Source organism: Stylophora pistillata, chromosome 10 (genome assembly GCF_964205215.1).
Source record: "Stylophora pistillata chromosome 10, jaStyPist1.2, whole genome shotgun sequence".
NCBI classification, from domain to species: domain Eukaryota; kingdom Metazoa; phylum Cnidaria; class Anthozoa; order Scleractinia; family Pocilloporidae; genus Stylophora; species Stylophora pistillata.
In genome coordinates, this window is record NC_142528.1 from 9,948,763 (window position 1) to 10,018,350 (window position 69,588).

General features: G+C 38.6%; 8 protein-coding genes and 1 pseudogene across 10 annotated transcripts in view; 5 read left to right on the forward strand and 4 right to left on the reverse strand.

Annotated features, from left to right (window-relative positions):
* The first annotated feature begins 5,832 nt into the window (after positions 1-5,832).
* On the forward strand, positions 5,833-8,383 carry LOC148721757 (fibrinogen-like protein A). Its single transcript, XM_088737253.1, has 2 exons — positions 5,833-6,210; positions 6,888-8,383. Exons 1-2 carry the CDS (start codon positions 6,030-6,032, stop codon positions 7,403-7,405), a joined length of 699 nt encoding a protein of 232 aa, XP_088593379.1. The 5' UTR covers positions 5,833-6,029; the 3' UTR covers positions 7,406-8,383.
* Positions 8,384-12,729: 4,346 nt separating this feature from the next.
* LOC148721758 (uncharacterized) lies at positions 12,730-18,986 on the forward strand. The gene is made up of 2 exons (XM_088737226.1): positions 12,730-12,851; positions 16,612-18,986. Exons 1-2 carry the CDS (start codon positions 12,824-12,826, stop codon positions 18,072-18,074), a joined length of 1,491 nt encoding a protein of 496 aa, XP_088593352.1. The 5' UTR covers positions 12,730-12,823; the 3' UTR covers positions 18,075-18,986.
* Positions 18,987-19,216: 230 nt separating this feature from the next.
* LOC111343183 (BTB/POZ domain-containing protein 6) lies at positions 19,217-22,735 on the reverse strand. Its single transcript, XM_022950339.2, has one exon. The coding sequence runs from the start codon at positions 22,022-22,024 to the stop codon at positions 20,678-20,680; it is 1,347 nt and encodes a 448-aa protein (XP_022806074.2). The 5' UTR covers positions 22,025-22,735; the 3' UTR covers positions 19,217-20,677.
* A 126-nt stretch (positions 22,736-22,861) lies between these two features.
* LOC111343193 (BTB/POZ domain-containing protein 6-like) lies at positions 22,862-26,544 on the reverse strand. Its single transcript, XM_022950348.2, has one exon. The coding sequence runs from the start codon at positions 25,046-25,048 to the stop codon at positions 24,068-24,070; it is 981 nt and encodes a 326-aa protein (XP_022806083.1). The 5' UTR covers positions 25,049-26,544; the 3' UTR covers positions 22,862-24,067.
* A 132-nt stretch (positions 26,545-26,676) lies between these two features.
* LOC111343184 (ADP-ribosylation factor-binding protein GGA1) lies at positions 26,677-39,706 on the reverse strand. Its single transcript, XM_088737222.1, has 17 exons — positions 39,628-39,706; positions 39,466-39,550; positions 39,281-39,356; positions 36,768-36,866; positions 35,194-35,317; positions 34,841-34,890; positions 34,151-34,204; positions 33,879-33,959; positions 33,455-33,589; positions 32,709-32,793; positions 32,007-32,258; positions 31,692-31,747; positions 30,437-31,079; positions 29,816-29,880; positions 29,467-29,574; positions 28,737-28,847; positions 26,677-27,966 (listed from the first exon to the last, which is right to left on the reverse strand). The coding sequence occupies exons 1-17, from the start codon at positions 39,653-39,655 to the stop codon at positions 27,871-27,873; spliced, it is 2,148 nt and encodes a 715-aa protein (XP_088593348.1). The 5' UTR covers positions 39,656-39,706; the 3' UTR covers positions 26,677-27,870.
* LOC111343191 (ribosomal RNA-processing protein 7 homolog A) lies at positions 39,684-45,748 on the forward strand. The gene is made up of 7 exons (XM_022950347.2): positions 39,684-39,888; positions 39,984-40,103; positions 41,316-41,439; positions 42,917-43,014; positions 43,163-43,300; positions 44,060-44,111; positions 44,932-45,748. Exons 1-7 carry the CDS (start codon positions 39,721-39,723, stop codon positions 45,015-45,017), a joined length of 786 nt encoding a protein of 261 aa, XP_022806082.1. The 5' UTR covers positions 39,684-39,720; the 3' UTR covers positions 45,018-45,748.
* A 1,406-nt stretch (positions 45,749-47,154) lies between these two features.
* Positions 47,155-57,512, forward strand: LOC111343185 (uncharacterized). Its single transcript, XM_088737229.1, has 7 exons — positions 47,155-47,817; positions 51,752-52,080; positions 52,542-52,683; positions 53,175-53,324; positions 53,867-54,146; positions 54,326-54,412; positions 54,901-57,512. Exons 1-7 carry the CDS (start codon positions 47,721-47,723, stop codon positions 54,971-54,973), a joined length of 1,158 nt encoding a protein of 385 aa, XP_088593355.1. The 5' UTR covers positions 47,155-47,720; the 3' UTR covers positions 54,974-57,512.
* A 3,573-nt stretch (positions 57,513-61,085) lies between these two features.
* LOC148721759 (uncharacterized) lies at positions 61,086-63,651 on the reverse strand (annotated as a pseudogene).
* A 1,880-nt stretch (positions 63,652-65,531) lies between these two features.
* LOC111343190 (uncharacterized) overlaps positions 65,532-69,588 on the forward strand; it is a 4,924-nt gene continuing 867 nt past the window's right edge. Inside the window, exons 1-5 of one of the 3 annotated variants that reach the window (XM_088737230.1) lie at positions 65,532-66,631; positions 66,868-67,085; positions 67,766-67,871; positions 68,388-68,537; positions 68,680-69,588. The exon at positions 68,680-69,588 is cut by the window's right edge and continues 867 nt beyond it. In XM_088737230.1, coding sequence (XP_088593356.1) covers positions 66,502-66,631; positions 66,868-67,085; positions 67,766-67,871; positions 68,388-68,537; positions 68,680-69,224 — 1,149 coding nt within the window. In that variant the 5' untranslated portion in view covers positions 65,532-66,501 and the 3' untranslated portion in view covers positions 69,225-69,588. Of the gene's footprint in view, positions 66,632-66,867; positions 67,086-67,765; positions 67,872-67,908; positions 68,263-68,387; positions 68,538-68,679 lie in introns of those variants that run through there. The other 2 variants (XM_088737231.1, XM_088737232.1) reach the window with 2 other exon arrangements.

The window sequence follows — 69,588 nt, forward strand, 5'->3', positions numbered from 1 at the left end:
CTGGAGCTTCCTAAGGAGATAGAAATCTCTCACAATTCAAGACTGAGGACTTGAGACTATGGTTGAAGGGCAGAGGTGACCCCAGCGAAAGGTTTAAAGACAAAAGCAAGCTTGTGACAAGGCTAGTTTCGAGCACAAGATGCGTACTTCGAGGTGTTTTGATTGCTTGAGAAAATTGTCAATTGTGATTACTTACACTTAAATTGACCTAATTTCTTATACTTTAATACATCAAGAGCGGAAAGGTTAAAAACATCATTGATCCTGATCCCAATAATCTTTATTCTAAACGAAAACAACTGCGCTCGGCAAACAACACAAGTTCACACTCCGCCGCTAAACGACATGTTCCCGTAAAATTCTCTGAATCTAGTATGTGGAACTACTCACTTCAGAAGATGCCTCTGTTTACCAGAGCGGAATAAAACAATCATATAACACGCTCTGGGGTCTAGATAATTGTAGATTTCCATTAAAATAGCGTTGTTAGGAAACGAAGTGTAGCAGGACACAGCAGAATTGTCGGCGCGAAATCTTTCAGTAGAAAAAGTCTACTTTTTAAACATTCATTCTTCTTTGAAATGCTTTCTATTTCTCTTTAGAGCTCTTCTATTCTCATTTCATACTGTTTCACAAGCGCGACAACACTCTGATCACTCTGAATGCACGCATCCTTCGACTCGACCAAATCGGTCTGAGTTTCGACATCTTTTGTCTTTGCCTAATTTTCGACATTCTTTTCATTAGGTTCTACAGTTGTAATCTGACTCTCTAGCTGTTCATTCGAGTTATCATCTACGCTGCTTTCCGAGTGTGCACACCATGAAGAAATCCCTGAATGATTGATGAGTAGTTGTTTTACTAGTGAATCTTTGAGGTGGAGGCTTTTTTTGCGCAGCGAAGTACGCCACTGAAATACCGAAGGTACAGCATTGGTTTGAAGGCATATTTTGCCCGCAATACTTTTCTTCAAGTCTTCCATTTTAAAATGGTGCGAGCAGACCATGGTTGAGTCCAAGACTTTGAAGCTTTTTCCTTCCTCTCGACGGATTGCATGAAGCCATTGCTTTCTCGCGAGTTTTTCTTTGGGAAGCTTGAAGTAGGATATTTATTAACCGTTTACGTCGCGATATCCCCTTGTAGTCCATGAAGGAACACAGCAGTGGCATGGCATTGTACATATTAACTTGAGCCTTAGCTATATTAGTTGTCGATTCTTTGAGAAATAAAGCTTTTTGGATCGATTAATAAATTGTGCCAGAAACTTTTTGACAAGCGCTCACAAGTGCACAAATCTATGCCCGGGTGGCCTCGTCCCCATGCACTAGTTTTAGTCTTCACTCGGCCGCCGCCATTATGACAAAGGTGTATTGTTCGGTATTGATGAAATTTCAAGCTTCACTTCATGTGGAGTAACAGGTTTCAAGAAGAATAAGGTGATTTTGAATTAAGGTATTCCATACAAGGATGCTCAGTTTGTGTCATTCGCAATCAATATCTGACCCTCAAATGAATTTTAAAAGACACGACAAACAGAGGCTTTTGTTGAAATACTATTTTAGGCAAGGGTACGAATACGAGGTAATTCGTACTCCGACATGTTTAAAACACAGCGTCATACGCAATACGCAGTCAGTATTTGAACGATATCAGCCGCTGACCCTCAAATGCATTTTAAATTTTGTTTTGCCGTGAGTTAATTTTGTTTTACTCCGAGTTATTTTATATTGCCGCCAGTTATTTTATCCTGCCGCGAGTTATTTTATTTTGCCATGAGTTATTTTATTTTGCCGGTGCCATTGGCGGAAAACGAAAACCGACTTGACTTGACTTGCAATCCGTTTTCCAAATTCCATACGAAAGCGAAAAACGGAAAACGAAAATTGAAGTCCCAATTCGTTTTTTTACAGCGCAGCGAAAAACGAAAAACGAAAAGCGAAAATGAAATTTGATTTTCATTTCCTACGCAATTGACAAACGGTTGGTACTAAGTGCACTCATTAAAGGGCTTCCGGCATTCTGAAGCCAACTCGACATTTCTATCCCTTAAGTTGACGAAAACGAAATTCCGGAAATAGAACCCGGTTTCAGAGCAGCTGCACAGCACTCACTAAAACATTACCATTTGTATTGTTGACCTTGGCAAGTAGACTACTAATGCAAACAGTGATCACGGGCGCCTTGGCATGTTTTACTATTAATGAAGTCACCCTTACGTGTTTGCTGATTTCCTCTCTTTAGACTGTACTTCTTTAAAGCAATTAACCTTCCGTTGTTGAAGTGTCCATCAGTTAAGTATTCCCTGTGGTTCGTAGGTGTCGTTAGTTATCCTCCAACGGCCAGTTGCCGAACTTGGATTTGATGGCTCAGTCAAAGCTGTTCAGTTTCAAGCTCAAGCAAACAATTATTTTTCCTTTCATGGTTCTCATGCTGACTGAAATCGTACAAGGAAAGGGTGAGTCCGTAAATCATTTGGAATCTCAAGTAATTTCATGCACAGTAAGACAGAAAATCCTAGGGTTCATTTGGAATCATTTGCAATCTCAAGTAATTTCGTGCACAGTCAGACAGATAATCCTAGGGTTTACAGTAAATTCGCCATCACAATAAACTCTTCACCACAAAACTCGCCACGACTCAAAGTGAAATCACCACCGGTGGCGATTGACTAAAACGTTTGTGTGAAACTTTCATCCGAATGAAAGGTAATTAAGATGTGGTAGTATATTGCGAAAAGGGAAAGGTGTACTGTCTGAATAATGGAACGTTAAACGAAATAAACATGATCAGTTAGCGAACAGCGAAATCAGTCCTTTCTTTGTTTGGTAGAACCTTTGTTTCAATGAGTTAACGAATGCAGCCATCAGAGAGAAAATCGCTGGCATGCCACTTGTTATTCTGACTTGTAATTATAAGTTTGATCGGTTTGCACTTCAGGAACTCCTAGAGGGCGTCAAGTCGCTTTCTGCAGAATCTTTCTGTGACCCACTATTAATTTCGCATCATAAAAACTAAAAGATGAAAAAGTTTCAAGATCTAACCTTTCGTATGATATAAGTTTCATTAGATTTGATTTCGAATCGTGCTCATAAGAACAAAACTAAGTTGGACTTGAGTTTGCACCTGCGCTGGATGGAAATAGAAGGTAGCATACAATGAAACAATAAGAAATAACTTTTATTCATTTATAAAAGCCTCATCGCTGACACTAAGATCAAAAGGGGATACTGAAAAGCAGATGTTAATATAGACAACTTAACTATTTTTCTTCTTTTTGTAGACGATTGTCGCACTCTACAATTTGGGCCCCAAATGGTTGGGAGATCTCTGTTGAATCACACGATCATTTCGCTCGTCATAAACTCGATGGACGTTTGTGAATTGAGGTGCTATCTTGAACACGACTGTGTGTCGATCAACTTTGGAGCTGAACATGACGGAGGGAATAGATGTGAACTAAGTGACTCAGATCATATTATTCATCCTGGAGATCTTAAAAGTCGAGAGGGATTTATCTACAGATCAGTTGAGGTATCATTGTATTGGTCTTTCAATGGCGCTGCGCGCCAGGTCTAAAAATAGATATGTCATCTTTGGACTCCCCGCTGGTTTAGGACAAACACTCGCAGTCTTTACAAGGACTTATATGCGAAACGTGTCAGAAGCAAGACTATTTTCGCTCAAAAAATGCTCTAACTTTCTAAAATGGTTGCAACTAGGCATTGCTGTCGGGGTACATGTAAAAGTGACTCAAGATATCCAGATTCGCTTAAAGAAATGCTGAAAAACGGTCGGAACGCCTTCATACTGTTCCCAAAGCCGAAGCATGACTTGGAACTTTGTCAACGCCGGGTTAATGCGTGTTCTAGAGAGAATTTCTCAGTTGATAGTGTTAACTACAATACTTATATTTGTGCTGTACACTGAAATCCTTGACAAAAGCCTTTTCAAACCGCTTGTTTGGAAACATTATACAGACGACATCTCGCTATGGAGTACAAACAAAGCAACAATAGAACGTTTCATTGAAAAAGCAAACAATGAAATTTACGGCTGAAATTTCCGCTAAGGAAACAACATTCCTGGACGCCTACATCTATAAAGGCGAACGATTCGCATAGGACGCAATCCTTGACGTGCGTACTCATTTTAAACAAACTGAGACATTTCAGTATACACACTATAGTTCCTGTCACCCACAAGGAGTTAAGAAAGGCTTAATAAAAGGAGAGGCCCTTAGACTTCTCAGAACAAACTCCTCTAAAACAATATTCGAGGAGAAAATTGCAAAGTTCAAAGCGCATTTGCTAAAGAGAGGCTACCCAGAGGCGCTCATTAACACAACCCTCTCAGAAGTGAATTTCAAAATCAGGAAACACAACCCTCTCAGAGATGAATTTCAAAAACAGGAAACTAGCTCTTCAACAGAAACCGAAGACGAACCAACGAATCTTGCCTTTTATTACACAATACCAACCATCAGTGTCCGAAAAAAAAGTAAAGCAAATTCTCATGAGACACTGGCATTTAATAGAAACAACCAGTACTGAGCGAACTATACAAAAATCCGCCACTCGTGTCTTAAAAATGAGGGCGATCGCTCAAAGACATACTCGTGAAGGCCAAACTTTGAATAGGCTATTCTAAACACGCGCTGGGGAGTCGTGTAGGCCTGTCAACCCCCTTTTTACATTGAACTGTTAGATCCTTAAGTTTCACGTGATCGTCTTTACTTTCCTTTAGTATCTTCGCCTGAAGCCATTTCCCATCATCTATACTTGAATCAAGTACATAATGTTTTCCCGACTTGAGGCAGTCGCGAACACGTGCGATGAGGTCTGCCCAACGCGTATAGTTCTCTTGATATTGCTCGAGCTTTGAGCCAGGAACACGGTCGTTTTGATTTAAAATACGAGCTTTAGAGGCGTTTGAACTAGAGATGGGTGCATCATCGCCCATATTCATTTACTCGAGAAGCCTGTTTATTTGTGCTAATCGCTCTAAGGGGTCGAAATCTCGTGACGTCACAAACGCGCAGCGCCATTCCATGGAAGTCTTACGTCATGAAATTTGAGACTACAAAATTAGCTGAGTAAAACGAAGGACATCGCACATACTTCTCAACTTTGCGCCAAGACGTTGACGAGTTGTTTTCCTTTCAGGCGCACTCTGTTTTTCTAACCTACTTAGAAAATGCTTATCCTGGGCTTTCCGGCTCAAACCAAACTAAGGAAAGAAATCGTGGCACTCTTATGTGTTCAGTACGCACTGTTTATTTCCTCTCTGCCTCCATCTCTCCTTACTTTTACGACAAGCATTTCCTTTTCAATCTCTTTTCCTCTTATTCTCTGCTATTTTCACAATTTTTTTATTTTCTCTTGTATAATATCTCCCTTCTACAGTAGAACTCCAGTAACTCGAACTCGGTTAACTCGAACTCCCTGGTAACTTGAACAAGAGCCGATTTCCCTTGAACCATTTTTTGTTTCCTTGTGAAGTTTGAGTGAGCGGGGTTCTACTGTATTTTCTAGCAATTTCTCGCCTCCTGAAATGAATAAATAAGTTTGTAATAGAATTTCTTTTTGCGTCAACAGAATTTTTGCACCAGCAATCATTGTTCATCGAATGGCCGCTGTCAAACAGGATTTGGAGATAAAGGATACCGCTGTATATGTTCTACAGGATACACAGGGGAACACTGTTCCACTGGTAAAACTTTTTGTGACAGTTTTCTGAATTTCTGCCTTCCTTACCGACAACTGATAAGATTTAACCCTTTCACTGGCAAGATCTGATAAGAAATTCCTCTTACTGTCTGCCATACAATTCACATAACGTTTCTTCAGAGAATATGCAATTGGATCCACTTAGGATCCTTTAATTGATATTTTTTTTCTCATCACTTGTCTGCTTGATATTGTATTGATACTGTCTTGGTTACCCATGGGAGTGAAAGGGTTTTATAATTATTGTTATAGCCAACCATCAACAATCACCAATAAAATTTAGGCGCAACTCACGCCTAAGACATGTATTTCCGTTATGATTCGTTGCATCTAGCGATCCTCGGTCACGTTAAAGAAAACCCTGGGAATTCTTGTAAACATATCTTGGATACTGGGTCATCGAAAGGAAACGGGGAGTACTGGACCGACCTCGGGAACAGCGGAGACCCTTTAAAAGTTTACTGTGACATGACAACTGATGGAGGTATGAAGGATTCTCGAAATATTGATAAACCAATCGTGTAACAACCTCCAGCCTTAGTGCATCTCCCCGCATGATATTGGATCAACTGATAATCCACTGATTTTCTTTCTTCCTTTTTTTCATTACTTGTCTGTTTGATATTGTACTGATATTGTAAGGAGAAATTTTGTCTTGATCACTCATGGGCGTTAAAGGGTTGAAGGTGTCAAAGAGAGAGGATTAGCAGTATTTAGAACTCGTGCTTTCATGCACGAGCAAGCATAGATAATCCCATCAATGTAAACATTTTTTGAAAGCTTGATAATCATGAAAACAACTTTGAAGTTTCTTAAAAGGTAATTTCTGTCAGAATTTGTTTTTGCAAGATTCAAGTGCTCTCAAAGCTACCGGCTGATGGTTGCTGAATCCTTTTTAAGACTCGAAAACTCTCTAAGCCTGAAAAATACACTTGATTTTGAAGGGTTGTGAAGGGTTCGCAGATCCGTCTCAAATTTATTTATTAATTAATACTTTGCATGCATTTCGTAATCTTTGCGTCGTTCCCTTTCAATTTTTTAAATTTACCCGATCCTCCCTCCGTTCCTCCTGAAAACCATGTGCCCCCCCCCCCCCCACTAAAATCCTGCGATCCGTTTCAGGTGATAAATAATGACACAATCAAGTTTGCCTGATTTCAGGAGGTTGGCTGCTGGTCGCAAACATTGTGGCTGAGGATTCCACCCCTCAGAGGATAACGTCTATGGAATCATACCTTGGAATACAAGACTACCACAATTCAAAAATGTTCCTTTCCGATACTGCCATGAGGGAACTGGGAAGGCGTTTGTCTTTCAGTCAGCTGAGATTCCACTGCAGCAAACAACTGGGACGCACGTTCCACGTGACCACTGTCGCTGACAGCTCTGGTAAAGCTGTAGTCAAGTACTTCAGCGGTCAGACGATTATGCGACCCTTTTCATGCAACTCTTTCCAGAGAGTAGAGGGGGATAATTCTTTCCTTTCTGTGATGTGTCATGAGTGGGGAACCAAGTATGATGGGAAATGGGGTCACTGGCGCCGGAATAACAGGCTAGTCAATCACTTAGCGTACGTTCCAGGAAAGTACCACTGGTATATCGACCAGGACTGGTTGTGCGATGACAAAAACGGAAACAAGCTATCACGAGGAGATTTTTGGAAAATATATGCGCGATAAGCTGTCTTAAGAAATACCCACACTCCACACATGACGATTGAAGCGAGTAAAATTCTGACTGTTAGATTTTTACCAGGAGTATAATATTAATTCAACGAGACTATGTGGTTGATGAAAAAAAGAGAAAATTCTAACATTATTTGAACATCATAAAAAGTTGCACCTATGCTAGCCTTTTTTATCTTAGAAAAGCACACTAATTAGATCAAGAACAAAGGTTACAGAGGTGAGTTATCGTCAAGTATAGCCTACCTTGCTTACTACATGCCGGGCATATTAGTTTTCTCATCGTATATGTTAAAAAGACTTTCAGTTACAAAAACCTATGCGGAAGGTGTTCAAGAACTTGTAAGAACATAGACAATTACGTAGTAACTTTTGTTGTTGTCCCATAACGTATGCGACCTGGTGACACTCTTCGTGGAATGATCTTGTTCACAATTCAGTTGTCATTGTATAGTGTTATACTTAAAGTAGCAGAGTGTTTTAGAGAAGCGTTACGAAGGAGCTCGAGATAAGTTATGTTTAGAGCCGTTCTGAAGGACATCGATATTAGTTCAGTGTTTATTTTTGGTGTTTCGTCCGATCAGTATACGAAACGCGGAACAACTTGAACCCTTTCACCACAAAAAGTGAGAAAAATAAATGAATTTCTCTTTACAGTATCAGCATATTTTCCAGCAGGAAGTTGATGAGAGGAAAGACAAGTATTTTCAAGGGGTTATTGACTGATCGAGCTCCAAATTCTCAAACTATCAGCAATGTATGACAACTAGAGTGGTGACGTTTTCTATGGATCATCAACCTCAAACTCATAATATCTGATCCATAATTCTCCATTCTAGCTGCTTTACTTCCCAATTTATTAAATATCGCTGAAAAATACCTCCAAGTCTCTTAGTTGATCAGTCTGAGTTTCTCATCGTCCGTTTGCTGAATAATGCCCTGATATTCTAAGGAGATATTACTTATCAGTTACCTCTGTGCGAGTTCAAGTATTGCACTTGAAAGAAAAAGAACAACCTTAAACCAAGCCGACCACTCCCGGCGAAATGTAATGTTTACGCGTGTACACGTAATGTGCCCTAATTTCGGAATCATTTCCCGAGGTTTGTATAAAACGCGATGGTTGCAGGCATTGATATGTCGCTTTAAACGTTAAACGAGATTTAAGCGTTATAAATCTTTGTTGATTTTTTGTATAATTTGCTTCGACTAAAACTTTGCCAATCCCGGGGTGTGGACAAAACCTGGCCTAGGCCATGGCCTACCCTGTGGCCTACCCTATGGCCTACCGGTGGTCAGATGTTTAAGAACATAAAAATAAAATCAGTAAGAGTCGAACGAATATGCTGGTGTACAATTATCTGTCTCTGAAAAGGGTATACTAAGAGGTCGCTAACACGATTTTCAACGTTCGAAGGAACGAAACACTGCAAATATCACAGCACTCAACCATAACGGTAGGTCAAGGGGGAGGGGAGAGGAGGGGCCAATATTGCGTGGTCGCAGAGGATATACAAAATGGCGGCTTTATTATGCAGGCTGTCAGTTGTTAAAGTATAGTGGAGTGCTGGTGTAAAAATGTAATGAACGGTGTTATATTGGAGAGCATACATATCCAGGTAAGAAAACGCAAACATTACGTTGCAGGCCAATTTTTCAAGTGCCCTCAAGTGCTGTAGAGTATTGAATTTGCAACGAGCACCGCTGGACAAGCACGCATCGCCGTCGTAAACATCTCGCAAACTTTACTTGCTTTTCCGAAGAAAGGACCAGTATGGCACTAATTTGAAAGGAAAGCTGACATGATGATGTTTGCCCAAAAGTTTCGTTTAACCGGCTTCTGTTCCTCGATTTCCTTATTCTATCAGAAGGTTAAGAAATTTTGATCGGAATGTGGCCGCCAAAACAGCAGAAGAAAGTCGTTGGTAAGACAGTACTCGGGAATACGTTGAAAGGTTTCCCGCGATGCTATCCTTTTAAAAATCTGACCACCAGTAGGCCATAGGGTAGGCCATAGGGTAGGCCACAGGGTAGGCCACAGGGTAGGCCACAAGGCCACAGGGTAGGCCACAGGGTAGGCCACAGGGTAGGCCACAGGGTAGGCCACAGTTTCCGGTTAGCTAATTAAAATCTGAACAATAACTTATTATCGAGAACATCATGGAAAGGAGAGATTGTTTTCGGACAGTTACCGAAGGGGTTTGGAAGGAGCTTAATCTTTCAACTGCTACCTAGAGTGTTCAAACTCTTAAGCTCGAAAGGCCACGGATTTTGTTCTAGTCCCTTGGTCATTGTCATTTCACCTCTTTTGTCGATTGTTGTAGGCTAAGTTAAATACCTTTGATCACTGGGAATCGGTGCTGCTTTCACTGGGGAAAACAAAACCAAAGACCAAGAAATATTGAATGGAAAGGGCGGGTTTGCTTTACTGTAAATGTCAGCTTATTACAGGGTCATCTACCAACATCTAATAAACAAAAGTTTCCACGCTTAGCTTTTCTTTATTTTCAAGCGAAGATTAGATTAGATTTTGGCGGCATATGGTATTTCGTCGACTGGACTGGACTGGACTGGACTAGTAAAACGCGGACTAGAAAAGCGCGGACTAGTAAAACGCGGACTAGTAAAACGCGGACTAGTAAAACGCGGACTAGTAAAACGCGGGCTAGTAAAACGCGGACAAGTAAAACGCGAACTAGTAAAACGAGGACTAGTAAAACGAGGACTAGTAAAACGCGGACTAGTAAAACGTGGACTAGTAAAACGCGAACTAGTAAAACGCGGACTAGTAAAACGACAACAACAAAAAAAACAATTTCATACGAAGGCGATCATAAGACTTAATGGCAAGCCAATTTAGTAAGTGACAATCCCTGTTTGACTTTTAAGCTGCAAATGGGTTTGAGATGCGCCAGATACAAACGAATTTATAAGTTCAGGCTAAGAAAGAATTTTATTCAGCACCAGTTCAAAATCCTAAAATACACTTTCGTCGTAAATTTCACGGCAGAAAGGCAGGAATTCGATGAATAAAAGTCGCATTAAATCTCTTTGTGTCTAGGTAGAAAAAGTCTCATTGACTTCAGCTTTTCGGTGGAAGAAAAACCGATTTACACACGCCATTACAGAAAGCAAACAAGCAGACTGACAACTCCAAAACACATATTTGCATTCACTTACAATTTGACTTTCCGTGAAATTTTAAAACGGAACGGAGGTAAATCTTCGAAGATTAATCGTCGTTGGAAATAAAAAATACTTTCCGTAAGATCTCTAACTGTTTTTCTTTTTACGAGAAAATCGTCGCATGATCATTTAACTCGTGTGTGTTTGTCATACCAGTACTGCTGTTCCTTCAAAAGCGTATGCTTCTTTCTTCTTCAATTGACAGGTGTCACATCGTGACAGTTGCTTATCAAAAAAATGTTTCGGCGAAAACATTCTCTTTAACTTGAATAACGCTTGTTTTCTTTATAACTCCCTCGCCATCAAATTGTGAAGCTCAAGGAGGATTTTCCCGTAATTAAACTCGTAATTGTAGCCCTAAATCATTCGGGTTCTTTTAGCAATCACTGTTTTTATGCGTTAGAAAAAGATAAAAGTGTTATTCACCAGCATAGGTCGGTTCGTAACGGGAACTTCTGAACTGTTTGAATATTTCTGAACTGTTCAAAAATTGGTGTAGCATCCTGGATTCTTTAAGGCTCGGTCGCATTACGACCGAATTGTTTACTCTAGGGATTAAACTCTGTCAACACAAGCATTTTCTAATGCGACCCAATTTTGGCGCGCACAGAAAGCTGCGTAAGGGCCTGATTACATGAACCGGGCTGATTTCTTTTGTTTTGGCGTTCACCAAAGCGTGAAAACAAAAGAAATCAGCCCGGCTAACCGGGCCAGCTCGGCTCATGTAATCAGGCCCTAAGTGCCAGTTGCTCGACATACCTGCGTGGCCCGTGCGACGAATAACTTCATGGGATTGACAAAGTTTCAGTTACAGCAAATTATACAAAAAATCTAGAAAGATTTAAGCTTACATCTCGTCTAACGTTTAAAGCGACATATTAACGCTTGCAACCATTATGTTTTATACGAACCTCGCAAAATTTTTAAACACGTTCTCTTGTGATACCTGCGAAAGTGTTCAGTATAATTTCCGGTACGATTTTCGCGGACAATCTGATCGATTTCTCTTACATTGTGTGCTGAGACTGAAACTTTTCATCTCGGGCAAATCTCCGTCGTACGATCCACGCAATCACGGCGGGCAACTGAGCTTCTCAGTGTATGTGTCCGTGTTAAAACACACAAAAGGACTCTAAAGCACACTTCACTCTGATTGGGCAGAAAAACACATAAGATTTTCTGGCACCAATCAGATGCCACAACGACTGCGACCGTTTGGAACTAGTCTCGTGAGATAATGTCCCCAGGGGCTCTTCTGCCCTAACTTGGAATCGACTCACAGCCCCTGGGTCTCCGAGGATGTATACCCCACACATACACTTACACGATTAGATAACAAATGAGTTGGCAGCGATTTATTTCGGTCAGATCATTCTACAGATGTTAGCATTGTCCAACAGTTAAAATGTCTGCATCGTTGAGAAACCAGTGGTCATGATGATGTTAACGTCATGCTCTGTTTTGGGAATCATGTTTTTGGTTACAATAAATATATGAAGTTCATATATTTTGAACTTCATATATTCATTGGAGCCATGTTTTTATTCATTGAATCATATTTTTCTTAGAAATATGTTGACGTCATCTGCAAATCGAACGTATAATTAAACGTGACAAACTGGTTAACCTTGATCCTGTTTGGAGTGAAAACGCTTCCGGCACGTAGCCTTATTCTCGTATCTTTACGGATTATCTACCTTATTCTGATGATTTCTTGTTGCTTTGTAAACAGAAGCCATAATCGGGTATGAAAGACCGTGACGATAACTTAGCTTCTTTACAGCGCACACTACTAAAATACGTTAAGATATATCTTTTAACACACATTGCACATCCTTAGTTGACAAAACTTGCACGATTAGATTATGAATGATTAGCAGCGATTCGTTTCCGTTAGATAATTCTACAGATGCTATTATTGTATAGCAATTAGAATTTCAGTTTCGCATAGCTGTTCATTCGGTGACCAGTGGTCATAGTGATGTCGATAGTCAAACACATCATGCCCTATTCTGGGAATCGTTTCCCGGCTGTATTTCTCAGAATCGGATATGTTGACGTCATATGCAAATCTAATATATTATTCAACAAGGAAAACTAATAAATTATTCAGTGGTTGTGAACGTGATATATTTGAAAGTGAAAACGTTCCACGTAGACGTATTCTCGTATATTACGGACTATATTGTTACGTTATCGTCATTATTTCATGTTTAAAATCGAGCTATGGAGGCTGGAACTTATTCGAGTTATGGTAAATTAATTTAAATTATTTTTAATTAGTTACTACACTAGATAAAGTGGCAGAGTCATAGGCAAAGACACTTATTCATCGCCATCTCTAGGTTAACACCCTCGATAATAGTGGCAAAAATTGTGCGAAATCGGTGTATAAACGACGTTATCGAAATGGACGCTAATTGTGAGAATCAAAAAGCTGTCAAAGGGCTCATGGTTTCCTTCACAGCTCGAATTTGAATGCATTATTTTACCTCGTCGCTATGGCTTAAGGACGCGACGCTAGACCGCCTTCGTGGGTGTTCTTCGCGAAAATTATTGTTAACGTGCTATTTGTGTAGGTAATCACATTACCATGATTTCGAGTGCAATTTTGGAGAAATAATCACGAGTAAATTTTTAAAAGACCAACAAAATGGCACGAGCCCGTAAAGCGATGCAATTTGTGGCTTTTTTAAATAAGTTACAAGTGCTTATTTATCCTAAATAGCTAGAGAACATTTATGTGATTTATTATCAATATTCAATTTTCGCTTTCGCATCCAAAACCTGCCTGGTGTACTGAACTGGTTACTGCATGGCCGTACTTTTGTTCACGTGCAAAAAACCGGCCATAGCCTTTGTTCTTCAATGCCTGTTAAGCGATGCCATCATTACATTGAGGCTTTCTGATTCATAACCCTCAGATGTGTATTTTTCAATTCGGCGAATATTCGCCGAAAGAAGTGCGTTCACTGATCCACTTCTCGAAAAACTACTTTTTCCGAAAACATGCAACCGGAAAGCGGTTCGATCTACTTACTCATAATGCTGTTGCTTTTAGAGCTGATTTTCAGCTCCTCTATCATTGCAGGCCATTCGGAGGTCGTGTTTGATTGGCTCTTTGTGAGTGCCTTCATTTATCAACCAATCAGAATACTCGTTTTTAATATGTTTGCACTGAAATAACCTTTATCTAAATTTTCTTATTTCTGCATCGTGCGTAATTTGTTTACTATTGGCCAATTAGAATCTATAACTTTTTTAATTTACGTAATATATTATAAGAACCAAAACCACCCTAACCTATATAATAATGGAAAGGTTATGAAATGTGTTATCCAGAAGGAAGTTAACAAATGGTAAACACCACAGCGTACACTATTGAGTTATGGATGCACGCGAGAGGTTGCTAAGCACGAAAGAAGCGTAAGAGTCGCGCGAGGCGATAGCCGAGAGCGATTCTAGCTTCTTGAGTGCTCAGCAAACCTCCCAAGTGCATCCATAACTCAATAGTGTACGCTGTGGTGTTTACCATTTGTTTTATAACATAACATTGATACATTGTAGCTAAAGAGTTCCCTTTTATTTAAAAAATCTTACGTGACCAGAAAAAACAAACGCGCGCGGAAAAATAGTCTTTGCATTTGCTCACGTCAGCAGCGTACACCCATGGGCAAATGGGGGACGCTAAATTGACCAATCAGAGCGTGCGCTTTACTTTGGTTATGTTATAATGCTTTTTATTTGCTTGATCTAGTAATAAATTGACGGAGGCGCGACAATTCGAAACGGACGATGTCTCTTTCAGCGAATTAGTCGAGTATCAAATCCAACCGTTCGAACGAAACTTCTGCACAATTTCAATCCTGAGTCGTTGGTCTTCAAAGTTGTGGCGATTTTTCGCTATTTTTATTGGTTGCTTTGCAATTTTTCGTTTTAGTTTGCGTATCAAAATTTTACCGACGGATAATAAGTCTAAGAACATTCCGAGAGATCAATTACGAGAAACGGAAATTTCTCCCAAAATGTTTTTTTGGGTTGGCATCGTGGGGTCTTCTTCGGGCCAAATTTCACGACAATCTGTCAAGTTTCCAAGCCCTACTAACTCGTTCAAAGAAGGGACATTTGTGAAAAACGAAGCAGGTTTTTTTTTGCTTTCTAAGGTTTACCAACATTTGGGTGACCACAGGTCAAGTTATGCCAACACAATGACTGTTGGTAGAAGTTAAGTTGTTGTCTTGACCTATCACCAAATTCTCAAAACTATTTTACAAGTGACTGTAACAGCTAGAGTGAAGAATTAACAATCAGATATTAGAAGTTAAAAGGTTAACGTTCCACCTGCCCGCCGCGGCAGAACTCGTTGATGTTTGCTAACAAGGGGGAGCAGCGAATATTATTTAGACCATGAACCCTAACCCGTTTTAATGACTGTGAATATGTTAAAATCGTTTATGTGAACTGCGCGCGATTAAGAAATAATGTGAAAGTGATCTTCGCAGTAATGAACACTACTTTAGCAGTGGTGAAAATAAGGCCTGAAAAAAATTTCAGGCCTATAAGGAGAGATTTTTTCGCCTTTCCTTTGATTTGATTCTAAATGGCCATTTCTATTCTGACCAATCACAGTAAAATTGAGGAGAAACATGCTGGAAAACCTCAAAACCACAACTGATACCATTGCTTTTTGCAATTTAGTTTTCTCACAAAATATTACGATCCTTCGCAGTAAAGCACTATTTAAGCAATAGTGAAAATCAGACCTGAAAAAAATTCAGGCCTGTACGGGATTCGAACCACTGACCTCTGCGACACTAGTGCAGCGCTCTACCAATTGAGCTAACAAGCCAACTGGGAGCAGGCCATCAAATTAATTCGACATAAACCCGTAGATGATAAATCAAACAACAAATATATATGAAATACATATATATGAACTGCGGTTATGAAACGTATAGCACGATCCTTCGCAGTAAAGCACTATTTAAGCAATAGTGAAAATCAGACCTGAAAAAAATTCAGGCCTGTAAGGAAAATGACTGAACGACTAAACGAAAAACAAATGTTCTAACTTAAGTCACTGAATTGTCAGGTACTCATTCTAAAGTCTCTTCAAAATTCGTGCTATACGTTTCATAACCGCAGTTCATATATATGTATTTCATATATATTTGTTGTTTCACAAAATATTGTCGTGAAGATAGGCTAAGCGTTAGAGTAAAGTACAAATCAAACCGTTGATTTCAGCTTCTCTTGATACAAACCTTACTGGAGCAACAATTACAACAATTACAATGTAAGAGAAAAAGCGTCTTACAACAATTATAATAGCGGCTACGAAAAACGTCTAGAAGTGCCTTTTGCTCCACGTGCGGGACACGTGAGCATAAAAGATTTAACAGAAAGTCCTCACCACATCGATAACATAGGCCATTTTCGATGTATCATAATGGAAACCTGGCCCCAATGCTTGGGGGACTAAAACAAAAGAAATCACATCCAGGTTGAGGAATGAATAATTAGTTTCTTTTGTTTTATACCCTCAAGCCTCAGAACCGTATTACAATTTTAAGGAAAATGACTGAACGACTAAACGAAAAACAAATGGTTTAACTTAAGTCACTGAATTGTCAGGTACTCATTCTAAAGTCTCTTCGAAAATGATCGGGTTTTTCCTCACTGGGAACTCGAGTAATTTTTCATAAACATCTCTGGTATTTTCGACTTTCTAAGTTTCCCAGTGACATTTCTGCGGACGGGTAAAGGACTATTTCAATAATTCTACAACAGACTAATTTCGCAGCTAATGCATTTGATATTCTCGCGGTTGTCATCATTTTTGGCCCAGACAGCATATTCCACCCAAACTTCTTTTCTCACCTGATTTTCCATACGTAATACTGGAAACAAGAACTTGTGTTCAACATCAGAATTAAATTATGATGGAAGGGGTAAACCTAATATTTATGTTGAGTGTAGTATTCATGAACATGATGTGTTTCCCCATCAACTAGATCTCCTTGGAAGGGGAAATTGTTGGAATTGCGACAGATATCTCACAAGATATCACAAGTTCTGGCAGTGTGAGTCAAATCACATGACCTGTTTTAATTGTTTCGCCGAACAATTTTACGATTGCGATAGTAGGGAATGCAGTTGCTGCTCAGAGAGTTTACAGCCAGTCAAGCCTCAAAATGATGGAGATGAACACGTTTTCATTTATGTTGATGATTCAAACATGTGGATCGAAGCAAAGAAGCGTGCTGCCTTGAAGTTGAATCTAAAATGCGTGGAAGATCCTCGACTCCGTTTGGATATTGGAAAAGTTACAGATGTCGTTGCAAATGGGAGAAATGTTGCCTGGGGAACCTTGTATGGATCAGAACCTCCGCCAATAGACTCTGTCTGGCAGAAAATAAGGGACTGTGGGTGGAAAGTGTTTACCACCGAGAGGAGCGCCATCACAAATAGAGAAAAGCAAGTAGATCATCAGATGGTAGCGGACATCACAGCACTGGTCTCTGATAGAAGTGTCACAAAGGGAAAGATAGTAATTGTGAGTGGAGATGCTGACATGATACCAGCCATTAACGAGAGCATTAAAATGAAATGGTCCACTGAAATTTGGATGTGGGAAGGTTGTATTTCAAATGCACTAAAAAAACTGGCGGAAGAGAAGCCTGGGTTTGTCCACATAAATACACTGGACTCGAACCTTGAAGAAGTAACGTTTACTAATTTTAAATTTAGAGAAAAAGACATTCCGAAGTCGCGGTCTGCAATCGTTAAAGGTATCAATTTCACACCCGATGAGAAATGGCAAAATGGTCTTTGCGAAAAGCTAGGTTGGCCATTTCAGTTCTGTATGATTGGACCAGAAGGACAAGACCCGATAGACTACAAGGATATAATTCTGATCTTTGCTAAAGCGAAATCTGTCGATGGAAACTGGGGCATTGAACGACATTTCGACAAGATCTTCGAGAAACTTCATCAAGAATATCCTTGGAAAATTGTTAATTATCCTGCTTACCGTAACGAGTACGATCAGAGTGCTGAAATTTGCATCGCAAACAAATATGAAGCACTTGTGAATGTCGACGACCAGTTGAGTGTGAAAAGTGAGGATCTGTCCCACAACGACGTAGATGAAATGAGTGAAAGTGGAGAAGAAGACGACGACTTCCAACTTGTCCAAAGAAAGCCGCGAAAGCGACGAAACCAACAGTATTCTACGCCATGCAAGGACCGCTCAAACTGCAAGAGAGGGCTCAATTGCAAGTACCATCACAGTGAAGATGAAAAGAAATTTTTTCGAAATCCTGATAGGGACAAAGAATGTTACTATAAGAGCAACTGCAAGTATGGACCGTCTAAATGCCGCTACGCGCACTCTAATAAAATGGGTTTTTGTCGCAAATGTCACAAATGGGGACACTTGACGACAAAGTGTCAAACGAAAAGCGACGAAAATTAAAATTACCTGAGGTCAATCGGCGCATTAGAATTTTATCCCGAGGCCTAAGTAGTCACTAAAATATTTTACTGGGTAACTAAATAAGTTCCGTACGTGTCCAAAACCCATCTCGTAAGACTGCATAGCAACTTACAAAAATATCTAGTGTCAGGCAGCCGGATATCATCGGCTTGCAATTAAAAGTCAAGATTCGTCTCTATGCAAAGATCAAAAGAATCATCCACCATCAATAACAAGAAGTTTAAGTGTCTCTGAGCTGTGTACGCATGTGAAATTAACACCAAACTGCGTAGTACTACCTTTGCCCAACAGTTTGTTTTTATTTGCCTAGTCGGGAATCACTTTTTGTTTGAGTAACGCAGCCAAGCAATAGTACTCTTTATGCACGGTTGTTAATTCATGCCTGCTGTGAAAACGCTCAGATTTTAAATTGTCTAAAGTCACATTATCTCCATCTGCTAATAATCTATTTTACAATTACGTGCTTGGTTGCCAAACCTTTGGGGGAGTGAGACTGAGGGTGACCCTGTTATGATACACACTGGCATTGCTGTTTTTCAAATGTAAATTACTTTGTTATATGCTAACTAATAGATACTGGTCTCTGTCAGAGCAAGGTCACCTTCAGCCTCACTCCAAATCAAAGGCTTGGCAACTAAGTACACAACTTTAAATTGGCCTACTGGCAGTATATGTTACTGACTATAGCATACGGAAATGGTGGTACGGTCATCTTAAAAATAATGCTTGGCTGGCCCAGCTCGCCGGTTTTGAATCCAACCTGACGTACGCGTGACAAAGGTCTATGACTAAAATGTGAACCATCTGTGTCTGTTTATCATATTGCTTTACTTTTTTTTAGTGCAAATTAATTTTTTTTAGTGTAAACTAAAGCGAGTATATGAGCTCTTAGGTCCCGAGGTGTCGTTCTTTCTAAAAATTGGTGATTTCTTTGTCCTTATGTACGTCCTTATGTACGGGAGCATGGTTTGGAATACCTGCGACGTTAAAGAACTCCACTGTCTCCTAAGGTTACAGAAAAGGGCTGCCCGAGTAATTCTTGGAGTGGACTCTTATTCTAGAAGTGTTGTAAACTTTAGTAAACTAGGCTGGTTGCCTTTTTTTGATGAAATCAAACTAAATAAGTGTACAATGATTTTTAAGAGCCTTAAAGGCGATGTTCCGATTTACATCAGAGACTTGCTCAAGACGAACAGTTCTGTACACAATAGGTCTACTAGACATGGCAATTTAAATTTAGTGTGTCCCAAATACCTAAGAAATAACGATGGTGGCAAGGCATTCAGTGTTGACGCAGTTAAGTTATGGAACAGCCTTCCCCATGATATCAAAAATAAGCCTAGTATAAAACTATTCAAAACAGCTGTGAAAAAGCATTTTATAAGCTCATATAAAAACCTGGACAACTTTGAAACAATATTAAGCAATAGCACATTATCTAATTTTAATTTTTTATAAATTAATTTTATCTTTCTGAATATTTTTAATATATCCTGCTATTTCTATCATAGAATTTTGTAATTATTTATATATTTATTTATTTATCAGTTTTTTGTAATGCTGTATAATCTAGTTAGAGGGCCACAGGTTTGTCAGCTTTTCAGCTATTACGTGTCCCCCTCTATAAATAAAGTCCTTACTTACTTACTTACTTTGTCTTGATCGATTTCGCTCTTTTCCACCCCATTGAATCGAATTTTGCAGTCTCCAAGAAATGGACGTTTTTAACTGGTTTGTTTTCTACTTAATTCACGTTGAGCGACAAAAAGAATCGTTGCTATATCAACCGCAAAACATCTGCTGAATAGACAAAAAAGCTCTGTCACATTCTTTTACTCCCGGTCGCGATCGATGACAATATTTCGCTAGATCAAAACCTCAACACTGCTCAATGACAAAGCGTCTAAACGCGATTTTAAAATCGATCCCAGAAAGAAGAGAGACCCTGTGATCGAGGTTGAAGAGATTTGTCCAACAATTCAACCGCCGAATCGCTTCTACTCAACTGACATTTCATGTGTAAACATCAATACATGTATAATCATCAATATCCCTGCCCATGTAGAGAGGGGGTCACGGTTGTTGAGATCAGCATTTACCCAATAATCAGTAAGAATTCTCAAGTTTAAAGTTTGTTGATATGCATACCAGATATTCTAGCGGGTTCTAAGTAATCACCATTATTGTCCCATATTAGATTTAAATGAAAAAAGAACGAACAAGATGTCAACTTCTTTTTCCAAAGTTTACGCGTTCATGACTGACGATGATTCAAATACAGTTTCAAGTAAGAGGTGATAGTGATGAGAGCGAGAGCCAAACTGTCCTTGGTTCTTAAGATTTCTGTTTTTCTTTTCTTACAAAAACTACATCACACCGGCACAGAGTTTGCGATCTTTCAAAAAGGATCATATCTTCGGTTACCCGTCCGAAATTAATACAAAAATTGCACACGACTGAATGTATGATAGAATAACAAACGCAAAATGTTTAATGGTATACGCTTTAAAGCGTGCCCCTGTGTTTTATGAACCGCTTTAAAAATTGGCTCGTCACGCAGGCGCATGAGGTGCTAGCCCTGATCAAGTGGTCATGCCTTCCCGGAACAGCAGAGCAGGGCACGTAGAGTCGTTAAAATGATGCATGGCTTCTCTCAAAAATGGCACATGCCTAATGAAGTTAAAAACCACTCCGTGACATTCAATGGACTGTTTGTGTCCTTCGCCGTACCATGAGGATGGACCACGAATACGCCACACAATTTCATATGCTCTATTCGTCGCCAATAAAATTGGATCATCGAAAAACACATCAAATCCGTAATAATAATTGTTTGTCATGGCAACCTTTCTCGAGGAGTGCGTACCTGAATGATCTGTTATGCAATAGCCATGACTTCTAACTTGAACCATGACTTCATATCGTTCGAAGCTGCCGAAGAGTTGAATACCCAGTAGGTAGATGGCCTTATCGACAGAGAAAGCTATCTCCCCCGTCTTCTCTACATACTTCCACTTGTCAACTCCAAGCGGAGGAAGGAAATTGTCAAATCTAGTACATAGATGAAAATCGACTCTTTGGGCGGGTGAAAACTGCAACACAGTCCTCAACTCATCCAGGTAATATCTCAACATGTGAGAGACTTCCTCGTCTTTCAGAATGTTATTAGTTTCCCTAGATATCGTCACGGATCTAAACTCTTCGTACGACATCAGCGGAAATCGAATCGCTTTCACGATTTCGTCTCCCAGAATACTTCTCTTTCCCATTCCATCAGGAGTCATTCCTTGCCTCTCACATTCTTTTGCGGCCCAGCGATCAACGGCTTTAAACAGTTCTATTTCTTTAACATTCAACACTTCCTTCTTCACAATAGATTCAACAAAAGATCGCTCAATTCTAACAAATTCGTTTGATGTCAAAGCTTCTTCTGTCTGTCTCTCAATCACTCCCCAGCATCGATCTTCCAAATCTTCGTCTTCAAACATACGAGCACACGACAAACTGCAAAAAACGTTTGATACCTTTACTTGAAATTCATGTCGCACGAATTGTTTGCAGCTCAAGGCGAGTTCGGGCGCCATGTATTTCTTCGCCAAATACCACACTTTAAGTACGTTACTTCCGCTTAAGTTCGCTCGGTCGCAATATATGTAGCGAAAAAACTCCAACAGACTCTCGTAATCACAGTCACTCAGTTCAATAGAGTCTTTATTCTCCGCCATTTGACCATAGAACATGGTAAAGAACACAGGACTACTGATTGCAAGCACAAACTTGTGAGCTGGGACGACCTTTGTAGTTTCATTTTCCTCGTTGGAGGATGGAACAACAAAACTCACATCGCTCAATATCTCATTGTTGAAGAGGAAAGCAATTTTATTCCCCATTTTTTGCCCGTGTGTCTTCCAAAGGTCCTCCAGAGGCATACTTGCAATCTTTCCTAACGTTTTTCTTAGTACCTCGGTGGTCTGCTGTCGCGCAGGGCAAAGATTCTCGATTGATCAAATATTCAAACAAACAAGGTCTGGATACTACTTGACCAAAATACGCCTGGAGCTAAATTTGAAGGTCACGTGCTAAATACTTGCTAAATAACCGAGAGCACTCTCCGTTTGAAACAGCAAGGTTCATCATGATCCCAAATTATTCTCCATGATTAGTTCTCTAACGAGCATAACCATTTTGATAAATTTGTCAGTTTGCTTTCTTGGAGATTCGTCGAAAACAAGGGTAATTTAATTCGTGATGTCATTCGCGACGGTTTTGTCACGAACGTGCATGGGAGTAATCCTCTACGAAGAATGGAATCCTAATCCTTCGGAATTGCCGCTGCAGTACTGCGCCACCGGGTAAAAGGGAACTATACACAGCTGTGTTCTAAAATACCATCACATTTGCTTAATTAAAACGCCGTTCTTTTTTCGCCAAGGACTAAAAAAAAATAACAACAAAAAACAACAACAATAAACAACAACAATAGGAACAACAGGAACAAAAACAAATAAGCAGCAAAAAAGGAGAAACTGAAACAAACAAACAAACGAGCAGAAATAAAAAAGCGAGCTTATCTCGCATATCTCAAATAGCCTTTCGATTAATATTTGTGCAGGCCCGGGGTAATTGGTTTAAATCACTAATCAGTTATCCACTTCCGACGTCCTCAGTTGAGCAATTAGTATAGGTAGACACTGTATACAATAAATACTCACCAAAGACCTTTAGTCAGTCGATTTCTCGGGTCGAAAACTGTTGTTTTATGTCGCTCTCGGTTCTAATTTTATTAATAGTCAAAACTCATTATGCCAATCAATACGTGGTCTCATTCTAGGTAGGATTTCTCGAACAGGGTATGACTGTCAACACTACAATATTATGTTCCGTGAGTTTGAGTTACATTCAGAGAGCTCAGGATGGAGAGAAATCGATTGAGGGACGCAGTGGTTAAACTTTGCAATGTACGAACCCCAGTGAGTTTGGTGTACAGCGCGCGAATTTTGTCCTTTTAGTTGTCTATATATATAAAACTGAAATTTGTTGAATTCATACACTAAAACTAGACTTAACTAATTAACGGTAGACTTATTACTAATATTTGCCTGAGGTTATGAAGGCGCTACGATATTTTATACATATCCCAAGGACTCGGTATCCTGTAAGTCACACGAGTACTAAAATGTCGCTAAAGTCAATAAACACCTATTAACTCCTGACTCGGGCTAAATCAGTCCAAAATCTCGCAGCTACATTCAGGTATCAAAGATGTCAGGGTGTTGACTTTCTCAGTCCTTAATAAGATCATCCTCGTCGCTTGTTAGATATAGTACTGACTTAGAAACAATGACAGATGAAGTACAATTTTCAGTTCAGCCTTCGTACATTTTTCTCACTATGCATAATTTGTAAAATAAAGTAATAAATGTTTATCATATGGCTGGCAGGGCCCGCGGGCAAGATGAAGCGAATCCTTCTTTTGATTGGCTAACCGAGCAGGTAAGATGGGCCCATCTTGTTCGGTCAGGATGGCTGGATATTAGCTTCGTTCTTTTTTTTTTTGCGTTTTCATGGACCGAGACGATGTCGAGGTCCATAAAAACGGAAAAGAAAGAACTCGGCCAATATTCAGCCGATGATCTTGACCTCACGCTTGGTCAATAACGCATACTATGATCTTCATCTTCGCCGGCCATCATTAAGAGCATTGTTCGTTTTGAGCCACTTCCCCTTTTTCCTCCGTTTTATTTCGTCTTCATCCAGTGATTATTGCAATAAAATCTTATAACCTGTTCTGGCTCTAAAACGAGTGTGCGAAAAATGGCAGCTGTTTCCGTGACAACCGCTACCGCTGTGCTCGCTTGTTAGCCATTTTTCACGCGCCCCTGGCTATTTGCTCGGAAGCTTAGCAGAGCCTATAATTGGAGTCGATTCTTAACGACATTAAAAGTGACTTAAAGTTTTGCTACATATTGCCATTAATTAAGAGGTGAACTGCATATTGATTGACAATTACGAACTGTATGACCCCACCAAGCTGCCGGAGGGATGTAAGTCCCCAATCGCCGTCGCATTTGTGGCAGGTTCTTGATGGTCCCTTTCCTTGGGGTTTGTAGAAACGACATGGGAGGAGTTGGTAACCCACTGAAGTATTTCATCAGGTTTATGACTTCACTCGTTGTAAGAATGTTACTATCGGGTACGACTGACATGAACTCTTTTTGTGACATCAGTGGAAACCGTATCGCCTGCACTATTCCATCTCCGAGTATCCGTCTCTTTGATTCAACATCACAAAGACTTGCACGAAGACCTTGCCTTTCGCTTTCTTTAGACGCCCAGCGGTCAACGGCTTTGAATAATTCGAATTCTGTAATGTTTAATGATTCTCTGTTGACAATGGTCTCCATTAGACACTTGTCAAGATTAACGAATTCCTCTGACTTCACGACAATGTCCGCGTTCTTATCAATCACTTCCCAGCAATGTTCTAGTAGTCCATTTTCGTCGAACGTTTGAGCGTGTGGAAGAATACAGAACACGTTGTTTGCGTCCAAGTTGTTCTGCAAATATTCGGTGCATTTTTCAACGAGAGAGGGCACTATGTACTTGTTTGCTAGATACAATACTTGAAGAACGTTAGTTCCAGTTAGATGCGCCTCATCGCTATAAAGATAACGAAGGAACTCCAATAAACTCTCGTAATCACAGTCCGGTAGTTCTATCAGGTTTGAAACAGACTCAGCCATGTTCCCGTGAAACATGGCAAGAAATACAGGGCTGCTGATGGAAAGAACGAACTTGTGAGCCGGTATCACCTTACCCTCGCCACAAATCGACGATCTTGCTTTGAAATTCACATCGCTCAAGAAGTCGTTGTTGAAGACTAACGCACATCTCTCCCTGATAGTTGATCTGGGAGTTTGCCAATCTTTCTGAGCCTCAGATGTACACAACATTGCCGATTTCGTTTCTCCAAAAACAGCGCTCAGTGCTCACCTTTCAACGCTCTTTCTGAACCTCAACGCTTCACTAAATGAATATATTTACTCTCAGGTGTGAACGTGTGCACGGGGAATCCAATACTTCACGGACGGATGAGTCTGACGCAAATCTTAGACGGCTTAAGAGTTTTCCTCGACGAGCTGAAACGTTACTACTTTTTGTAATGTTTTTTTTTTAGTTTTATCCAAATCTGCCTGGTTCAATTTGAAGCATAGCCACTGTCGAGCAATCAGTTCAGTCCGTATTGACAATCATCCATTACGTGGTCCACATCACTAGCGAGAACCATGCTACTCAAAATGTTCAGAGAATACACTAGAACCGTACACAACATTTTACACAAGCATATACGCATTTATATTGATTTGCAGGAACTAAAAATCAAAAATCACAAGACAGCTAAAGGAATAACATTGAGTATGACGTCACATATATTTCCGACTTCCTGAGCAAGATAGTTGAGGTTGTCAGACTTAGAAATTTATTTTTCTCAAAGTACATGTAAAAAAATTCGAGACTTAAAGCCACAGAGCCAAGAGTGCAGTGCTGATTTTTCTTCTAAGTAAACATTAATCCTACGGCTCGAATGTCGTGAGAGTTGAGAAAGGACAACTTAAAAAGGTAAACCGTGTTATGCAAGGGGTTTTCCCTTAAAATTATTTGCAGCGATACTTCAAGTTAAGCAAAAGATATTTTTGGATGAAAATGTTGACGAAGCGTAAGGGCTTTTCCCCCTTTCGTCTAAGGCCTTTTGTACCCTACTTAAACTTGACAAAGACGTACTATTCAGTTCAAGACCATGTTTGGTTAAAAACTGTTGCAGAGGTGAGCGCTCGATCGTAAGGGAAGTTTTTTTTTTTTTTTTTTTCTATTTTGCCACCTTAAAGGGATTATTTGCCTGTCGAGGATGAAGTGTACAAGATGTTGTATCTGCACTTATCTTTTCGTCACCTCCTGACTGACCGCCTCACGATGCCACTGTGCCAGAGTCTTACTTTGTCAGTACAGAAATTGACCCATGTCTGAATCACCAAGATTATGCTTACCTAGGCACTTGAAAAAATCGAAAATTTGTCATAGCAAGAGAAAGAGTTTTGAATTACAATTCTCCTCTATCGATCGAGCGAGCCCGGAAATCAGCTTCCTTCATACGCGTATAAGGACGAACGAGTCAGTCGTATCATTATCTATGATAATGGGGGCACTTGAAGTTTCTCAAGAAACTGTGGTGCTGCGTCGGTGGCGGAGTATAACCAGGTCATTTGGTTTTATCAACTGAGTTGATAATGTAAATTGGCCACCGTAAAGAGTTTGTAAGCTGGCGTTTAGAGCGCCAACCCTTTATCAGAGCGAATGACGAACGCCCGAAACGTCAGCTTAAAAAACTCTTTACGGGTTCCTGTGGGTTCCACCGGAAAGCACGCAAGATTGAGGAATCGTCACGCAGTTTTACAACAATACCCCAACGCGTGAGTCACGACTAATTCACCATAACGTCTGATACTTAACCTTGCCATGTTATTTTTGGAATATTTTCACCTTTTCCCACTTAACATCCAAGTTAGAGGTATCAAGAGAAATGTTCCTTAAATTAAATACTTTAATTTGAATAACAACAATTTTTTGTAACTGTAAGCTCAGTTTTAAGACGGCTTAATATAGCAATTATGTAAACCTGTTTCCAGTATCTTAAAGATAGCCTAGCGAAGTCACTAATAACAACTTGGTATTTCATTAGTTTTAGAAAGTAAATTCTCTATCTTCCCATTAAATTTTTTTTTTCCAAAGTCTTTTCTGGAACTAACAAACAAACATTCGGTTGCATACCATCAATAGAATTCAGGCCAACTTGGTATGAAAATCATTTGCATGTACTGATTGACTTTTTTAATAGAATTAAATACTCTCCGACCGTCAATACTCGAGTATTCTCCCTCATCTGTGGTGAGGGAGAATACTCAAGAAGAAGTCATAAAACTACCTTCGCTTTTCATTTAAAGCATCCGGCACAAACACTTGCCTTTTTAAAATAAAGCATTCCTAAAGTGATCTTTTTTAAATGTAAACAATTATCAAAAGAGTCAGAAGAAACTAAAAGGAAGGAACTAAAAGATTGACTTGGATTAAAAATGACGAACCTCGGTTTTTTTTCTTTTTTCAAGATCGTCGACCACGACCCTCCCTCGCCCGCGTTCAAGCCTGGCGGAACTTGTTCTTTCTATTCTCGAAAACCTCTAAGAGTTACATCAGATTATTCTTCCTTAACGTTTTTCTTATTTTTACTTTAGGCGCTAAGGTGTAAATTTTAAACTATCACGAACAACTCTTCCCTATTCAATTAAACTAGTGTCTAAATCGAAACTATCCCAAAATTCTCGAACACGATTGGTTATTTCCCGCCCGATTTGAGCATTTACAGGACAGCGTAAGCGTCACGCTTGCACTGAATTGGACGTAATTGGACAGTGCAAGCGTCTTGCCTGTGTAATTAGATCCTACGTATCATGTGCGCATGCTGTTATCACACACTTCGCAGAGTTAACTATTGTTTTTCTCAATAAAACGATGGCTAGTACGTACCTAAAAATTTTGTTATAGTTTTGATTCATTGGTAACAGGACTTCTTGTTGTCTAATTCTGTCTGTAATCATACGCGATAGTAACAAATCCGACTCCGCGAATCACTCGTAAGGTTACAGACCGAATCGGACTCCACTCAATCCAACCACAATTACTCATCGCAAGCAGAGACTTGAAATCATCCTTCGATTTATCCTTAAACATCGCTAGGGAAGCTGTCCACCTCGCCAGTTTCTGTCAGGGAAGCGCCATCAACTTGGTAACTTATTTTGAACTTTAATCTGATCTTTTCCTGTCAGCAAAACACAAGTAAACAAGGAAGAAATATATTTATTTATGATGTGGCAAGGTAGTTCTGAGGAAAATACGAGCGTTCTGATTGGTTCTTACTTGGTCCCTCTTTTGCCCTACGGACCGTTTCCACGGAAACGGTCGTGGGCCTTTTTGTTTTGTTAGCTAAAGCCGACAAATTTACAATAAACAAGTTAGGTCTGAGTGCCTTATATTTAACGACTTACTAACCCCACTTGCTCGATTTGAGTGGGGAATAATGGCCCTCAGTCGTTTTTTGGACGACCTCGGGCCAATATTCCCCAGTATGGCCCTCTCACTCAGTTAGTAAGAACTTATTAAAACAAAATGAACAAAAATATTTTCTTTCCCCGAAATTAAAGTCATCAACTTTTCAAAATATTGTCCTCCTATTATTTTTTTCGCATCGGACACATCGTTAAACCTTTGACTCCTTACAGTGACCAGCATCTGATTTCTCCTTACAAAATCACCCCTGAATCACACATTAAGGTCACGAGAATAAAGGAAATGATCACCAGTTAAAGCAACTCTTGATTGTTAAACAAATCCTCCTTGCCAGAATCTCAGGAAACGTATAGAGACCAGTATAGAGAATATGGATACTGATGTAAGGGCGAACAGGGTTAATCATCGCACGTCGGTAACAGAGAATTGACAAATTCCCTCAGCCCAAACAAATAGTGAAAACATGAGCAAATAAACCCAACCTGAAAGCTGGAATACATACAGTGTCTAAAGTTGACATACCCTTGCTGGATTAGCGATCAACATAACCTGTGTGATGGCTGAGGGAGGAAGAATTGGATTATATGCCGGCAACTCGCTACCAGATGGAGGTTGAAGCTTCACTTTCATGGTCTGAAAAACATACAACATTTTTTTGAGACCGCTGAAAGCTTCGACAGCTCAAGCTGACGAAGCTTAGAATCGGAAAGGATATAAATTTTGAATACTTTGCGGATTACAAAAATACGTCTGCGCATATGCGAACGTTGTAATGCCTACGTGGCGTGCTTCAGGCAGTCTGAACAAAGTTGTCTCATGCGAGTTACAAACAAACACACAAACCAGTAAGTCACGGTTTAAATAACATATAACCTAGCTTTGCTTCCATTTACAAACCTTCACGAAAGTTTCAATTTTCTTTCGCTTTTTCATGCGTGACAGCAGTTTTTTCATGCTTTCCTTCGAAATTTTGCGCGGGAAAATGGCGCGCTGGTGGCCAAAATTGATCCTCTCGCGCATGTCTTAATTCTAACCACTGTGTTTACTGAAAAGGTGCTCCGCTAACGCGCGTGAGCGAGACACATCAAAATAACTTGACGAATCTCACCAGCTCTCGAACCTGAGCCTCGGAAACCACTTTGTATTGAATAATGAACTTTCGCGTTCCGTAAGAAAAGCGTTTCGAAACCAAAACTCATTGTATTTCAAAATGACAAGTGGTTTACTTGGAAGAAACATGGTGAGGATTTACCTTTGGTACTGCAGCCTGAAAAACGAAATTCTTAACTTCATATGATAGCGAACTCATGGTGGAAATCACAACAACCAGCAAGTCTTTTCTGTCTAGCTCTGCGCTCGTCTGTGAATTAATAGTCAAAGACAGTTAGGCCAATAACCTCTGATGCTCAAATCTGACAGAAAATGATGGCTGGAGAGATTTCGCCAGGTACTGCTGCCATTGTAATCAGTGTCATAAGATGAACTCAAACTTGTGCGTAAATCAGTTGCAGGTCTTTGTCTTCAAACACAAAACTTAATGCAGCAGCTTTCTTCGTCTTGAAATTGAGAATATCAATATTGCCTGAATATTGTCTACATACCTTAGCAAAGTGAAAAATTAATTTGATGCTGTTTTTATCGAGAACTGTTAGTGGTGGATGGTTTCCTAAATTAAGGAAGTACAAAAAAAAAAAAAAAGAAGTGAACGCAAGACCAGATCGAAAACTAAAACTATTGAAGAACCCAATCAACAGAAGTTACTGAATTGATAACAACCTTTGAAAAGATTAGTTATACTATTAGTGGCCAAATAAAATGAACCGATGAAAGTTACAATTCCATACGCCACGCAAAGTTATTAAGTTCAAATGAGACAAAATAAAATAAAACTGACAAACATATTAGAAAAGCAAAGAAGCAACTTGCATTGAACTTAACCTTTTAAACCCTGAGAGCCACCAGCATGTAATTTCTCCTGACATTAATTCTGTATGGTCACCTATACAATACTGTAAGATCACCCATACAATGATCGTCAACGCGCGAAGCTTCGATTGTTAAATGAATTCTCATTGTCAGCACCAAGGGAAAAGTCTAGAGAAGGATATGGGGATTATGGGTACTGATATTAGGGTATAGAATTCTGTAAAATACTTAACGCGCTCTCGCATTAGAAACGAGCGCCACGCATCCTTAGCTTTTGCTTAGCTGCTGTTGCTTACCTGGTTTTATGGTATCTAAAGGAACAAAGACATTGTCTAAAGAGGGAGGTGTTGGCTTTGGTGGAGAAGGTACTGGAGGAAAAGTGGCTGGTGAAGGTGAACTAACATTGACAGACCCGACCGGAAGGGTTGAAGGGCTTGGCTCCACTCCTAACGACAACAGACTGTCAGCTGTAGAGGCTGCCACCACCTGCTGCTGCTGCTCAGGGGCAGGTTTCTCTTGCAGTGGAGCGACAGTTTGTTTCTGCTTCTGTTGCTGCTTCTGGGTCTGTAGTAATTCTTGACCAAGTAAGTCCAATGCACTTGGCGGCCTTGCCTGTTCTTCCGCCTTCCTACCTCCAGCTGCTGGTAGATTCCCACGAGGAGATGAACCAACAGCTGGCATGGTAAAGCTATTGACACCCATAGTCAGTGGTCCCAGCCTTGGTGCCATGGTCATTGCACCAGGAGACATGGCTTGGAACGGCATTCTATTCATCTGTCCTGCAACCATATAGGTAGGGGGCATCATTCCAGCCACCTGGGGCTGACCCATTGGTCTAACCACGCCTACTGTAGTGGATGGTGGTGGCAGAATGCCAAAGTTCTGGGCTGGCGCGCCCCAAGGTCCTACAACACTAGGCTGCTGCTGCTGAGTGGCTTGCTGAAGAAGAATATTAAGAAATCAAAATTTTTCACATTTTGTGAATTTCCATAATTACATGTTTGTAGACTCAACCTCAAGTAAAATATGTAATATTGAGAACTCTGTTACAGTAAAACACTATTCTATAATTACAGCAATTTGTTAAGTTTTGAACTGTCAGTAGTTCAGTGCCAAAACAATTAGATTATTCACTCGCACTCCATTTCTATGCATGACAGAAATAAGGAGGTCATTATCTACAATTATTCTCCATTTCATTCCCAGATCTCATCACATGTCTGCTGGATATTGTTTTGATATTGTAAGGAAAAATTAAAAGGGTTTGAAATTTGAGCATGCAGGTTAAACTCCTTAATAACAGTATGCATATTCTCTATACTGTTCTCTATACATTTCCCAAGATGCTGACAAGGAGAATTTGCTTATCGATCAAGAGTCTCTGTTGTTGGTGATCATTTCCTTTATTCTCCTGACCTGAATGTGTGATTCAGGGGTGATATTGTAAGGAGAAATTAGATGCTAGTCACTTGTAAGGGTTAAAGGTTTAAAATGTGAGATATTCACTGTCTTGTGGATAAATACTGTAATTGTAGGGGAAAAAGGCAATACCTGAAGTGGTATCTGAGAATTGCTCTTTACTGATGGTGCCTCTAGATCGTGAAGACCTATATAACAAAAGTAAGTTAACAAATAAATAAATAAATAAATAAATAATGGTCATAACTTTCATGGGAGTCTGCAAATCAAAACTACACATACATGGAAAAGCAAAAATAATAATAAGCAATCTAAGAACTAAATTTGTAAGCAATCCTTACTATTCAATACCACACTTGCATATTGCCAAAAACATTTGGGATTTGAATTAGTCATGTTAGTTATTAGTAAGTTCCTGGATGTCAAACTAAACCAATTAGGACTCACCTAGAGCTTTAAGTTCATTTTCCAAAACACTGGATGCTGGAGTTTCCACCGAGGTTCCTTGTTGGCCTCCAGTGCCCAGATCAATAAGGGTGGATGCACCAGCAGGAGGACTGACTTCAGAATTTGCTGTCTGAGCCACGGAAAGAGGTCCAGGACTAGTTGGTGTACTGGGTGCTCCTGGAGCTACTCCAAATATCCTTTTATAGTACTCTAACACTCTTGATAAGTCATCATTCACTCTGAGAATTTCAGCTGCAATAGTTTGTACATTGTTAAAGAGTATTAGTCATGGTTTGCATTATGAAATTTAGTTGCTGGAGAAAAGAATAAAGAAACAAGAGGAGAATCTCAATGCGTGAACAAAAAATAACTCAAGTTTGTGAACTTGAACAGGGAGTTCTGCATCATAGCTGGATGAATTCTCCCATCTTGGAAACACCCTGATTAGTTGACTCTTAACAATCCAATCTTCAAAGGAATTAAAACCAGGTGTTCACAGACTGGCCATTAAATTAAATTTTTGTCCACACAACAAGCTTCTCAGCAGATGAAAAACCATGTGTTCTTTGATCAACAGTGGGTCAGACTTCTAGTGCTGTAATTGGTGGTAAAAGTCCAGGATAAAAATTTAGCATTTTGGGCCACTGAATTCCTTACCACTAAAAAGTGTAAAGTTCTGCTTCTGAGTTGAACCTAACTTACCCAATCCTTCATCACCATCTTCAGTGGCTGAACTGGCTAGTCTAAACAATTGTGGTCTCATTTTATCACAGGAGTCATACAGTTCCTATAAACATTTCATACAATAAACCCATTACTAATCTACAACTGTTACAGTTACAGTAACAGTTATTGAGTCAAAGTGTATTCTTAGTTTCCTATTACATTAATTTTTTCCCCTTCAATCCTGGGCTTCCTGTTCTTATCTCTCCCTTATTTTTTCCCTTTTAATTAATACTGTTATTTGTAGATTTTTTTATTACGCGAATCGGGTGGTCAGAGGGCCAATAACTAAAATCAACCAATCAAAATGCTCTATTGCCAGTCAATAATTTATTCTCTCAGTATTGGACCGGGCACTGTCCCGAATGGTCCTGAATGTTACTGCACTTGTGTCCCTTTGAACTTCAGTCATATAATAAATCTCTTATTAACCAAGCTTGCTCGGGACCGTACTGGAAGAATATCGGCCCTCGGTCTTTTTTGTACGGAACTCGCTGCGCTCGGTCCGTACTGTCAAGACCTCAGGCTGATATTCTCCCAGTACAGCCCTCACGCTTGGTAAATAAGATATATGTATTAGCACAATATTCCAGCTAATAAAAAAATAAAAATGAAATAAAAAAATAATCAAGCTACATTGACTTATGTACCTTTTGAAAACACTTTTTAGTAGCAATAGAGGTAAGCAAACTAAAAAAAAAAAAAAGCAAACAATACAGTTTTACCTTCATGAGTTCCTTATCCTGAGCTGGAGAAGAAGGACTATAATGATTCAACATCTCTGTCAGAAGCTTGATGTTATTACAGCATGTCTCCATTTCTGTATTTCTTTTCACCAGTCTCTCCATCTTCATTTCATCCTGGAATGGAAGAAAAAAAAAAAAAAAAAAGAAAAAAAAAATCATCAAATTTTTTGATCTAACATCCAAACTTCTTTTCTTCATTTGGTGCTCTTAAAAATGTGTTCGATATCTCCCTTTGATTCAAATATGCAATCAGCATCTACAAAATAAGCAGAGCATTACCAGTACATGTCTGCTTGCAAATCCAAATTTTTCCTTGTGTTGACTTTTTTAATTTGTTTACTCTCAAGAGGCATATCAACACCTGAAGATAAATTTGGGCCATATGCAGTGTGGAGGCACCAACCTGTCTGACCATTGTCTTGATCAGTCTATTTGCAGCTTGTAAATCTTCTGGATGGCTACTCTTCAGAAGGCGAGCCAACAGCTAGAAAAACAAAGAGATCATTTCAAAGTTGACAAACAGAGATTAAAAGCTGACACACAACTTATTTAGATCTAAATAAAGAGGAATAAGAAGAAAGAAGTAGCTACTACCACTTGATATTATGAAATTATTAAACTTCTACATGTGCTTCAATGTCAAAGAATTTAACTAAACAAGTTGGAAAATCAAACCTTTGATTTCTCTTCATCCTGGAATATCGTATCTTTTGATTTGTCAGGAGGATTCTGTCCAAAGAAAGCCACATTTAAATTCAATTTCATAAGTACTCTGTAAGTCTTTATGGTCTATCATACTATAATTTTTTCTAGTTTAGTCATAATTACATTGAATTTCATAAATATACATGACACATGATAAGTTGTTTTAAATCTAGTTTTTTTTTCCTGCCAATTGTGGTGTTTAGTTTCAAAGGATCCCTGTCACCTATAAATAATTTAAAAAATCCTAATAATTTGTTCAGTCTCCAATGTGATTGGTTATCACCTGTGCAATTTGAACACTAATAGGACAGTGTACACATCATACCTGTGTAATCGGAAAATACCCCTGATATACGTGTACGCATGCTGTTGCTGCACATTACATTGAGCTAACAGTACTGTTGGTTTATGATAACATTTATTGAGTTGCTATTTTCTCTCAAATTTTGTCATAGTTTTAATTGGCAACAAGATTCCACGCTGTCCAATTCTGTCTCTACTGATCCAAGGCTGTGCTTCAAGAAAAATTGAAGGGAGCTCAGTGCTCTGAAATTGTGAAATACAGGGTGCCCAGCATATACTTTTTAATGAAAAAACTAAGATTCCTGAGTCGCCTAAGAGCAAAAGTAAGGCACCATCTGTATCAATTTTCTTGCTTACTTCAGCAGCAGTTTGAGCATACGGATCTTGTGGGTCCGTGGTGACAATTCCTAATTGAAAAATAGTTTTATATCAAAACTACATCAATTATTAAGATTTTTCAATTTTGTGGTTGAGTTTAAGTCATGATACAGTATATTTAACAGCATGTACAAGCTTGGTCTGAAAAGTCATGTAACCTATCACATAACATGAGTGACAGTAAAAGGATAAAAAAAAGACTGAATGAAGTCAATTCTCACTTCATGAGGTCATGTTCTTCCTCCTGTAATCTACCCACCATGGCAACTTAGGGGGAAAATAACCTCTTGGAATAAAAATGGATCAAAATAAGGTTGGCTCTGTTACTGTACCTTGTGTTTTTAGCATCTTGTAAGCCTCTGCAATTTTGGTCTCCGTTGGTAAACCTACAGTCCAGCTATACATACACTGGATAATGCGTTTCTTCACTGGGGCAGCTGTCCAGTCCCCATCATACTGAGTAATGCATAATTATTAACAAAATCAATCCATAATTACTGATGCATAATAAAATCAATTGATTCCCAACATATCTTGTTATTAGTAAGTAATCTTCCCAATGGGTGCCCAAGCTGAGGATATGAGTCACTGAAATTTTCTATGAAGTTTTCCCAAGCCCATCTATACCCTAAGCCAAAAGGTCATTTACGCTTGTCCAAAAGATGTAGATAACCACAAAGTAGGATGCTTATCTTATACAGCTGTTTTGAGAAAGGTTGTTGGGAAAAAAAGGACAAAAGTACCCAAAACAATCTCTAAAGATAATCTGGATATCCAGTAAATTATATGAATCTCAATACATCAAATAAATTAATTAATTAAAACTGCAGCACCTCATCCTTACTCAAGTTCCCTTGAAATCCTGAAGTCAAGGAACCATGCCCTGAAATCTACTCACAACATGTTTTGGGAAGATTTTTACAGTGATCTTTTCTACAACCTTTCAGGAAACAGGTATAAAAGCAAGACTAAGTCAGCCACCATTCTCCTTCAGTTGGTAACAGAAGAAAGGATGTGCAAACCACCTTTAGTTCATAATTTGAGATTAGATCTGAAATTGCTCTGAAAATTTCCTAGGGCAACACACTTGATTAACAATACAAAATTGGAAAGGAAAAAAATGGAGGTCACTTAACACAGGATGTGTGGAAAACACTTATGATAAAGTGTTATACTTTGGTCAGTCACTCTCAAAGTGGCTTGCTATGTTTCACTTTGAAACTTCCATTCTTCCTCAGAGAATAACGTTGATTAATTATATATCACTTTATACCTCATTATGTTTAAGTTTAAGTTTAATTCATTTGCCTCAGGAATGGCAGGAGAAAGGAACAGAACTTTCATTCCAATTGACACCTAACCCCTTTTTTTACCCACCTATCCCACCCCGGGGAGGACATCCATCACACAGTAATCTCGTGTGTGGGAAATTAACGTCTCCTACCCCAACCCTGCAGGAGACGGGACCTCCATTTATAGTCCCTATCTGAGAAGACTAGAAAGTCTAATCATTTGCAGATATTATTACAAAGGCAGCACTTTCTTCTCAGTTAATAAAAGACCCTGAATGTTGGTCCAGCCGGATTTGAACTCACGACCTCCCGCACGACAGTCCGGCGCTCTACCAATTGAGCTAACCAGGAGGCGGTAAATTATGCTCTCCTCTTATTGGTGAATAACCCTTAGATAACGTGATTGGTTGGTTTTAAACAGCTGTGATTGCCTATTTTAAAGATGTGTTCAGTCAATGAACCTCTTTCTCACAAAACACTTGTTCAACTGCTCTGAGAATGCATCTTACTTCCAAATGCACCTATCACAACTATTAAAAACTACTAGTAACCACATCAAAAAAAGCAACCAAGCAAGTAATGTAACAAAAATAAAATTTAAATTGCGTATATACCTTTGATGATATTAATTTAATCAGTTCATTCAAGAATCTGTATTTTCCAACTTCATTGTGAAATCGCTGACCACAGTTTTTGACACAGGCTTCGATTAGCTAAATAAAAAAAGACATTTTTCATCCTTCCACCACTACTTTCAGTTAAAGTGCACCTGAACCCAAAAATTTTTTTTCGCTTAACGAAATAAGTGTATTTTTATGAGTATTTCTGTGCAAAAATTTTTTTATTTGCTCAAATCTTCAATTGTCTGTGCCCAGTCAAAATATGGAAAATCGGCCGCCATCTTGCCCCACGGCCGAGTTTAAAGAGGGATGGCTCTAGCAGGTAATGTGACGTCAAATCGAGAACACGAAAGTCTGCATTTCACACATTTTCGCTTGTTTGGGAAGGTTGTAGTCGATTTTGTCCGAAAATATGCCGACTAAGTGTGTTGTAGGAGGATGTAGCAACGTGCAAAATTTGCAAGAGGGTATCGCACTTCATACATTCCTCATACAACACACCTGGTCGGCATATTTCGGACAATATCGACCACAGCCTTCCCAAACAAGTGAAAATGTGTGAAAAGCAGACTTTCATGTTCTCGATTTGACGTCACATTATCCGCTAGAGCCATTCCTCTTTAAACTCGGTCGTGGGGCAAGATGGCGGCCGATTTTCCGTATTTTGACTAAGCACAGAAAATTTAAGATTTAAGCAAATTAAAAAATTTTTGCACAGAAATACTCCAAAAAATAAGCTTATTTCTTTAAGCGAAAAAAAAATTTTGGGTTTAGGTGCACTTTAAGAGCGATGATTAAAAATCATATGAGAGTGACTCAACCTTTTAACTCCCAAGATCCATTTGTTAATTCTCTCTTCTAGCTGCTACCCATTTCCTTGTAAATTAGCTACAAGAAGTTGGTGTTATATCTAAATAACTTCTACCTGAAAAGTTTGAGTATTCTTATTATTTGTTTCCTGCATAATGTATGGATATTATAGGGAGAAGTTACTTTTTAATCATCTCTGGGAGTTAAAGGGTAAAGAGCATATTCAGCAGTTCATTTTGATAAAAATCAGTATTTGAAGATATGCACACCTACCCTTCGCAGTCAACTGATAACAAGTTAGGGTTAACGTTGGATTAGGGAAGGGGTGGGTGAGCAGTTATTGAAATACTGACATTGATTTGTTCATTTCATTCTATTTTGTTTCAAGGTTGTGCTCTAAGAAAAATTGAAAGGAGCCCAGTGCTCTGAAACTGTGAAATTCAGGGTGCCAAGCGTATGTTTTTCATGAAAAAAACAGAGATTCCTGGGTAGCCTAAAAGCAAAAATAAGGCGCCAGGGGCCACTGGGCACTGCTAGACCACAGCCCTGTGTTTACTTCCTGGTTGAGGTCTGACTTGTCAATGAATTTGTGATTATCTACTGATTGATTGAATGATCAAATAATTGATTGGAAGATTGATTGGCCCTTTACAATCTAACATTGGTATGCATATTCTCTATATATTTCATAATTAAGTTGCTGATAAGGAGAATTTGTTTAATAATCAAAAGCTTCTTTAGTTGGTGATCATTTTCTTTGATATCCTGACCTTAATGTTTGATGCAGGGGTGTTAATGCATTTGAGAAATTAGGTGCTTGTCATTCTTTGCGGTCAGAAGGCTAATTATTTGCTCAGTAAAGGTTGATAGTTTCTGAAGAAACTGTTTGGGGCTGCTTCGGTGGGGATAATGAAATAATTTGGATATATCAACAAAGTTGAAATGGTAAATTGGTCACCATAACAATTACAAAAGCTGACGTTTCGAGTGTTAGCCCTTCGTTGGAGCGAATAGAGGAATTGTGGGTTGTGCGTACTTTTAAAGGCAGAAAATGGAGCTACGTTACTGGTGGGAAGCTCCATTTTCTGCCTTTAAAAGCACACACAATCCACAATTCCGCTATTCACTCCGATGAAGGGCTAACGCTCGAAATGTTGGCTTTTATAATCGTAACGGTGGCCAATTTACCATTTTAACTTTGTTGATATATTCAAATTATTCTGATACACATAGCAGAATAAATCATTTTTTAACCTCTTGTTTACTTTCCACCTGTGCACTAGTACCTGTCACCCCTTACCAGTCCCCTCTTCATACCAGTTTTGCTCTTCATACAAGAAGAATAGAATGGATAGAATAGTACTATATTTTGTGAATTCAACCCAGCAAGAGAAAGTGTAAAGTTACATCTCTTAAATACTATTCACTCATTATGTCAACCTGAAGAAAGTGCAAGAAGGTGAAGGAATCATCCCAGGAAGTGTTTTTTATGGAGGAAAGAGGAACTACAAATGCAGTATACTTCAATTCGGTGAAATGCAAATAAATTATTTTGGACAAAAACAACTGCCTTCTGGTGTTTAAGAAACGTCAGCGCTAACTAAGATGTTTGGATCACAAATTTCTACTTCTATGAGGTGATCAGGGCGGTTCATACAAGTAGATGATCAAGATTGTACATGAAGCACCAAACTTACATCCAGTCCTAAAAGAGCCTCGTCTTCCCTTGCGCTTTTGACCTTTGTCACTATGTAACGGATCCCAATTGTTGGTCTAGAGAAGAAATAATGACAATGATGAGCTCAGACTGTAAATCAAAATAATTTTTAAGTTCTAACGAAATAAATAAAGGCACAAAGCAAAATTGTATCATAAATCTCACCCATCGAGGTCTAGATTTATTCTGTCGCATACTGGTGTCGAGTAGTCCACGCCGTCCTTAGTTTGAGAAGGATCAGTGGCTTTATCTGTGAAAAAGTTAATTTTGGATTTCAATTCAACAAATACACAAAAGGAAATGCATTTAAAAGGTTTAATGCAGTACCAATCAAATCCTCCAGAGTTTCCGCCATGACGGCCTCTACATTGGGTACCACGCATGTTCAGTGGATTGCACGGTTACTCGGCCCACGACAATATGGCGTCCCAACTTGGTGGGTTTCAAACGATTTGCGTTAAGTTCAGCGAAAAAAGTTGTTCGTATCACTACCTGTATTTCAAGAATCACATAACAAGAGATGGAGATACAACGAAACCACCAAATAAGACACTCTTTGTGGTGAACATTCCCCCATATTGCACAAAGGTGACATGAGATGTGTTGGATTTGTACCTCGTTTTCCTTTCTTTGTTGTGTAGCTTTTAAGCTTTTACAGTGTTACAGAAAATCTTCTTCTTTAGGGTTCCTTGAAAAGACTGTTCAGTAGTTGTGGCGCCGTAAAAGACGTATTTCTCGTCAAACAACCGGGGTCGACGGAGAAGGATGAGGCAGGCTTAGTCATCCCGTCAGAAAGTGTCAAGGTATAATTTGTTTCACGTGACACTGTAGCAGTTACTCATGGCTTCTTTTAACATGCCCTCTCTGGGTACAGAATTCTGTTTAATCCCACACTTCTCTGAACTTAAGCTTTAGTCCCAAGATAAATCTCTTGTTTTTTGCTTTATTTTCTTTTATCCAAAAGCTGTATTATGCACAGTCTGAAGAAATTATTAATTTTTGGTAGGTGCATGATGGGTGTTTGTTTGTTTGTTTGTTTGTTTTTTGAAGAGCCTATGTGCATGCCAGAGTCACCATTGATTTTGATTGTCAATCAGCAGCTTTAAAACGACACTAAGCAGTTGTAAAACTAAGGAGCGATAGTTTGAGTTTTGCTTTTAGTGCATTGGGGTCATGTGGCTATGAATGGCTTGGTCTACATAGGTTCTTGTCAAAATAATTCTGCCATTCTCTGTAGACTGGTTTAGATGCAAGAGTTGTGGTTAGGTGTGTTGAATCAAGGGTCAGCCAGGCAATATTGGATTTGTCATCTTGGAAGAATGGCAAAATAAATTCACTTTAGTTTTCTGTGGAAGATGTAGTGACTTCTTGGTTATCATGCAGGAGTCTGGGTTTAATACCTGATCATTTCATTATGTGGTGTTCTTGGGCAAAACACCTGGGGCCAGTTATTTAAACAGGGTTTGGCCATTGTTTTACAAAACTGTATTCTAAACTACCTTCATTTCAGCTGAACGCTCTATCTGAACAAAAACTTATATGAACAGTGTCAAGAGGGCAGAAAGCTAACAGTGGAAGGACTTTTATTATTAAATCAACCTTCTAAAAGAGAGTACCTGAGACTCTTTGCTTGGGTGTAATGGCAGGTTGGGTTAGACCTTGTTTAAATAAATGGCCCTTGCACTACTATTTTCATTATGCCTCCTCATCATTTAGGAGACTAAGTGGGAACTGGGTAAAATTTTGGGAGGGCAGGGGGGTGGAAAGGACTGTTCAAAGGACTGGCAACCCATCGGGGGGGGGGGGGAGAATAACCCTGCTAGTTACTTCATGCTATGGAAACAGAGATAAGCTCTGATTAGATCACAAAGCCACTTGGTTTGAGAACAGAATAATCTTAAGCCTATTAACCCACTCCAATTTTGTTAATGTCTAATTTATTTTTCTATTTGAATTGCCAGATATGTATCTTATTTAGCAAATATATTTCCTTCTATCATACTTCCTTTGTATAGGGTTTTAAGGTCGGTTACATTGTCTTCAAAAAGTCTTCTTCTTTGAGTGCAGCATTAAACTTAGACAAGTCTACAGTAAGAGTGCTCTCAACAGAGAAAAGTCCAATACCGACTGGAATGAAAAGTAAGCATAGTCAATGGGACCATATATGGGAAGAACTTTTAGCTCATAACATCATCAAGCAGGCAGAGGTCAACTTGTTCTTGTACATGAAGCTGTTTGTCTCTTAGTCCAGACTTAAAACAGCTTTTATTACAACAACTCCAGGGGTCGACATCTCTGCTGGTAGCCCGAGGCTAGTAAAAATTTGGTCGGGCTAGTAAAAACCCACGTTTAACAGCCCACTGGCTAGTAGAAAAATTGAAAGAAATTATGTATAATTAATTTACTTGAAGCTCACAGTTGATAAAAAAAAAAAAAAAACAAGTTTAAATTGTAATGATAATACCAGTAAAGAAGGCATAAACCTAGAGTGGCACATAAGTATAGTGGCCCATAAGAGACATGCCACAATTTTTTTATCGTAGATTATCGCGCAATAAATGATAAATTATCACGCAATAAATGGAAATTATTGTGCAACAAATGGAAATTAGCACACAATAAAAGGAAGTTATTGCACAATAAATGATAAATTATCGCGTGATAATATTTATTATCGCGCAATAACTTAATATTATTATCACATGATAATTTTTATTATGGCACAATAATTTTTGTTACTATCGCACGACAAGTTTCATTACTATTCTGTGATAATATTTTAATTTATCATTTATTGTGCAATAAATGGGAAACTAGTTAGGTCACGTAATCGGCTGTCATGCATGTTGTTTCTGTGGACAACAATGGCTCCCACAGTTGAGGAGGTATGTTTTGAGGTTAATAGTAAACCTTTCATCTTCTGGCGTCTTTTTTGTCTTGCGAGTCAATCGGAAACATAGCTAGATCCTAGACTCTTCGCTTAATGGTCAATTTCTTCCCCAGTCTTCTCCCTACCAATGTTGCGATGTTCGCATGATTGCCTTACACTTGAAAATTTACTCAGCTTTTTCCTTAAATAGCACATTAAGTTATCACAAGGGAAGAAAAAAACACCTTTCTTTATCATTTTAAAAGATCTTGCCAATAAGTTTAGAGGAAGGTTTGTGTGTTTGGGGTTGAAGTAGACCTGCAGGGAAATTGATCCGTGTTACCAAGTTGTGTTTTGGGCCAGTAAATTTTAGAAATCACTAGCCCAGTGGCTAGTGATACAGGTAGCCAGGTGTCGAACCCTGAACTTGGTGTACAGTCATGTAGGTCCTCACTTGCTTGACACCTAGTATGTGCTGCTAACAAATGATAGAAACATTTTTAGTACTTGTGCCCTTTTAAGTTTACTTACAGGTACTCTGTGACATCAGTAGGAAGAACATTTCTATCTCAGTAAGCCAGGTGCAGGTTATGATGGATTTTTATTATAAATCACTTGTTTTGGAGAATCAGCAAAGACTTATAATTATTTGGTATTATATGTAATGAATCAGTAATCTTGTACTGGTTTATTACTTTATTTCAAAAACTGAGAGTTTGTGAATTTTGTATATTTAATGCATTTCAGAATGGATTGAAGAATATCACATGCAATATCCAGATACAAAAAAGTTACAGCTTGAAGTGGATAAATTTATGGCAAAGTTTGATGAGGATAAAGAGAAGGTGCAACATCTTTGTCCAACATTTTCTATTTTTAATTGATGTTTGATTTGGTTCCTGTTAAGGATACATGCATTTTCCACTGAGTAAGCAATTAAGTACCACATCCTCTTTGATGATATAATTCTGCTGCTTAATTTGTTTAACTCAGAGTGAAAGAGTTGAGGCTGAATCACGTAACCAAGCTGATGACGAGGGCTGGGTAACTGTAGGGAGAGGTGGAAGGAACCCAGCTGCACCCAGACTGGATGCCACTGAGCTATGGGAAAGAAAAAAGAGGAAAAAGAAGGTAATACTGATTTGCAGTGTGCACTAATCAGCTGAAAAGTTATTGTCAGTTGCAAGGAACACCTGTATAACAAGGCATATCAACCCTTTGACCCCTAAGAATGATTAATATCCAATTTCTCCTTACAATATCAGCCCTGAATCAAACAGTAAGGTCATAAGAATAAAGGAAATGATCACCAACTAAAGAAGCTCTCATTTTTTTATACAAATTCTCCTTGTCAGTGCCTTAGGAACTGCTGTCGAGAACAGTATCAAATTAATTTTTATGCTTTTGTCCAGGTACATTATCTTTTCTTTACACGAAAAAGCAAGATAAGATAATTCAAACCATTTGGGAATCATTTTGATTAAGTCCTGTTAGGACTGGGACTGTTCTGGGATAGAAATGTAAGGTCCTACTAATGAAAAATATTTAAAGAAAAAGCTTATCCAGAGAGTCTTTTAGACTTTAATGTTATTACTCTTTTAAGTCAGTAATTTTTAGACTGGTGAACAAAATCAAATTTAGAGCTAAGAAATATTAAGCCCACACATTTCTTTGCAAAATCAGACCTGGCTGAAGTTTGGATCCTCTGGGGAAATGCTGTTGAATTTTTACTTTTTGCTTTCACCACAACCATTAAAATGTTTATCATCTTCCTTTTTATTTCTTTATTGATAATTTTACAATTTTTAGAAAATGCATATTTTGCTCATATTGAAAAAGTTTCCACCATTCCACTTTCTTTTCTCTTTTTTTTTTTTTTTTTGTTTACAGCAGGCACTATTAAACTTTTACCACTTTCAACAACGAGAGACAAGAAGAGAACGTAAGTACCTTGAATTATTTTTGCCACATGGACAATTATTTTGTCAGCTGTGTGTGCTTCCAAGATGTACATGAACTAGGATTGGGATTGTGAAGAACTTAGGACAGAGAAGGTGACCTTTTGTCCCTAACTTTTTGTGAAATATTCAGTAGGACTGCAGACAAGGATTTGATTTGAAAAAAATTATTGGTAAATATGTGGAGGATTCATGAACTTCTTGTTCCCTTATTTTGTCTGATATCTGAAAAGGCTTTGTATGAAAGTTTTATTTCTCCGCCTGTCAAATACCATCCTAACTCTCCTTATCCCTGCATCTCCAGTATCATTTTATTCCTATCACTCTCCCCGCCCTCCTCGGTATAATTTTTTTCTCTGTTTCCCCCCTCCTTCCTCAGTATTATTTTCTTCTCTCCTTCCCCCCTCTGTCCCCAGTATTATTTTCTTCCTCTCCCTTCCCTTCCCCCCCAAAATCGTTCTGTTCCTCTCCATCCCTCTTTACCCCAGCATCATTTTCTTCCTCCCCCTATCCACAATATCATTTTCTTTCTCTACCCCCACCTCTGTCCCCAGTATCATTTTTTCCTCTCCCCCTCCCTCTCCAGTATAATTTTCTTTCTCTCCCTCTCTCTCCGTCCTCAGTATCATTTCCTTCCTGTTCCTTACCCCCCTGTATTGTTCTGTTTCCCTCCCTCCCCTTCTCCCCCAGTATTGTTCTGTTTCCCTCCCTCCCCTTCTCCCCCAGTATCGTTCTCTTCTTCTCCCTCCTCACCCCCCTCAGTAAAGTAGTCAACGGTTCTAATCTTTTTTTCTTCTTTGACAGACATCGCGCATTTGCGAAAGAAATTCGACGAGGACAAGAAAAGAATCGCTGAAATGAAGTCAGCCAGAAAATTTCGACCCTATTGATTGCTCTGAATCATTTGACTTTTAATGAGGCGTGCGTTGCTATTTACTTTGACAACATTCAAATGAAAACGGGATTTCGACAAAGAAGGTTTACTTTTCTGTTGTTGCTAATATCTGAGACGTGTACATGAAAGTATGGTTAGGAGAGGCAGTTATTTTTTTATCAACATTAACGCCCCGCATACACCGTGAATATTTAATTTGATCACGTAGCACTCATTGAGCCCCGGAGCAAAAAGGCCATTCACTCGTAACAAAGAGCTTCAAAAGTCACTCCAGAGTGTTAAGCGGCGAATCTAAGAAATAAAAGAAAACAAAGTTTAAAATAAATCAGCTCTTGTAAAGAAGGAAAAAATTGTGCCTTACGGCATTTTCCGTTCAAAGTTGTTATCTGCGTCATTCAGTTGAAACCTCACGGTGATGCAAGAAACTTTTGAGTTACATGTACGTCACTAAAGATTCCAATATATTTGAATAGATCCTTGATTAGTCTATTTTGAAAACAAACTGTGGTGTAGGTTTCGCAAGCACTAAAACACGAAAACGCAAACTTGATATCTGAATGATGAACCTTAAACAGCCGCAGCGAATGACAAAAATTCCTGTTGGTCATCGTTGGATTTAAGAATTTGGTTCTGTGTTTTTGAAAACTTTAGAAACTTTTCACGCCAGGTTCACAGCTCTATGAAACCTGTAAGAAATACTGGGAAAATAAATTCAGGAACTCCTTACGGTGACCAACGTAAATTATAATCTCCATTGATAAAACCACAATATCTTGCAGTACCCCTCACTGAGGATCTTTTGAGTGCCATCCCGCTTATGGCGGAACAGGATCATAAGCAACATTTGTTTTATGCCAATATCACCCACGGGTAACAAACAAACCAATAAGCTGTTACTACGCGCGTTTTGGTCGGTGTTAAACCGTAAGGTTGACGCGTGAAATCTGCGAGTCCGATATCTGTTGATCCCTTTGCTGAATTGTACTTTATTTATGGTTTTTCATGGTAGTTTAAAACACTCATTGAATGACTAATCGCTTTTTTTTTTCTCGACGACTATATGTCGCTGGGTTCCGTTGACTCCGGTTGAAGACTTGAAGAAAGGAAAGAAATAAGACATCTTTAAATTTAGTTTTGATGTTTTGGCTGTTTCACTAGTCTGTGAGAATGATTACGAAATCTGAAACCAGTTTGAAATCCTGGGAAGTATTTTATTTGAATTGTTTACCTTGTTTCCCTTTTAATGCTTTTATGTAATTTTTTTTTTTTCCGTTAGTCGTTTTAAGCTACAAAACGACTTCTTGGAATTTTCTGATCACATTTAATGATTGTCAGTTTAAATGATTGTCCTAGTTATAAGAACAGTATTTATCATCCTGAATAGCTGATTAAAGTCGACAACCAAATCACAGGTCTTCGATATTTCCAAGGGAATACTGAACAAAAGTCTCATTAAAAGTGCATTCAAAATCTTTCTCTAAAGAAAGAGCAACTTTAGCTGACACGCAGGAAAAAGATTCTCCCACTCTCGTTTTAGTGTACTTCTTTAGTTAGGATTCTGGTCTTGCTTTCATTATTTTTTTGTTTTTCTTGTTCTGCACTCTCTCTCTCTGAACTAGGGCTAGAATCACGAAAATTCTAGACCAAGTTTGACTGAAATTATTTCTCAGGTATAAACGGCTCTAGTATATGACAGCAACGAACTTCCTTTCCAAATACGGCATTCTATACTCTGATCAATCTTGAACGAAGACGCCTGGAATGATGGCTGCAGGTGTGTGCTCTGCAATTTAAATCCGCACGATGAGCATTCGCCCAAACGAGGCGTAATCCTGTATTAGAACTCACTAAAAGGAGGTGTGACCCTTTATTAAGACACAAGAAGAGGTGGATTTTCCCAATCAGCTGATCATGCGGTTTCCCCAGAGTATTTTTACATCAGTTTCTTTACATTATAACCTTTAAACTCTTATTTGCCAAGAATCTAGACCTGGTGAGACCTAGTCTCACGGTTACCTTTTAACGCTGACGACCGTGCCAGCTCGTTGGGTTTTATCTATTTTGTCAGTAAGACTCGTGCAAGTACTCACGAGCTTTTTTCCCTTTCTCTCGTGACTTAAAAAGCAATGTAGCAATTGCATTTTTACTTTTAATGTTCGATGATATCACCAAAGCTTCAGGTTTCACACACCGAACTGCCCAGAAGATGCTAGGAGATAGGACCTGACATTGGGGATGATAGTTGGTTCTCGAGAGTACATTACATCGTTTCAGTTAGAAGCTTAGACTCCTAAAGAAAATTATAGAAAAACTAGTTTAAAGTAGCCTTGGACACATGAATGGGAAAGTACAGAAAAAACGAATTACTCCCTCGTGATGATCATGCGATTTTGTTAAATTCTAATTAAGAGGGGAGTTGTAAATATTTGGTCTAAATCTATGTATATCAAGTTGAGTAATGGTGTTGACGATGTTAACACTGTAATACCACATTTTCCTGATCCAAACGTGTTCAGTTCTCATCATAATGACAATACTACCTCAATATCCGAGCTGCCAACATTCTCACGAGCTCAGGAAAAGCTTGGTAACCGCGCGACTTAGTCACATGTAAGTGAGTTTTTACGTGTTGGCCATCACGTTCCGTGACTACTGCCCGTCACAAGAGGACCCTTTCTTCATACAAGACAGAGACAACATGGGTTTAAGGTGTTGTCCTTCTTGTGCTTCGCTCTTTCTTCTTTTTCTATGCTTGTCTTCACTCACTTGGCGGGGATCGAGTGCTTATTTGAACGGTAAGTTGTACGGGTAAATAGACTGTTTGAATGGGAATAGCCTTAGAAAATCGCTTTATGTTGCTACGTGAAGAAGTGGGGTTGTTCCTTCTTTTAGAAACGCACAGAACATCCAGTAGAAAATAAACTGACAGGGTTCTACTCACTGATTAGAAAAAAATATCCAGGTAAAGCTCGTTGATGCACAGAAATTGGATTGCGGAAAATACGTTAGACGCCGGTAGCGATGTATCGCTGTTCCCTGCAACAAAGAAAGTTTCCTTTGACTTTGACGTAGTTGAAAACTCGCTGAAAGTTTTAAACGTGGCAGAGCATGTTAAAAATTTTGTGACTAGCTTCCACGCGTGTGTTGCTGTGAAAGCCTTCTGTTTCAGTTTTTTTTTAGCTCGATTTGTCGTGGGCTCATGGCATAAGTGATCATTTGTAACACCATACCAAATTAATATATTGAAGAGAGTTCAATTCGTTGTTTTTCTGTAAGCAGAAGACTGAAATTTTCAGAGTCAAAATCTTCAGTCTGTTGCAATAGAATGTATTGGCGGCTTGCTGTACGGCCGGGTTGTTGAGTGGCATTGTTATATGATATTAATCGACTTTGATCTCCGTAAGAAGCTCAATAATTTCCTAATATTAGTTGTTTTTAGCACGTAGTTTTAGAAGCATTTTTATCATTTTTACCACTTTCTTAAACCTATCGGTTTGCAAAAGACATGTTACTTCCCAGTCTCTTCACGTAGAGGATTTCACTGGCGAATTAGCATCAAAATACACTAAATATAATTACCTTCGTCAGTGTTTATTGTTCAAAACACGTAAAAACACAAAGAAGGTTAATTTCGCACGCAGTTTTGCTTTGTTGACCGGGTTTCGTATCGGTAGTAGATATATATTGTGACTTTGTTAACCCAGTCGCCCTTCTAAAGCGTTGTAATTTTCAAATTCTTGTTCCTGCAACCATGTTACCACGGATTGAGTAATTTAACGGTCTTGGTTCAATTTGTTGCTTTTAATCTGGGAATTGTAATAAAACTGCCAGCTGAACACACATCAGTGAAATGTCACAAAAAAAAACTCCCTTTATTATTCTAGAAACAGAATCAACATTCATTATGTGGATCAATGAGTCAAAGCTGGAGGTTCCCAATAGGTGTGAATCTTCTCTAAAATGCAAAAGGAACCCAAAAGTTTCCAGTTAACATTGCCCCTGAGTACAAGTTATGCAGGAAGACTTTCTTTGATTGCAGGTTTCTTTACTATTCTGGCTAAATATTTCTTTTGATGGAAGTCTAAGGTGTATTTTAGATGTAATACAGGAAAGGGAGGAAAATGTTATGAAAAAAATTACTTTGAGACCCTATGGATAAGTGTTGCCCCCAACTGTGGCAGGATTAAGCTGCGCTATGATTGTAGACGTCTGGGTTCTCAAATAGCTTGTTTGTGCTCATTTTTGTATTATGGATATCCAGAATACAGATGACTCAGAAGTACACTGTACATAGGCTGTCAAGGGAAACCAGTGTAACCAAGGCAATTTACCAGGAATTTGAGTAAAATTTCAAACAACTGGTGTTAAAAAGGAATTTACCAAAGAGTAAATACCCGTAAAGACACCAGCTAAAGAGTGGCTGGTGTCTTTAGGGGTATGTTGTCTGTATATATACAAATACATGGCCAAGAAAACAGCACACTTCCTCAGTTTTGTTTTCTGTTGTCTTTAAATAAAGGTCAAAGCATATGCTAAGCTCAAGCTACTACATAAAATTATTGTCTGGCATGCAAAAAATTGAAACCTGAAAATACAAGATATTATTTTTCAATGCTTGTTTCCATTTGTCGTCTTGAATTGTATGAATTTAGATTTAGTCTGTTTGTTGGATAAAAATAAACACTCAATTTGCATGATAGTGATTCTTGATTAAAAATTGGGATTATTTGTTTTGAATGTTGTTTCTTAGGAGATATCAGTCAACTTGAAAATACGAGAGTTGTGGAAGGGATTATACAGTCCGTGTCTTTTTGAGGAAGTGTAGATGAACATTGAATCAGACTGGTTGTTAAGACAGTCTTGTTGGCCCCTTTGATGATCATTTCAGTCAATGAAAAATCATATCTTAATTGTTCAACTATTGTCAAGGACCCTGTGGATAAAAATATAACATCCTAATGTCAGCCTGAACATGATTTTCCTTTTTGTGCTATGGCTATTTCTGGTCATCAACATCATGGTAGTGTCTTAAATGACAGGCTTGGTGCATTGGGCCAGTTGAGTAAATGGTGCTCGTTGGGTTTGTGTGTTTCTTGTGAATCATGAAGCTAAATTTATGATAATTTTAATTTATTCTTTTTTTGTGGACTTGATGCTTATCAAATTGACCTCCCCTTGCACTGGTACATGTACATGTTATATTCTACATGCTTAGTACATGATGAGGAGACACTGTGTGTTCCTTTCGTTTATTCTGTATGAATCACAGAGCCTTTTTTTTTAATTTGAACTCTAATTCCTTAAATTTATACTACATCTTGTAGTAATTTAACCCATTAATAGCTGCAGCTTTTGTGAAATACTGTGTTTTGAAGCTAGTCGAGCAGATTTTGGGTCACTGTTGTGGTTTTAAAAGCTCAAACTTGCCACAAACCCATTCACAGCTTGTACACTCAACGGCCTTTGATCCAAATGCAAAATGGCGGCCTGAAAATCTCGGGCAGGTGCAGAAAGAAAAATTTCAAGATAGTTTTTGGGTTGAAAAGGGAATGCCCCACTTATTACTTTTACTTTTCTCTCTTTCTCCTGCCCTTTTTTTCCCCTTTCCTTGCCTGAAGTTTCTCCTCACTTGCTGGAAATTTAGTAGGCTTAATTTTGGTGTAGAGATTTTTCAGGAAACTACTCATTATTTTCAAACCACATGCTCAGAAAGGTAGGTGGGTAATGGAACAAGATTTTCGTGCAGATTTTCAGGTCAAAGTTACTTGGTTTTTTGGCTATTTCTCCAATCTCCTTCTCTCGATTGCGCTCATTCTGGTACTGTTTGTAAGATATTTTCAACCTGTTTAAGTACGTGCTCAAAGTCATGCTCCAGGGTTAGAAGTGATGACATCACAAGGCGTAGAAAGGGTGTGGTTCCACATGGGCGCTTATGGGCACACTGGACGTTGATAGGTTAATTCAAATGCAAGAGCTAAAAGTATTTTTGGCAAAAGAGGGGTCTTGAAAAACCACAATTATACCCCCAAATGCAATTATGGCATCCAATTTGAATTGCCATTGTTCTGGACTCACTAACTTTGTCTTCACGTGGAAACGCAAAATGATTATCACATGTGCGAGAGGCTAGTGGGTCCAGAACAATGGCAATTCAAAGTGGATGCCATATTTGCATTCAGTGTTTAGCTTCTTTGCCTTTAGAAAATTTGTTATTCATCTCATGAATGTATTTAAAAATGATAATAACTATGTTAAAAAGTTGTAACTCGTGGTGATAAAAAGAAATATCAGATGTGACATGTGCACACAGACGCAATGGTTAAAAGATAAAAACGTTGGGTATATCTTAGAATTAAAATTTCTATCATCTATATTAAGAAATGTCAAAAGAGTAGAAATTATATTCATTTGATACATCTTGCTTTGTTTGTAGTTTTTTTTTTTTTTAAGTTACTTGTTAATTTACCAAAATGTCTGATGCATACATATAGATGCCTTCATTCATTGAAATTACACATACATGTACCTTATGAAATTTTGTTTCCATTTGAAATGATGTCTTTGACTGACCTTTCACGTGAGAGACATAACATTGAGACTTGATTGTTCTCTGTTTAGACCAGTGGTATTTTTTTTCTTTTTGTGGCCATCCCTTCGGGTATGGGCATTTGAAATAAATATGCCAATCATTAAATGCTTAACTTTTACTTTGTCCTTAATTTTTAACAGATTGCAAAGGACCTTTGGGTTTGCAAGATGGAAGAATTTCAAATTCTCAGCTATCTTCTCCAAATCACTATGAAAATTTCTATATTGGAAGTGGTGAAATAGCTGATATGGGTGCTGGGTGTGCTCGTCTGAACAATACACTAGCATGGTGTTCTCCTTCCAACAAGTATTCTGATATACCAGCATACATTGAAGTAGACTTCAATAATTCTGTGGAAATCAGTGGAATTGCTACTCAAGGGTTTAGATCAGCTATAAATGACTATTATGTGATGCAGTATAATGTTTCCTACAGCAACAACAGAGTCAGCTGGAAGCTCTACAAAGAGGTAAACACTACTTAAAAGTGACTCTCCATTTAACAAATTTTCAGGAAGTGCTCGTAGCTTATACTTCCCTTTAGGGTTTTCTTTGCCACCAAAACTGTACTGAATTGGTGAAATATTATATTTCTTTGTCACTATTACATTCTTCTCTTGTGGAGAACAGGACCCGCAACAAATTACAGTATTTAAGAAGGACAAAAGGACTTGCAATGACTGACCACATGCAATGCTTGAAAAACCAAAATTTAAAAAGTTATTTAATGAGTTTTGCTCTAGTCAGTTTTGAAACATTTTTATGTTGTTGTTCCAGTACAGTTTACTGATTGGGGCAGAAGTGTTGCATGGAAATTGTTGTCAGTCTGGAGTGCCTTTAACTTTTGCAGTATAAGTCAAGATTTAAGACCATGTATAATTTAGTTGGAGAAAATTTGATAAGGAATGTATACATGATTATATTATTACAGGTTTTGGTGGGCAATACAGATGTGCAGACTGCTGTTACAAACACATTCAATCCAGAGATATCTGCAAGATATATTAGAGTCTATCCCATTAAGTACAGACTTAGAGTGTGTATGCGCTTGGAGCTATATGGTCTTACAAAGTGTAAGTAAATAGTGTGTCATTTAATGTGGTACCTGTGAGGCATTGCACTTGTTTGAAGGAGGAGGGAAGCATGTAAAGATACAAGCCACAAGCAGAGGAGAAAATGGGAACTGTTTTTTTTTTTCTTCTAATTTGTTCCTGCATTTATTGTACTACTGGACAGTGCATAAAAAACCTTTAATAAGTAATAAAGAAGAGGCTAAGACTGGCTTTCAAATTGAAGTGAATTTTGTACTAAAGCAAACAAAGTTTATACAAAAGAGTGAAACAAAAACAAAAATGATTAGATTAGATTTTAAAGTGAATGGCAAGAGAAGTAGGGAGGAGAAAACTCATTTATGCTTAAAGCCTGCAGCTTTAGATGCAAATTGAGAACTCAGTGAATACTGAGGGGAGTTGATGGGGTATTTAAACTAAATTCAGACGTTAAATATGGGGGTAAACAACGACCAATGTATTTTTGATGAATAGTTGTTTTTTCCTTTTCACAGGCCCCATACCACCTTCAAAGAGTATTCCTCAGCTACAAGAAGATTCAACACAGACAATAACAACTTCCACAACAGCTGAGCCAGAACATCAAACCCCTACTTCCACAATTGCTACTCTTAGAAAAGAAACAACTGTGACAAGAGAAACAGGTATTTTACAGCTGCTCTTAAGTTCATGATGCCGTGTGTGTAATGAAAAAAAATTAAATTTACCAGCACTTTGGGAGATTGAGGTGCTGCTGAAGACTACAGCCAATCAAATGCAAATGCACCACACCCCTTTTGGTTCTTGTTAGTTCTCCCGGGGTGGATAGATGCAATGCAAAATTCATTTCCAAGAACACAGCAAAATGACCTTGTTATTGATCTAATTTCAGCCTTAACCTGTTACACCCCAAAATCAGTATCTGCATTCTCCATTGTCCTCTTCTTATTTGCACTTTGCTAGTGAAAAGAAAAAAATGGTTTTACCATCAGCCTAGGTTGGAGATTATTTCCTTTATTGTGACAGTCATATTTATCTTTTGGATTCTGCAGTACTATTGTATTGGAGAAACGAGGTGCTGATCTGCCATGGTATTTAAAGGGTTAAGCAGCTTTTAAATTTAGCAGCAGTTAAATTTAGTATCATTAATGGTAGGTATTGCTGGTAAATCAAAACATCTCACTAATATTTCTCTTTCTTTTCATAGGTCCTGTTGATGTGGTGACCCCTACCACAACAAAGTTTTCTTCCAATTCACTCAATGTGGCCACCAGTAGGGACAAGGGGAAGAAAACACCTTTTTCCCCAACAGCTGGGGTCCTTGGGTCTGTGTCCTCATCCCAAGTGTCTGCAGTGGCCCATCAGGAGCCTATGAGTCCATCGACCCATTTGGTTGTTGCATTGTCAGTTACAGCTGCAGTTGTAATCATTTTCATGGTTCCTGTGACAATTTTTCTCTTCTTTCTTCGGCATCGCAAGCAGAACAGGTGAGTAATTTTTAAGAGGTTGTGACTGTTGTAAAGTGTTTCCTGATGCATTGAAGTTTGATTAGTTACAGTGTAAAATGTTAGTAGAGATGTTTTCAGACAGGTTGAACTATTCTTCGTTTCTTTAATTTAAAGTTTCACTTCAAAGGGTAACTTTGAGATATTTTTTTGACCATCAGTTGGCAAAAATTTCCAAGCTCAACTGACAGTACCATTCCATTAACTACTGCTGTGGTGGATGAGAATTTATTCCCTCAAGAATACCAGTAAGTTGATTTTAAGGATCAGTGTTCCCTGATATTGAATCAACCTGCTGTACTGAAAATTGTTGAAGTAACACCTTGGGTACCTCTTTCAAATTTTTGTTAAGTTAGAGAGGAAGGGGGTGCCTCTAATAGAGGATACTTGTTTTCCCAACTCCCATTGTCTTCTTTTGCAAGTTGTTTAGGAAATTGAATTTGAATTTGGTTTTTTTGCATGATATCATAAAATTAATGATCAGACCTCGTGTCTGTGTGATAATTTAGACCTTGGTTTTGGTCATTCATGGTGTCATGCGCAACCTCATTCCATAATTGCTTACGGTACACTAATTATTAAATAGTTGGGCAACAAGTGATTTGTCTTTTAGAACCGGAGGAGAGGGTTTGGGAGACTGGGGCAGACAGGGCATTTGAGTGAAGGGAGGTGCTAATTAAGAGGTTTTTTTACACCTCTTACACTTTTCTTCCTGCTCATTTTTCTTGGATGACAGGCTCATGTATGGTTTACTTCCGGGAAAATGCAGTGTAGAAGAAGTGAAATTCCAGAACAAGTGTGCTGTGTAAACAAGGTGGAAATGACTGAATAGTGCTGTAAGTTGACAGCTTATTTTCCAGTCAGGGATTGATCCAAGCTCAAAAAAGAGGGCATACAGACCCTAGTTTTGGTGAGAGTGGAGTTGTCAGGTCCTGGAAGCAAAATGTCAAGAATCAGCTGAGAAGAGAATCTCACAATTCTTGCTAAAAAGGTGTGAATGAGTAGATCACATCTCTAATTCTTAGAGGGTGGATGCCATTTGTTCAAATTGTTAACCCTGATCATGTGGTCATGTTTAGTTGGAAGCAAAATGTCAAGAATCAGCTGAGAAGAGAATCTTGCAATTCTTGCTAAAAAGTGTGAATGAGTAGATCACATCTCTAATTCTTAGAGGGTGGATGCCATTTGTTTAAATTGATAACTCTGATCGTGTGTTCATGTTTAGTTGGCGGGGAGACCTGTACTACAATCATGTACAATTAGTACATCATAATGCAAGATTAGGGAAGTGAAATGTCGCACTGTAAATAGAAGGATGGATTTCCCTTCTAGCTTCAATACTTTTTTCTTAAAAGTTAGATTGGAGAGTGGAATCTCACTTACAATCATGCTACTACCCCCAAGCTGTTAACATCAGTCAATAGTTCAGAATATTACATCATTTTACAGCATTTTTTGGGGTGATATTATCAAAACACAGAGAAGATATTATCCTGAACTGTCCCCACGAAGATGTACATATAAATATTATGGGACCCCAATGTTAGTTATTATTTTGGAAGAAATGTTAAAATGTTTATTGCACTGTCACAGGGAAGGCAGGCATTAATTTAAATGTAGATAAGAGAAGTTCAAAGACTTAATTAATTTTTTTGGAAAATTAACTGAAAATTTTTCTCCTCATCTTTTCTGAGATAAGTAAATCACATAGAAGTGAACTTAGATAAAGGATTGTTCACATTACAATTAAATTGTAAAAACCCAAATTCTCAAACACTGTTCCAAGGTGAACATGTCTTGTACCTGCGTGGAATCCATGTTTTGGTTAAATTTTTTTTGATCGATCAATTTTGTACACTGTTCCAGAGTGGATATGTACGAAGTACATGACAGTTTGGAACATGAAAACTTCTTAAGTGGTATATTTTTGAGACTATTTAAAGTTTACATTTAAAGTAACGTTTGTCCAGTATTTCTAGAAGGATATGTACAGATGTTCCATTTTTTGATTGACTGAACATGGAAAGTATATTTTTGTAGACCCTTAAGAGAAATCTTAAAAAAAAGGTTTTTTGGAAAAGGCACAAGCGTCATGTGGCGATACTCTTCAAAGGTATTAAATGTGGTATTAAATCACTAAAGTTATCTGCATTTAGGTATCGCATTAAAAGAATAGTTTCGCGACTACAGCTGTTAAAGAACAAAAAGAATAGGTATTCGGAAGTTAAAACAAAGAAAGTTGCCAGTGAATCAAAAATACCGACTAGTTTTTCTAAGCCATGTCGTAGGACAGAGGGATAGGTTAGAGGTACGACAAATACTGTCTTTCATAAAATGATTTGTCAAGGCCTGCTGCGGGTTGCAGCGAGTGTCGTATCGGTTAGAGCAAATGGTACTGTCAAAAAAGCAACTTTGTTGTCCATAACATCTGATGTTTGGCTTTTGTTCATCTAATTATGGAATGAGTTTATTTCAACTTGCTTATTTTTTGTTCTCTCACTTCTCCAGTTTTAATTTCCCATTTGTTTAGATCGCATTACACTTTTTGAGTAAGGGCCGAGATTGATTTAGCATTGTAATAAATATATCTTATTAGACGTTTTTTTGTGTAGTATCGCTGAGTATTTTTACGAGTTGTGCCGTATTTTGACGAGCCCGTAGGGCTCGTCAAAATACAAACAACGAGTAAAAATACCCAGCGATACTTCACAAAAAAACGTCTATTAAGAGATTTGCTATCCAACACGCCAAATTGTTATCTCAAATGCGGGCGAATTTCGTGGATATTTCTGGACTACAAATAACGTGTGATATTTGTGCTCTTCTCGCGCGTTATTTGTACTCTATGAGGCTCAGTTGGATAATAATGCATTTATTATCAATCAATTCCGTGCAATATTTTATAGTGTCTGTGTATGTTTTTGATTGTTAAAACGTGATAATATCATTATGTTTCGTACACTTTACCAGAGCGTTTATGTACAAATTAGGCGACTGTTATCATAATGTAAGTTGTTACGGTGTCTACAGAAAGGTGATTTCTTTCTTACGTACAGTACTGCTCGAATGTCACTGCAACACTTGTCTATGTTAGTTATGTTGATTAAGGAATGGATCATTGCATATTTAAACTATTCATATTACTACATTACATGAAGATCAGTTTACATTTTTAGTTTCAGTACTGGTCGGTAAGCTTTGTTATTAAGGTTTTTATTTTTTCTTTTCGTTTCATTTTAAGGTAATGAGCGGGGTTGCAAAAGGTCTCTCAATTCTTTCAGAACATGCGACTGGTGTTTAAATTAAGTCAAGGGGACCGTGAATAATAAATTCTATGCTGAAAGAGAACGCGTGAAATGTTATGTTATACGTGAAAGGTTAAACGTTACATCTGAGCAGTACTGTCTTTCTGTATTGTTAAATGTGTTTCCAGAGCATTTATGGACTGTTCAAGTAGGTCATTGTATTGCTTTAACTGGAATGCTATTTCAGAGAGTGTATAAATTATTTTTAAGAGGTTTCGATTATTAAGGAAAATGAACAACGCTAACTTCTCGCAGTCTTTGCATTTTTGCACTGCTCTTTAAAGGGCATGCGAAGGTGTCTCGTTAAGGTTAAATTGTTGCTGGGGAGATTATTTATTTATTTATTTATTACATGTGTGAGTTCACTTTCAGTGAACTGTTTTCCCAAAACTCTGCGATCACAGAAAATGTCACCCTCGAAGTTGTTTGATTCTTGCACTGCTCTGAACGAGTATGTAGGAATGACTCGCTTCGGTTTACAGAAATTGTTCGCTATGAGATATTTGTTATGAGGTAAAATTCTTCTTGCTGTTGTTGTTAAGAAATCATCAAATCGTTTAATCCTGAGAAATTCCTTGCTTGGTTTAGGGTAGAGAAGGAGGGAGGCTATTTTTCCAACATCGCACATGCCTTTACTTGTGTAAAGCTAGCCCTTGTTCGTGGTATCTTGTTTACACAAGAGCAGGGCTCTGTCTCATTTCGAAAAAGTTTAAACATCCAGCAAGTTTTTTAATGCCGTCGGGGCAACTTGGCACTATAACTAGCTGCTGTGCAGGAAATGAGCCCACGTTTCTGGCCATTTCGGAAGGATCAACTACAGGACGGCAGTTAAACGTCTGCGCATGTGCTTACGTCTTAATGTCTTAAGTGACAAGCTTACATGCTGTCAGAATCAAGTTGTCGCACAAATATTACCAACATCCACGCAAGCCAGTAGCTGGACACGGTGTTTTAAAAGCACACGACTTAGTTTTTGGTGAACCATAATCAACAGGACACCTGTATTCGAATAGCCTTTGTGTTCGAGGAGTCAGAGTTTTCCTTTTTTATTTGTGTTTCCTTCAAGAGATTTTTATGAATGTTTCGATTTTATTTCGCTTGTTTTGGATAATTTTGCGCGGGAATCTGACGCACAGCCGGTCAGAGAACCCCACCGCGTATGACTACCATTTGACCGCTGTCTTATTGAAGACTGGACTCAAATGAGCGTGAGAAATCGAGCCTGTATGGCATTTTGGGTAGCCTTCTTGTCCCGGAGGGTTCCTTTGTATCAAAATATTAAGGAGGCTCGTAGTTTCTACCCTAGAACTGCCTTCATTTAAATGCCACAAGCTTTTTTCATCTGTTCAGTTCGATGATGACATGGCACATATTCTAAGCATTATCACAAGATTTAAGGTACTTTCCTTGACGCAGGTATCTCGTTCTTTAATCTTTATCTTTAATAAGTATACTCCTAAGACAGCAAAAAGAACTATACTAGGAGTTTCAAAATAATATCGTATAAAATAACAATAATAATTTCAAAAACAATGGGACTGAGTAATGAACAACAATCGGTTAAAACTTTTGATATTACGATGGCCCAGAAGGGTCACAGTCCAGTTTTAATTTTTGACAGTCCAGTTTTAATTTTTGACAGTCCAGTTTTATTTTTTGACAGTCCAGTTTTATTTTTTTTGACAGTCCAGTTTTATTTTTTTGACAGTCCAGTTTTATTTTTTTTGACAGTCCAGTTTTATTTTTTGACAGTCCAGTTTTATTTTTTTTGACAGTCCAGTTTTATTTTTTGGATCACAGTCCAGTTTTATTTTTTGGGTACCCAAAAAATAAAACTGGACTGTGACGCATGGGTCACAATCCAGTTTTATTTCTTGGGTACCCAAAAAATAAAACTGGACTGTGACACATGCATGGGTCACAGTCCAGTTTTATTTTTTGAGTAGTCACCAGATCTCTCTCGATGTGTTGCATGTTGCGCGTGTTGTTTGTTTGGCGGCCATTTTGTACGATGGACGCTATTATAAGACAAACTGTGCGGGAGGAGTTGAGGCGCTCCAATTCTATTGAATCAGAAACGGTGTCTTCTGTTAGCCAACATAATAGTGGCCAAATTGAAGAAGGGTCGGTCTCGGCGGGATCGACACCGAATACATTTTCATCGCGAACGTTCAACCGACTATCTGGTCTTCTGAACCGAATTCGGCTTGGCAGTAGAGGCAAAAGCAGTTCAAACAAGAAGCGGAAAATTGAAAAGCAGCATAGGGTACAAGTAAGATGGATGCATTATGACCAAACTAAGAAAAAGTTTGTTACTGTTCGACAAAAGAATGGCGGTGGCAATCGCTTTATAACATATACTGATGCAGATCCACTGAAGATGGAAGAGCTTTATCAAGTTGCTGAAATGTGGAATCAACATCAAATAGCATCAAGCAAATTTGGTAACAGCACTGGTCCTAGAGGAAAACCCGACTGCATGTATTTCCTGCCCCACCTCTATAACACAGAGGACTTCAAAGAAGACATTGATCTCCATGAACTAGAAGAGTTTAATGATAATTCAACCATGTGTTCCGCTGATTTTAGTGAAGAGTTTGATGAGTTTGCTTTAATAGTTATGAATGTTCTTGGACTGAGCTTACCACAAGATGTTAACGAAGGACTTGATCTCTATCTGCGACTAATTCAAGAGATTGACTGGTTAACGTAATAAATGAGCTTTTCTGATGCAGTGCTAGGTTTCCAGACTTTCTTGGTTCAACTGACCTGTCGTAATTGGATAGACGTACAGAGGAGAGGTACTTTTAAGTATCTATTATCTCTCCTCTGCAAATCTATCTCAAAAACATCTTCATGGCCTGCTCTTTTGCCAAGAGTTATATTACTGTTGCACTTCTTTCTGTAAAAACAGAATGCTTATGACATGAAAATAAAACAAAACGCAAACACTGGAAAATCTCAATATCCTTTAATAATAGCATACACATCTTGGAATATTCTGTTCAAGCACATACTGACAACTTAATAACCAAAATCCTAAAGAACTGGCACCAAGCCATCTGCCCTCACGTTTTCCCTCTCTAACTCTCCTGAACATTCAAGCTTTGCTTTGCTTAAGCCTTTTCAAGGCAGCAAATCATTTTTAACTGAAGCATTGTGTGATAGTCACATAAACTGGAAAGGGACAAGGCAAATGAATTGGGTCAGTTAATCAAATGTGAACTGAACATGTATAACATACTTCTTAGTTACCTAATTGATGAGCAAACTTAACCCAACATGTGAGGCATTGTTCTTGTGTTAATGATTACAGTAAGGGAACCGCAAAGAACATAAGGGAGTACATATGGTTTAATTACAAACAGTGCTATCTATCTCAAGATTGAAAACCTGTCACATGCAGAAAAAATAAATGCTTCAGAACAATGTTTGTTCTGTCTTGTTTGCTTGTTTTTTTTGCATTTTTTTAAAGTATGGACTGAAAGAATGTTGACATAATGAAGAGGATTGACTTGGGAAATAAATTCTTTAGTCAGTCCATTCTTTTCATGGTTAGCATTGTTTCCCTCCCAATCCTTAAACAAAACATGTAAAAAAACAAAGAGCCAAACCAAAAGTAGGCAATTGAGCTAAGACAACAAGAGCAGATAAATAAATGCCAAGTTATTCATAATCATCACAGGGCTATGCAACCCTCCTTGGGTGAAGGTTGCAGAGGAAACAACACAACAATATCAGGTCATTTGGTCAATAACAGGCAAATAATTCCTACTATAACCAAAATTAACACAACCAGGTACAAATCAAGGAAGAAAATCAAGGTTCTAAACAAAATTTCCCCTCACAATTTGATAGTATGAATTCATTGAGGCGTTTCCCTTCCTCAAAGTAAAACTATAAGAAATATTTAATACTACATGTAGTCACGAGTGTGAATTTGCATGATGACAATGCGGCTTGAAGAGTTAACTCACATAATGTCCATTTCCCAGCTACTTTTTTCCAAAATATTATTGAACTGCTGTCTCAATTCAACAAAATTGGAATAAGTGGAAGGCAGTTCCAGAAGCGGCCCACACGTGTGAGCTATAGGTCTGGAACTAGCACCTTCCAGTCTGGTAAAGGAGACTTCAATCTTGTTGGTAATTAAGACATCAGAAGCTGTTGTGAACCTTAAGAACTGGACTAGTTTTGCATTGTCTAATCCTCGTATGTATCTTTGCAGAAGCATCTCGTTCTGCTTCAGTGTTTGGCTGTGCTTCAAGTGAATTAAGAACTTTCTTGTTTGTTGGATTAATTCTATCATAAAAGCCTTGGATACCTGCAATAGTCTGAAACTGTGGATACTGTTTCACCTCTTGGACAATAGGCTGCCAGGTGGCAACCATGACATGAGGTTTCTGTAGCAGCTCCTGATTGGCAATCTCTACATGCACTTTCTTGATATTCTCTGGACTGACCTGTGACCTACAATTGAATCTCTCTAAGAAATCAAACAAATCATCATTTTCATCTGCAAAGTCAGCTTTTCCAAGAAAATTTGTAACTAGCTCTTCTTCAACAGGAGACAAGTATTTAATGAAAGACTCAAGAACAATGCCTTCAGGAACTTCTGCATCAAACAGGCAGTAGCACATGAAAGCCTTTGACAAGAACAAAGGGAAGTAGGAAACTGATCTAAACCCCTTCACCAAAATTCGACCAATAGCTCCCCACTCCTTAATGAAATGATCATGCCTCACAAAGGGTACTCTTTCTCTTTCCCCTATTGTCATGCTATTTGCAAACTCCTTCCAGAATAAAGAGAAAACTTCTCTTGAAACTCCAATACCCACACCCTCTTCTTTTTGCCCCCTCTCATTGATAATTGTAAACACTAACTCAGATTGCAACATTTTCTCATCTTTAAAATGCTCAATCATATCTTTACAAATACATGAACGATGAACTGTTAGTGAAAGCCCCTGCCCGGCAATTTCACCATTTTCTGAAACTATGCATTCACCTGATTCTCTTGCCATACCAACTGTAGGTAATTGGACATAACCTCCCTCTTCAAGCACTCCACAAGGCCCGTCCACAGTGCTAGGGGACACTTCATCCTCACTTGGTGAAACAAGCCTTTGATCTTGAGTATCTTGACTTTGCACAGTTGAATGACAGGTGTCTCGTTGAAAATGGGCCAAACGGAGCTCTCTCATTTCATGCACAGACACTGGACTAATAAAGGAAGTCAACTGATCATTTGCATGAATGCTTTCGGGCTAAAACTCTTCAGGTTGTTCAGTGTCAACTGAATCGGCCATGAGACTTTGCTGGTACTCGAGGTCCTGCTCACAACGGACACAGTTTTGTCCTTTCTCAAAAGAACAGCTACAGACATTGCACACCTCCCTATCATCAGATTTAGTAGTACATGCCGTTACTGATACTGTGACAGAACTTACTTTTGTGGATGACGTGTTGTCTGTGTTCGTCGCCTCAACGTAATTGCTGTCTTCAAATTCATCACCCATAAGATGTCGTGGTTGGGTGCGTAGGTAAAAGTAAGTGGAGGAAGGATACAATCCATTACTCTTCAGGTAGTCTTCCACAGTTCCTTTGCCAGGAAAATCGAAAATTGCCACCCTCGTTGTGTCACAGATCCATTTGTTCATTTCCTCTATATGACCAGCAAAACTGTTCTTTCCACCAGGGAAAAACAACGCACACGCCCTCTCCACAAGCTCTTCCATCTTCAGTGGATCTGCATCAGTATATGTTATAAAGCGATTGCCACCGCCATTCTTTTGACGAACAGTAACAAACTTTTTCTTAGTTTGGTCATAATGCATCCATCTTACTTGTACCCTATGCTGCTTTTCAATTTTCCGCTTCTTGTTTGAACTGCTTTTGCCTCTACTGCCAAGCCGAATTCGGTTCAGAAGACAGGATAGTCGGTTGAACGTTCGCGATGAAAATGTATTCGGTGTCGATCCCGCCGAGACCGACCCTTCTTCAATTTGGCCACTATTATGTTGGCTAACAGAAGACACCGTTTCTGATTCAATAGAATTGGAGCGCCTCAACTCCTCCCGCACAGTTTGTCTTATAATAGCGTCCATCGTACAAAATGGCCGCCAAACAAACAACACGCGCAACATGCAACACATCGAGAGAGATCTGGTGACTACTCAAAAAATAAAACTGGACTGTGACCCATGCATGTGTCACAGTCCAGTTTTATTTTTTGGGTACCCAAGAAATAAAACTGGATTGTGACCCATGCGTCACAGTCCAGTTTTATTTTTTGGGTATCCAAAAAATAAAACTGGACTGTGATCCAAAAAATAAAACTGGACTGTCAAAAATAATAAAACTGGACTGTCAAAAAATAAAACTGGACTGTCAAAAAAAATAAAACTGGACTGTCAAAAAAAATAAAACTGGACTGTCAAAAAATAAAACTGGACTGTCAAAAATTAAAACTGGACTGTCAAAAATTAAAACTGGACTGTGACCCTTCTGGGCCATCGTATGATATAAATATGATCCTATGAATTACAAATAAATAAATAAATATAAAAACAACAAAACATATTGAATATATATATCTTATTAACCGAGGTCTTGACAGTACGGATCGAGCGCAGCGAGGTCCGTACAAAAAAGACCGAGGGCCGATATTCTTCCAGTACGGTCCCGAACAAGCTTGGTTAATAAGAGATTTATTATACGACTGAAGTTCAAAGGGACAGAAGTGCGGTATCATTCGGGACCATTCGGGACAGTGCCCGGTCCAATACTGAGAGAATATTGACCGGCAATAGAGCATTTTGATTTGGTTGATTTTAGTTATTGGCCCTCTGACTGCCCGAGTCATGTAATAAATAAATATAGCTATAACATAATGTACTATTCCTAAACTAAAAGATGAAAACAATTGATAGATGTCAATTACATGACTTGATGGCTGCAAGAGCAAGTTCCTTAAACTCATTGAAGTTAACGTCGTTACTGATAGGTAGATTGTTCCATAATACTATTGTCCTTGGGTAAAAAGAAAACTTGTACACATTAGTTGATACGCTGATTTGGCGGAAAGGACGACTGTTCTGTAATCTGGTAGCTCTTGTTATTTCTTTAATTTCGGGAGGGAATATAATACCCACACTGACCCATTAAGATCTTGAAAAACATACTCGAGATTGAAGAAGGAGTCGGCGATTTTCAAGGGAGTCCCAACCAAGGTGTTTAATCATTGGAGTAACATGGCTAAATCTTGAATAGTCGTTAAATATTAATCTTGCTGCTCGGCGTTGAAGCATCTCAATTTGGGTCATGATGCTCTGTTTGGTGAAAGGATTCCAGGCACAACAGGCCATGATATTCGAGTCTTTGACTTCGTTATCACATCCACTTAGGATGCGACGCAGAAGCCCAAGCGTAGAATTTGCCTTGCTGCAGATGTCGTTGACATGCTCGTTCCAGCAGAGATTATCTGTCACTGTGATTCCGAGGTACTTCGCTGAGGAAACTCTAGAAATGGGCTAGCCACCTAAAGAATATTGGAACGTAAATGGAATTTTCTTGCAAGTAATTATACCGAGTCGATAACACTTCTTGATATTAAAAATGGTTGACCATAGCAGTAATTGATCAAGATCATCCTGCAAAGACCAACAATCCTGGCGACTACTGATTTCTCTGTAGAGGATGCAATCATCTGCAAAGAGGCGTAGATGTGACTTGACAGATGAAGAGATGTAGTTTATGTATAGTAAAAAATAGGACCTTGAGGACCTAAAATCGAGCCTTGTGGAACCCCCGAGAGCACTGGCTTGGAGGAGGATTTGATGCCATTCACTGAGACTGATTGGGAACGGTTTGACAAAAAGGCTTCAATCCACAGTGTCGAAATTCTCAGTTCTTTCTTTAATTACAATTTAATCAACAAACCAAAAGACTCCTCTTGTCGCAAAGTTTCAGTCCCCTGTGCTGCAACTGAAGAAAAACGTTTATAGCGCGCAGAGGCTTCTAAAAAGTCATTATATCTTGTTTTCAACAGGTTTCTGTCCAATGGTAAAGTCTTTAACTCGTCGAAAAAAAAAAATAAAATAAACAATAGGATCCTATACAAAAGCAAGGTTGCCAGGAGACATTTTTTGAAAAATCACACTGCGAACGAGGTTGCAAGTTTCTGTGGTTCTCATCTGTCAAATTAATCGCTTGCCGGACAAATCAGTGCTGTTTATTTGAACAACGTGTCAGAGGGAAGAGTTTTTAGAGCTGCCGAATTTCGTTTGTTATACGTGGTTTGTTTTGAAGTTTGATTTATTTCTACTCAGTAAGACATCGGCTTCATCAAAGTAATTATATCGTATTAGTTCTTTTTAGTAGTTCATTGATAACTTGACGCCCCGGCTGTCGATAGTAATCAGAGCTAAAGAGTTTCTCTGCCGAACCACACTGTAATTAATAAATTTAAAGTTACATTTACATTATCGCGTTTCGGTGCATTGACAACCCACCTAGCTCGGAGCGGGCCGGGATAAATTAAAGCAAGTGCTGCGAAGAAAGTTCGTCAATATTTAGTTACTGGAAGAAGTCAGTCTTGTTACGGCGGCAACAATTTTGAGTATGTTGGATTCAGAAACTGTTGGAAATCTACACCGAATTTTGGGAGAGCACCCCAATTTATGCACAAATTATTTTGTTTGACGTTATGCTTTTCTTCATTTTGTAACATATCTTGCACGAGTTAATTAATATCTGTTCACAAAAGGCAAAAATGTTTTCACCTTATGATTATTTACTTTCCGACGCCATTAATATTTCATTTCGTTCTACCATTTAAAAACAGTAGCTTTATTTCTCCTACTAGAATCAATTGCATTTCAATCCTTTAAGGCAGCAGAGCATAGATACTTAAAAGAAACTTGCAAGTTAGAAATATCACAGTATCGTTTATCAGAAGGAAAGGAATTCACCCCCTTTCCTCTTCTATCACTGTCGACAGCACGGGTTCTCTGCAATCTTTTGAAAGCACTATGGCACGACAAATCAAAAATATCCTGACAGCTATGCTGTGTTTGCTTCAGATCAGTTTGTGTTGCAGTTTAAATTTACCTTTCGCATTCTGCACAAAATGGGCTTCAGGCGTCTTTGAAAGATATGAAGGTAGGCTAGGGAAAAAGAATATTCCGAACAAAGTTCGTGAAACAAGTAGTATTTGGTAACCTCTAACCTCATCTTGACTAACCTAAACTTAACTTGAAACTCTGCTTCTCTACGGCAAAAAGGAAAATGGGTGGAACCCTATAGTCTCCATCATTTACGTTTCTACATGTTGCGATCATAAATATTCATCTTCAGATTCAAAATGAAAAGTTTTACATCTGTTCTACAATCTACAGGTTACTCCTTACAAGGGCACGTTATCAGTGTTTGTAAAGGCAAAGATTTGGAGTGTGGATCGTGGTGTTTGAGAAATGACAGATGTCGATCTTATAACTGTTATCCTGCACAGAGCTTCAGTTCCACCAAAATGTGCTACTTAAATAACGAAACACGAAGGTCCAAACCAAAAGACTATTTGGAAAATCAGGGTGTAATCTACTTTGAGGTACAGCAGGTTTGTTAGCTCTTGCTGTTTTTCAGATACCAGACATAGAGAGACCGCGATGCATGATCTGAACAGTTCACAAAGCATCCAATGAGAAACCCTGCCGTCAAGATGAATACAACTAAGATTTATCATCAGAGATAAAACTCAATCGCAAAGCTTCAATAATCTTTGGTTATTTTGGCTTGTTTTTATTATACTTTACGAAGTCCAGCAATCTATAAAACAAATGAGGGTTAAAGACAAATCAGAAAAAAAGGGCTCTTTCTGCAAACGGAGACCGCTCATAAGATATGTTTAAATGCAGACTAAACAGGTGTAAGTTCTCCACTACGGCTGATGAGAAGTCAGAAGGCTTTGAACATAAATAAAAAGTGAGTTTACATACTATTCTCAGTTTCGGCAAAATAGTGTCTTCACAAATTGTACAATAGCAGCTGATATTCAACCCATTCAGTTGAATTGGAAAACCTTTACGCAAACCGGATATCGAGCCACTGTTCTGCTAATTTCTGTAAGCCTGCTCGTCTTGTTTGCGATCTTTCTTTTCCCAGTGAGCTACCAAACCAGAGTGTTCTGAAGTTGAAATAGTAACGAGAACAATAAATTATACCTCGCCTGCCAAGAGCGATGACATTGTCTGTGAGCGCCCGCTTTAATTTACGTAGTTTTCAATTTCTTCTCACCAGGTCATTAACTCAAATTTTGTTTGTGAAAACCTTGGGAGATGGAGTCGACAACTGAATAAATCCATCAGCCACAATCCGGGATCTAATGAAGCCATCAACCAATCAGGTGAGTGGGGCTTGTGTCGAATACTGTCATTGATCTAATAATTTATCCCAAAATGTACAAGAAGATAGACCTCAGCGCAGTATTTCTGATGACAGTTTGTGACGATTTGTTTGATGCTCTTCCCAAATGCTAGCACAATTACTATTCGTTGATTTGTTTCGATGAGGTTCACTTTCTGTGGCTTTCAATGATGTGCTAAATCACGACATGTAAAACAGGGATTTACAGGAATCCTGTTTTCTACAATTGCAAATTTACTCTTGTCAAGGCACCAAAAATATAAGTTCAGTAAGATAGAAAAGCTTTAACGCCTTAAGAGTAAATCATAACAAAACGATGGTGGTCGAAGATGAGAAAGATTGATGCGGGATGCAAATGACAAAATTGAAAGGTGAACAACAAAAAATATTACTCAATAATAGGACATGGTAAAATAGACAGAAAATAATCCTTTTATTTCAGAAAGATTTAAATTCAAACTAACTTTGCATGTTTGTTTGTTTTTACGATCTTTAGAGAAGATTGGATCAAACTCTTCATCACCTGGTGACTCCTGCAAACACATACGGGAGTCCAGAGATTCTTTAGAAGACGGGGAGTATTGGATCGACCCTGAGAAGAATGGAAACCCTTTGAAAGTTTTCTGTGACATGACGACTGATGGAGGTAAACTTTGAACTTAGACATTATCTGGTAATCCTTGCAAACTTTCGCAGTCTTTCCCTTCCCGGGCTCAGTTAGTACTCGGGGTCAAATTGTTCAAGCCGCTTAAATTGCGAGGGATCAATTTAAGTGTTGTTCATTCCAGGAGGCTTGCTTCTTGTCGCTAACTTGGTGACAATCAACTCTACTCCGACTGAGAAATGGACCGCCCAGACATCGTTCCGTTGGATCAGTAACTTTGCCAACAACAAAATGGGTATCACACTGAGCGCCATGAAGGAACTCAGAAGCCACTTGTCTTTCACTCAGCTGAGATTCCACTGCAGCAAACAACTGGGACGCACGTTCCACGTGACCACAGCAACTAACAGCTCTGGTGAAGCTGTAGTCCAGTACTTCAGCGGTCAGACAGATGTTCTTCCTCCTTCATGCAACTCGTTTGAAAGAATGAATGGAGATAACTCCCGATTAGCTTTACAGTGTGATAGATGGGGAAATGACGGTTCAAACTATGTCGGAAAGTGGGGACATTTTAAACTCCAAAAGGCACTTAAAATGTACAATAACGCAGCTTTTATTGCTAATGAACATAACTGGGTAATGGTTAAGAATAAATTGTGTTGCGATGATAATGGAAGTAATTTAACAGCGATATCATCCGGTGATTTTTGGAAAGTTTATGTGCGTTGAAATTCCGAGTGCATTTACCTGTTTCCATAGGGACCACCTGGTGAACAGGATTAAAGGAGGCCTGTACATCACGTACTGAACTGTTACTCATGATTCTAGAGCCATACCTCGCGCGGTTGTGCATCACAGCCAGACAGTACGTCGATTTTGCAACGGTCCAAATTCTTCTTCATGGTTAAAATAAGTAAAAAACCCATCAAAATCATTCATAAGAACCCCCATTGACTAATAGGATCTCCGAATTTTGTCTGTCTTCTCTTATGTCGAAATTAGAAGCTCTTTCGATTCTTTGAGACAACCGACTCGACGAATCAATTCAAATTGAAGCTCTCTTCGGTCTGTTTCCTTACATATTTTTCCAACA

What these genes read in the sequence shown, in the direction of transcription:
- LOC148721757 (XM_088737253.1), top strand. Translation starts at nt 6,030, where the DNA reads ATGTATTTCCGTTATGATTCGTTGCATCTAGCGATCCTCGGTCACGTT. An exon ending in TGACATGACAACTGATGGAG is followed by an intron (nt 6,211 to 6,887) that starts GTATGAAGGATT and finishes GCCTGATTTCAG; the next exon opens with GAGGTTGGCTGCTGGTCGCA.
- LOC148721758 (XM_088737226.1), top strand. Translation starts at nt 12,824, where the DNA reads ATGGAGGCTGGAACTTATTCGAGTTATG. An exon ending in TGGAACTTATTCGAGTTATG is followed by an intron (nt 12,852 to 16,611) that starts GTAAATTAATTT and finishes CCCATCAACTAG; the next exon opens with ATCTCCTTGGAAGGGGAAAT.
- LOC111343183 (XM_022950339.2), bottom strand. Translation starts at nt 22,024, where the DNA reads ATGCCTCTGGAGGACCTTTGGAAGACACACGGGCAAAAAATGGGGAAT.
- LOC111343193 (XM_022950348.2), bottom strand. Translation starts at nt 25,048, where the DNA reads ATGTTGTGTACATCTGAGGCTCAGAAAGATTGGCAAACTCCCAGATCA.
- LOC111343184 (XM_088737222.1), bottom strand. Translation starts at nt 39,655, where the DNA reads ATGGCGGAAACTCTGGAGGATTTGATTG. An exon ending in AGGATAAGGAACTCATGAAG is followed by an intron (nt 32,794 to 33,454) that starts GTAAAACTGTAT and finishes AAATGTTTATAG; the next exon opens with GAACTGTATGACTCCTGTGA. An exon ending in TTCAGGCTGCAGTACCAAAG is followed by an intron (nt 28,848 to 29,466) that starts GTAAATCCTCAC and finishes TATGTTTTTCAG; the next exon opens with ACCATGAAAGTGAAGCTTCA.
- LOC111343191 (XM_022950347.2), top strand. Translation starts at nt 39,721, where the DNA reads ATGGCGTCCCAACTTGGTGGGTTTCAAACGATTTGCGTTAAGTTCAGC. An exon ending in TTCCCCCATATTGCACAAAG is followed by an intron (nt 39,889 to 39,983) that starts GTGACATGAGAT and finishes CTTCTTCTTTAG; the next exon opens with GGTTCCTTGAAAAGACTGTT. An exon ending in TCCCGTCAGAAAGTGTCAAG is followed by an intron (nt 40,104 to 41,315) that starts GTATAATTTGTT and finishes TCCTTTGTATAG; the next exon opens with GGTTTTAAGGTCGGTTACAT.
- LOC111343185 (XM_088737229.1), top strand. Translation starts at nt 47,721, where the DNA reads ATGGGTTTAAGGTGTTGTCCTTCTTGTGCTTCGCTCTTTCTTCTTTTT. An exon ending in GCTGGAAGCTCTACAAAGAG is followed by an intron (nt 52,081 to 52,541) that starts GTAAACACTACT and finishes ATATTATTACAG; the next exon opens with GTTTTGGTGGGCAATACAGA. An exon ending in AACTGTGACAAGAGAAACAG is followed by an intron (nt 53,325 to 53,866) that starts GTATTTTACAGC and finishes TTCTTTTCATAG; the next exon opens with GTCCTGTTGATGTGGTGACC.